At 42.5% G+C, this 72,089-nt stretch overlaps 2 protein-coding genes across 2 annotated transcripts; one reads left to right on the forward strand and one right to left on the reverse strand.

The window, feature by feature from the left end:
• Positions 1 to 12,261: 12,261 nt before the first annotated feature.
• LOC139751391 (uncharacterized) lies at positions 12,262 to 48,500 on the reverse strand. The gene is made up of 4 exons (XM_071666769.1): positions 46,168 to 48,500; positions 40,731 to 40,897; positions 15,715 to 15,811; positions 12,262 to 13,328 (listed from the first exon to the last, which is right to left on the reverse strand). Exons 1-4 carry the CDS (start codon positions 48,157 to 48,159, stop codon positions 13,239 to 13,241), a joined length of 2,346 nt encoding a protein of 781 aa, XP_071522870.1. The 5' UTR covers positions 48,160 to 48,500; the 3' UTR covers positions 12,262 to 13,238.
• Positions 48,383 to 53,289, forward strand: LOC139751140 (uncharacterized). The gene is made up of 3 exons (XM_071666238.1): positions 48,383 to 48,561; positions 48,719 to 48,856; positions 49,993 to 53,289. The coding sequence occupies exons 1-3, from the start codon at positions 48,383 to 48,385 to the stop codon at positions 53,027 to 53,029; spliced, it is 3,354 nt and encodes a 1,117-aa protein (XP_071522339.1). The 3' UTR covers positions 53,030 to 53,289.
• The last annotated feature ends 18,800 nt before the right edge of the window (positions 53,290 to 72,089 follow it).

A 72,089-nucleotide genomic window follows, 5' to 3' on the forward strand; every position in this document is an offset into this window, starting at 1 on the left:
ATTATTTATTTATTCATTTTGCTTTGTCGCTGTCTCCCATGTTTGCGAGGTAGCGCAAGGAAACAGACGAAAGAATGGCCCAACCCAGCCACATACACATGTATATACATACACGTCCACACACGCAAATATACATACCAATACATCTCAACATATATGTATGTATACACACACAGACATATACATATATACACAAGTACATAATTCATACTGTCTACCTTTATTCATTCCCATTGCCACCCCACCTCACATGAAATAACAACCCCCTCCCCCGCGTGTGTGCGAGGTAGCGCTAGGAAAAGACAACAAAGGCCACATTCGTTCACACTCAGTCTCTAGCTGTCATGTAATAATGCACCGAAACCACAGCTCCCTTTCCACATCCAGGCACCACAGAACTTTACATGGTTTACCTCAGACGCTTCACATGCCCTGGTTCAATCCATTGACAGCACGTCGACCCCGGTATACTACATCATTCCAGTTCACTCTATTCCGTGCACACCTTTCACCCTCCTGCATGTTCAGGCCCCAATCACTCAAAATCTTTTTCACTCCGTCTTCCCACCTCCAATTTGGTCTCCCACTTCTCCTCGTTCCCTCCACCTCTGACACATATATCCTCTTGGTCAATCTTCCTCACTCATTCTCTCCATGTGACCAAACCATTTCAAAACACCCTCTTCTGCTCTCTCAACCACACTCTTTTTATTACCACACATCTCTCTTTCCCTATTATTACTTACTCGATCACACCACCTCAAACATCTCATTTCCAGTACATCCACCCTTCTCCACACAACTCTATCTATAGCCCATGCCTCGCAACCATATAACATTGTTGGAACTGCTATTCTTTTCAACATACCCATTTTTGCTTTCTGAGATAATGTTCTCGACTTCCACACTTTCTTCAACGCTCCCAGAACTTTCACCCCCTCCCCCACCCTATGATTCACTTTCACTTCCATGGTTCCATCCGCTGCCAAATCCACTCCCAGATATCTAAAACACTTCAACACTTCACTTCCTCCAGTTTGTCTCCATTCAAACTTACCTCCCAGTTGACGTGTCCCTAAACCCTACTGTACCTAATAACCTTGCTCTTATTCACATTTACTCTCAGCTTTCTTCTTTCACACACTTTACCAAACTCAGTCACCAGCTTCTGCAGTTTCTCACACGAATCAGCCACCAGCGCTGTATCATCAGCGAACAACAACTGACTCATTTCCCAAGCTCTCTCATCCACAACAGACTGCATACTTGCCCCTCTTTCCAAAACTCTTGCATTCACCTCCCTAACAACCCATCCATAAACAAATTAAACAACCATGGAGACATCACACACCCCTGCCGAAAACCTACATTCACTGAGAACCAATCACTTTTCTCTCTTCCTACACGTACACATGCCTTACATCCTCGATAAAAACTTTTCACTGCTTCTAACAACTTGCCTCCCACACCATATATTCTTAATGCCTTCCACAGAGCATCTCTATCAACTCTATCATATGCCTTCTCCAGATCCATAAATGCTACGTACAAATCCATTTGCTTTTCTAAGTATTTCTCACATACATTCTTCAAAGCAAACACCTGATCCACACATCCTCTACCACTTCTGAAACTACACTGCTCTTCCCCAGTCTGATGCTTTGTACATGCCTTCACCCTCTCAATCAATACCCTCCCATATAATTTCCCAGGATTACTCAACCAACGTATACCTCTGTAATTTGTGCACTCACTTTTATCCCCTTTGCCTTTGTACAATGGCACTATGCAAGCATCCCCTCAATCCTCAGGCACCTCACCATAAGTCATACATACATTAAATAACCTTACCAACCAGTCAACAATAGAGTCACCCCCTTTTTTGATAAATTCCACTGCAATACCATCCAAACCCGCTGCCTCACCAGCTTTCATTTTCCGCAAAGCTTTTACTACCTCTTCTCTGTTTACCAAATCATTCTCCCTACCCCTCTCACTTTGCACATCACCTCGACCAAAACACCCTATATCTGCCACTCTATCATCAACGTATTCAACAACCCTTCAAAATACTCACTCCATCTCCTTCTCACATCACCACTACTTGTTATCACCTTCCCATTAGCCCCCTTCACTGAAGTTCCCATTGATTCCCTTGTCTTACGCACTTTATTTACCTCTTTCCAAAACATCTTTTTATTCTCCCTAAAATTTAATGATACTCTCTCATCCCAACTCTCATTTACCCTCTTTTTCACCTCTTGCACCTTTCTCTTGACCTCCTGCCTCTTTCTTTTATACATCTCCCACTCATTTGCATTATTTCCCTGCAAAAATTGTCCAAATGCCTCTCTCTTATCTTTCACTAATAATCTTACTTCTTCATCCCACCACTCACTACCCTTTCTAATCCGCCCACTTCCCACGCTTCTCATGCCACAAGCATCTTTTGCGCAAGCCATCACTGCTTCCCTAAATACATCCCATTCCTCCCCCACTCCCCTTACGTCCTTTGTTCTTACCTTTTTCCATTCTGTACTCAGTCTCTCCTGGTACTTCCTCACACAAGTCTCCTTCCTAAGCTCACTTACTCTCGCCACTCTCTTCACCCCAACATTCTGTCTTCTTTTCTGAAAACCTCTACAAATCTTCACCTTCACCTGCACAGGATAATGATCAGACATTCCTCCAGTTGCACCTCTCAGCACATTAACATCCAAAAGTCTCTCTTTCGCGCGCCTATCAATTAACACATAATCCAATAACGCTCTCTGGCCATCTGTCCTACTTACATACGTATACTTATGTATATCTTTCTTTTTAAACCAGGTATTCCCAATCACCAGTCCTTTTTCAGCACATAAATCTACAAGCTCTTCACCATTTCCATTTACAACACTGAACACCCCATGTACACCAATTATTCCCTCAACTGCCACATTATTCACCTTTGCATTCAAATCACCCATCACTATAACCTGGTCTCGTGCATCAAAACTACTAACACACTCACTCAACTGCTCCCAAAACACTTGCCTCTCATGATCTTTCTTCTGACACCCAGGTGCATATGCACCAATAATCACCCATCTCTCTCCATCCAATTTCAGTTTTACCCATATCAATCTAGAGTTTACTTTCTTACACTTTACCACATACTCCCACCACTCCTGTTTCAGGAGTAGTGCTACTCCTTCCCTTGCTCTTGTCCTCTCACTAACCCCTGACTTTACTCCCATGACATTCCCAAACCACTCTTCTCCTTTACCCTTGAGCTTCGTTTCACTCAGAGCCAAAACATCCAGGTTCCTTTCCTCAAACATACTACCTACCTCTCCTTTTTTCTCTTCTTGGTTACATCCACACACACTTAGACACCCCAATCTGAGCCTATGAGGAGGATGAGCACTCCCCTGCGTGATTCCTTCTTCCGTTTTCCCTTTTAGAAAGTTAAAAACAAGAAGGGGAGGGTTTCCAGCCCCCCACTGGAAACATATTAGGTACAGTAGGGTTGAGGGTCAAGTCAATTGGGAGGTAAGTTTGAATAGAGAAAAACTGGAGGAAGTAAAGTGTTTTAGATATCTGGGAGTGGATCTGGCAGTGGATGGAACCATGGAAGCGGAAGTGGATCATAGGGTGGGGGAGGGGGCGAAAATCCTGGGAGCCTTGAAGAATGTGTGGAAGTCGAGAACATTATCTCGGAAAGCAAAAATGGGTATGTTTGAAGGAATAGTGGTTCCAACAATGTTGTATGGTTGTGAGGCGTGGGCTATGGATAGAGTTGTGCGCAGGAGGATGGATGTGCTGGAAATGAGATGTTTGAGGACAATGTGTGGTGTGAGGTGGTTTGATCGAGTAAGTAACGTAAGGGTAAGAGAGATGTGTGGAAATAAAAAGAGCGTGGTTGAGAGAGGAGAAGAGGGTGTTTTGAAATGGTTTGGGCACATGGAGAGAATGAGTGAGGAAAGATTGACCAAGAGGATATATGTGTCGGAGGTGGAGGGAACGAGGAGAAGTGGGAGACCAAATTGGAGGTGGAAAGATGGAGTGAAAAAGATTTTGTGTGATCGGGGCCTGAACATGCAGGAGGGTGAAAGGCGGGCAAGGAATAGAGTGAATTGGATCGATGTGGTATACCGGGGTTGACGTGCTGTCAGTGGATTGAATCAGGGCATGTGAAGCGTCTGGGGTAAACCATGGAAAGCTGTGTAGGTATGTATATTTGCGTGTGTGGACGTATGTATATACATGTGTATGGGGGGTGGGTTGGGCCATTTCTTTCGTCTGTTTCCTTGCGCTACCTTTCCCCGTCAGTTGCACTTCTTCCCTGCAAAAATTGTCCAAACGCCTCTGTCTTCTCTTTCACTAACAATTGTACTTCTTCATTTCACCACTCAGAACCCTTTCTAATCTGCCCACCTCCTACCTTTCTCATGCCACATGGATCTTTTGTTCAAGCCATCACTGCTTCCCTAAATACATCCCATTCCTCCCCCACTCACCTTACGTCACTTGCTCTCACCTTCTTCCACTCTGCACTCAATCTCTCCTGGTACTTCCTCACACAAGTCTGCTTTCCAAGCTTACTTGCTCTCACCACTCTCTTCACCCCAGCATTCTCTTTTCTTTTCTGAAAACCTCTTCAAATCTTCACCTTCGCCTCCACAAGATAATGATCAGACATCCCTCCAGTTGCCCCTCTCAGCACATTAATGTCCAAAAGTCTTTCTTTTACACACTTGTCAATTAACACGTAATCCAATAATGCTCTCTGGCCACCTCTCCTACTGACATACGTACACTTATGTATATCTCTCTTTTTATACCAGGTATTCCCAATCTCCAGTCTTTTTTCAGCCCACAAATCCTCAAGCTCTTCACCATTTCTATTTACAACACTGAACACCCCATTTACATCAATTATACCCTCAACTGCCGCATTACTCACCTTTGCATTCAAATCACCCATCACCATAGCCCAGTTTTGTGCATCAAAGCTGTTAACACACTCACTTAGCTGGTCCCAAAACACTTGCCTCTCATGATCTTTCTTCTCATGACAAGGTGCATAGGCACCATTGCTCACCCATCTCTCTCATCACATATTCCCACAATTCCTGATTCAGGAGCAGTGCTACCCCTTCCTTTGCTCTTGGTCTCACACCAACCTCTGACTTTACTCCTAAGACATTCCCAAACCACTCTTTCTCTTTACCTTTGAGCTTCGTTTCACTCAGAGCCAAAACATTCAGGTTCCTTTCCTCAAACATACTACCTATCATTTCTTGTTTCTCATCTTGGTTACATCCACACACATTTAGACACCCCAATTTGAGCCTTCAAGGAGGATGAGCACTCCCCACATGACTCCTCCTTCTGTTTCCCCTTTTAGAAATTCAAATACAGGGTGGGGGGAGGGGGGGTTTCCAGCCCCCCCAGCCCCAGCCCCCACTCCTTCCCCCTTTAGTTGCCTTCTGTGACACACAGGGAATACGTGGGAAGTATTCATTATACTTGATCACTGTTTTCTGCGTCAATGAGGTAGCGCCAGGAAACAGATGAAGAATGGCACATCCACTCATATCTACATAAATGCCCGTATACATGCATATACCTAAACATATCAGCATATACACATATACATACATATACAGATATACATATATACACATGTACATATTCATACTTGCTTGCCTTCATCCTTTCCTTGCTCCACCCTGCCCAACAAGAAACAGCATTGCTACCCACTGCTTCAGCGAGGCAGCACCAAGTAAACAGAGAAAAAAAAGGCCACATTAGTTCCATAGCTGTCATGTGAAATGCACCAAAACCATAGCTCCCTATCGATATCCAGCCCCCACAGACCTTTCCATGGTTTCCCCTGACATTTCACATGCCTTGGGTCAGTCCATTGACAGCACGTTGACCCCAGTATACCACATCATTCCAATTCACTGTATTCTTTGCATGCCTTTCACCCTCCTGTATGTTCGCAAGTCCCAATCGCTCATAGTCATTTTTAATCCATCCTTCCACCTCCAAATTGGTTTCCTGCTTCTCCTTGTTCCCTCCCACTCTGACACATATATCCACTTTGTCAACCTTTCCTCACTCATTCTCTCCTTATATCCAGACCATTTCAACACACCCTCTTCTGCTCTCTCAACCACCCTTTTTATTTCCACACCTCTCTCTTACCCTTTCATTACTTACTTGATCAAACTACCTCACACCAGATAATGTCCTCAAACATTGTATTTCCAACACATCCACCCTCCTCCGTACAACCCTATCTATACTCCATGTCTTGCAACCATATAATGTTGTTGGAACTACTATTCCTTCAAACATACTCATTTTTGCTCTCCAAGATAATGTTCTCTCCTTCCACACATTCTTCATTGCTAACAGAACTTTCGTCCCCCAACCCCACCCTGTGACTCTCTTCTGCTTCCATGGTTCTATTCGCTGCTAAGTCCACTCCCAGACATCTAAAACACTTCACTTCCTCCAATTTTTCTCCATTCAAACTCACATCTCAACCAACATGTCCCTTAATCCTGCTTAACCTAATAACCGTGCTCAAATTCACATTTACTCTCAACTTTCTCCTTTCACACACTTCCAGACTTGGCCACAAACTTCTCCAGTTTCTCACTCAAATCAGCCACCAGAGCTGTATCATTGTCAAACAATAACTGACTCACTTCCCAAGCCCTCTCATCCCCAACAGACCGCATACTCACCCTTCTCTCCAACACTCTTGCATTTACCTCCCTAGCCACCCCATCCATAAACAAATTAAACACACCCCTGCCACAGACCAACCTTCAGTGGAAACCAATCACTTTCCTCTCCTCCTACTCGTACACATGCCTTACATCTTTGATAAAAACTTTTCACTGCTTCTAGCAACTTACCTTCCACTTCATATACTCTTAAGACCATCTGCAAAGCATCTCTATCAACCTTGTCATATGTCTTCTCCAGATCCACAAATGCAACATACAAATCCATCTGTTTTTCTAAATATTTCTCACACACATTCTTCAAAGCAAACACCTAATCCACACATCCTTTACCACTTCTGAAACCACACTGCTCCTCCCCAGTCTGATGCTCTGTACATGCCTTCACCTTCTCAATCAATACCCTCTCATACAGTTTCTCAGGATTACTCAACAAATTTATGCCTCTGTCGTTTGCACACTCACCTTTATCCCTGTTGTCTTTGTACAATGGCACAATGCATGCATTCCACCAATACTCAGGCACTTCACCATGATCCATACATGCAGTGAATATCCTTACAAAGCAAACAAAAATGCAGTCACCCACTTTCTTAATGAATTTAACTACATTGCCATCCAACCCTGCTGCCTTGCCAGATTTCATCTTCTGCAAAGCTTTCACTACTACTTCTCTGTTTACTAAGTCATTTTCTTTTACCCTCTCACTTCACACAGCACCCCTACCAAAACACCCTATGTCTACCACTCTTTCATCAAACACATTTATCATACCTTCAAAATACTCATTCCATCTCCTTCTCACAACATCGCTACCTGTTATCACTTCCTTCCTTCACCGATGTTCCTATTCGTTCTCTTGTCTTACACACGTTATTTACTTCCTTCCAAAACATCTTTTTTTACTATCATAATTATTATCATAGTAGCGCAAAGAAACAGACACCCACATATACATAATGTATATACATACACATATATACACATGAACATATCCATACTTGCTGCCTTCATCCATTCCCATCAGCACCCTGCCACACATGAAATGGCACCCCCCTACCTCTATGTGCGCACGAGGTAGCGCTAGGAAAAGACAGTAAAGGCCACATTCGTTCACACTCAGTCTCTAGCTGTCATGTGTAATGCACTGAAACCACAGCTCCCTTTCCACATCCAGGCCCCACAAAACTTTCCATGGTTTACCCCAGACGCTTCACATGCCCTGGTTCAATTCATTTACAGCACATTAACCCCGGTATACCACATTGTTCCAATTTACTCTATTCCTTGCATGCCTTTCACCCTCCTGTATGTTCAGGCCCCAATCGCAAGGAATGGTGTATGTGAGGAAGGCATGTAAAGACAGGGATAAGTGAAGACTCTTTTGCCATGGCCACCTCTTGATGGGAGTTTAAGGAGAGAACAGGCATCATAGATATAGATAGAGATCAAAATTGATTAATAATGTTTTATATGGTCAACAGCAAATCAAGTTGAAAGGAACAAAATGGATAGAATTCAGCATTACTTTACCAGCAAAACTTTGTGCAGTGGCAGTGGCAGTAGGAGGTACTGCTACTGTGGAAAGTAAAAGAAGCTTAAAATTGGAAAAATTTATTAAGTTTCAGCACCTCAAGGGGATACTCTAGTTTTAGTAGAGTATCCAAGTTTCACTCTGCCTTCTCATGGTGACCTTGTTATTACACCCTAAGGGGTGGAACTAAAGGGGAGAGGCATTGCACAATTACATTAGGGCAGTACTTTCAGATTTGGACAAAAACCTGAGGTGTGCTGCCACTTTTAGTTTTTTGACAATTTTTGAGCCTCACTGCCTCTGGAAACACTGTGCTAGAATTGCCCTGTGCCATTGACCTGCCAAGGGTGAGGCACAAAAGGCTAAGAAGCGGCACTGGAGTTTACCAGTTATTCCGAGGGTTAAAAGAGATGAGCAGTTGAGGATGATGGTGCTGAATGTTAATGGAATGACTGTTAGAGTAAAATGAGGGAGATTGGAGAGAGGTTCAAAATTTTTAGCATGGATGTTCTAGGGATTGGGGAGACTCATAACCTTGGGCAGGGTGAGTGGAGCGAAAGTGGAAATGATGAATGCAGTTTATGGGAGGGCATGGAAGGAGGTGTGGTATGGATGGGAATAAGTGAAAATTATTGGGGAAGAGGAAAAGAATGATATGCAATTATGCTATCACCAAGAGTATAGAAGGCTGTTACAGAGCATGGATGGAATGGATCAAGAATAGTATGGGTGAAAGGAAAGATTGGGATTGTGAAGTATGCATGGGTATATGTGCCTCTGAATGTGAAGACTATAAGGTAAGGATGAAATGAAGCTTTTCTGGAGAAATTTGAATGACTGTTTAAATGGTATTGAAAATGAGAGAAACATGGTCATATTGGGTGATATGAATGTGAAAGTGGGATGTAACGAAATTGGTGAGATAATTGGGAAATGAGGAGTGCCTGGAGAATGAAAATGGAAGCTATCTTGTGGATATTTCTGCTGAGAGGGGTTTATTCCTAGCAAACACCTTTTTTCAGCACAAGGTGATCCACAGATGTGCATGGATGAGGAAAGATGGAACAGAAGAGCAAAAGGCTTTGATTGACTATGTGGCAGTGGATGAAAGATTTAGAAACACCATGCTGGATTCTAGAGTCAAGGAAGGATTCATTGGAGACTCAGGCCATTTCGTAATTCTTGTGGTGATGAGGATCAGGAAGAAGAAGAGGTATAGTGTAAGAAAGAATGGAGAAGTAAAAGCATTGGCAAATGAGAAGATGAAACAAAGGTAACTGAAAGCTTAGATGGAAGTGCAGCAAAAGTAGTAATGCAGTCACATGAATAAGGTGTTTAGAATATTCAGAGAAATTCTAGTAAAGGTTGTAGAATCAGTATATAGATACAAGGTAGAGAGATACAGGAATAAAAGGCAATGCATGGTGGACAGAAGAGATTAGAAATGCAGTGGGAGAGAAGAAAAAGGCATATGGTAAATTAATAGGAATGGACCAATGGAGGTTCAGCAAAGGAGGAGGGAAGAATACAAAATAAGTAAGCAGAATGTTAAGAAGCTGATAGAGGAAAGCACAGAAAGAGTAGATGAAGATTTTGGAAGGAAGTCAAGTGGAAAGTTTGGGGATGGTAAGAAACTATATTGGAAGGAGGTGAAAAACGAAAGAGGTGGATGTAAGAGTAGACATGATGTGAGAAGTAAGGACAGGGAGTAGCTGAATCAAAAGGAGGAAGTGAAAGGAAGATGGAAAGAGTATTTTGAAGAACTAATGAATGCGGGGGGAGAGACAGCAGTTATTACATGCATGGGTATGGAGGATGGAAGAAGGAGGATACAAATGCAAGGGCCTTTAGCAAAAAAGGGAGGTAAGAAGGACAATAAAGAGGCTGAAGGTAGGAAAAGCACTTGGAGAAGTATGAAGGAGAAAGTGTCATAGAGTGGATGCATCTTATATGTAATTTAGCATGGAAACAGAAGGTTGTGCCTGAGGATTGGGTGAAAGCTATTATAGTTCCTATATTCCTTTATTCAAAGGAAAAGGTACAAAGGATGTGTGTAGCAATTATATGGGAATAAGTCTATTAAGTATACCAGGAAAAGTGTATACAAGAATCTTAATTGACAGAGTGATGGAAGTGACTGAAGAGTAAGGGGATTTTAGGGAAGGTAGGGGATGTGTGGATCAGATTTTTGTAATAAAGATGACCATGGAAAAGTATTTAGCGAAAGGTAAGAAGTTGTATGCAGCTTTTATGGATCTAGAGAAAGCGTATTTCAGTGTCGAGTGGAATGCTTTATGGGATGTGTTAAGGATATATGGTATATGGGGACAACTGTAGGATGGTGTGACAGTCTTCTATAGAGGAGCAGATGCATGTATAAGAGTGGATGGAGAGCCGAGCGAAAGTTTTGGGATATATGTAGATGAGAGGCAGGGCTGTTTGATTTCACCATGGCTTTTTGATATACATGTGGATGGAGTGATAAGAGAGATGAAAGCAAAACAAGGGAAAAGGGATGCAGAGATGGAGTGTAATGGCGAGATATGGTGGCTAGTGGCAGCCTGTTTGCAGATGATACTGTGTTGTTTGCCGAGAGTGAAGAGGAGTCACAGAAGGTTGTAAGTGTGTTTTATGATGTGTGTAAGCATAGGAAATTGAAGGTAAATGCAAGTAAAAGTAAAGTAATGGTGTTTGAAAGGAACTGGAGTGAAAGTATAGATTTTGCAAAACATATAGAGTGAAAGAAGAAAGTGTACTAAATTGTGCTGTGTATATTGGGGAGAGAAAGACTGGAAGCAAGAGAATTTAAGTATCTAGGAGTTGTCTTGGGTTGGTGTGATGATATGGAAGAGATAAGGGAGAGAGCAGTAATGGATAGAAGAGTCATTGGGTCCCGTAATAGAATAATGAAGGGTAGAGGTGTAAGTATGGAAGTGAAGAGAGGATTAAGGGACAGCATAGTCCTCCAAACCCTGACCAATGCAGCTGAAACATGGACATGTAATGATTCATAGAGGCCAAAAATCCTTGCTGTGGAAATGAGCTATTTGAGAAGTGCTTGTGGTGTGACGAGATGGAATGAGGGAACAAAAAAATAAAAGGATATATGAGAGATGTGGTATGGTAGGGAATGCAAGGGTAGTGAATTGTGGAGTGGTAGAATGGTTGAAACAATACTTTGAGGTGGTTTGGGCATGTGGAAAGAATGCAAGACTGGGAGCTTACAAGGAAAGTGAATGATTATACAATTAAAGGGGTTGGTGTGAGTTGAAGACCACCTGTGACATGGGCAAATAGGGTGGAAGGATACTGGAAGGAGACAAACAGAGGAAGAATGCGTGGAATGGTGTATGCGATGGAGGCATGTAAGGCCAGGGATAAGTGGAGACTTGCCATGGCCACCCCTTGATGGGGGTTCCTGGAAGGAATCGGCATCAAAGAAATAGATAGAACTAAGGGAATAGAACACAATAAGAAAAATTAAAAGACTAAAGAAAACTTGCTTAGACTAAAAGTTTTTCAGAAGGCATGAAGCAGATTAAATCTATGAGAATTTTGTGAAATATACCGAAATAGCATCAAGAACCCATTAGGTAAAAATTGAGAAAAGATTTAATGCTTAACCCAGAGACAGTAAGTCTACACAGAATAAGTGTTGAAACCGTTAAGTCTAAGCAAATAGTTGAAAACAGTGCTGAAGGAACCCATAACTCACTTTCATTCAATTAGCATGGCAGCAAACAAAATCAACATTGTAAAACAAAAATAGTAGAGCTATGTGCCAGCCCTGTATCAAGGCAAAATTCTATTGTAGGTGCTTGTAGGTAGGTAAATTCTCTTTCTTTAAGTAACATGGAGCACACCTTTCTCTATAAGAAGCATGTAATTAAAGTATGTGCAAACTCTTCATTTCAATTTATCCCCATTCGCATAGGTAAATGAAATGAAGTTTTGCTAAGCCTCGAGTGATACTCCAGATATGATTTTTTTTTATTTCATATTTTGGTATACAAATTATTTTTTCATTGGATTTTTAAGCACAGCATTATAATATTCAACATGCATAAGTTTAAGTTACAATTATTTTCATATTACTATAAAACTGGAAATTTAATAAATTTAAAGAAATCATTACAATCCATACTTCATTTTAAAAGATATCTAGAATAATAAACTTTAGTGTAAATAACAGTAAACTGTACTTGGCAAACTTGGTAAATTACAGATGCCTACCTTACAACATAACACCAAGAAAAAAAGAAAAACTAAGGAAAACAGAAATGCTAGATTTCAAAATTTGTAAGCAATTCCTTGGAGTGATTTTATTTACAATTCATTTGTAACAACTACACTAATATAAAACTAACAAATAATGCCTCAAAACATGTCAGTTTCAGTTGCTATCTTTATTCTCCAGCAAGATGAAATTCACATATTGTTACTTAGCCAAAGCTGGAAATATGTTAGATTTTTAAAAAGCAATACAGTTGCAGTATTAGCAGTCTAATTATTGTGTATTTTCTTCAGTCCCAGAAATATAGTTCATGTCAGCACAAGCTCATTAATTACTGTGTAGGGTTAAGAAAGATGTCTTACCTCCTGTTTACTATTACTAAGTAAAACCAAAAGAGGAGGAGTCTTTTTATTACTGTACACAAGTTTTACAAAAAACAAACATAAGAACTAGTATGAATAAATTTACATGATGTGAAATTCACTATCCACATGATACTGATATTGAAATAAAGTCAGTGTATTGAGACATTCTAGACATCAAATATCTACACTCTATTGAGATAATTACTTGTTTGATATTTTGATGGCTTGTTGGTTTACATGAGGTTTACGGGTAGTGGTTTTTCAGCATCACAGAATATATATGATATTAACACTGAAAGGGATTTTTCCTGTTTGAGAATAAATATGAACATAACACTCAAACAGAGGACACATTTCTATAATTCTTGGTGTTCATAATCAAGGTTCATCATGTCACTGTTGTCATCTTGTGTAGTTACTAAAGCACAGTCTCCTGGGAATACGTCCTGTAGGATACAAAATAATTTTTAGCTTGAACCCTTATTAGGATTATAATGTTAAATCTGATTAGAATATGAACCTGGAGAGAGATCTTATGCCCATATATTTTCAAAATAAAAGATTGAGAGAAAGGCTTAGGTTTGTTCCAGTGGTAGGATAAAGGAAGACATGTTTATGTGGTATAGACAAAAAGGGAATAAAGAGACTACTAGAGTTCACTAGCATCAATCTAATGAAATTACCAAGAAGCACATAATTAGTATTTATCTTTTTATATAATACTACATTTTTCTTTCATCTTTCCAAGGATAGATTTCTGCCAAACATTTTTTCTTTACATAAAATTTTCATGAGAGCCCAATTCCATGTGTTATTCATATAAGTTACAGTATTTCTTAATTCAGTTGCTAAGCAATCATTTGCCTTTGATATCTACTTTTTTAATAATGCTGTTGTTTATACTCTGAAAGAGACCAGTCATCTTTGATAAATACATTTCAATGATGAAACCCAAAAGTCATGACCTGAAAGATATTTTCCTTTCTTCTTTATCCATGAATTTGAGCCAAGCCCTCATCTTACATAGAGTTTCAGAATGCCTAGTTTTTCAGAATAGCTGCAGTGTTTATACGGTAAGCAGTATTTTGAACTCAACCCTTAAAAAGAAGAAACAATTTCATAGAGTTCTGAACTTTTAATGAATATATCAAAAGATTAGTTTTCATATATGTCACTTAGCAAGAAGACATTTTTGTTAAGGAAGTTGAGGTTACTGAACAAGGAAAGCTACTGAAGATTTGTATTACTGTATTACAAATGAGAAAACTACTACTACTTACTGTGTATGCATCAAAGGAAAAGAGCATTTTCTCATATTCTAATGTATACAACAATATATATATATAATAAATATAAATATAATTAATTTTCCAAAAGAAGGGACAGAGAAGGGGGCCATTTGAGTATATTCCCTCAAAGGTCCAGTCCTTCGTTCTTAACGCAACCTCGCTAATGCGGGAAATGGCGAATAGTTTGAAAGAAAGAAATAAATACTATACTAAGGTATATCTCGGAAAGCAAAAATGGGTATGTTTGAAGGAATAGTGGTTCCAACAATGTTGTATGGTTGCGAGGCATGGGCTATGGATAGAGTTGTGCGCAGGAGGATGGATGTGCTGGAAATGAGATGTTTGAGGACAATGTGTGGTGTGAGGTGGTTTGAGCGAGTAAGTAACGTAAGGGTAAGAGAGATGCGTGGAAATAAAAAGAGCGTGGTTGAGAGAGCAGAAGAGGGTGTTTTGAAATGGTTTGGGCACATGGAGAGAATGAGTGAGGTAAGATTGACCAAGAGGATATATGTGTTGGAGGTGGAGGGAACGAGGAGAAGTGGGTGACCAAATTGGAGGTGGAAAGATGGAGTGAAAAAGATTTTGTGTGATCGGGGCCTGAACATGCAGGAGGGTGAAAGGAGGGCAAGGAATAGAGTGAATTGGATCAATGTGGTATACCGGGGTTGACGTGCTGTCAGTGGATTGAATCAGGACATGTGAAGCGTCTGGGATAAACCATGGAAAGCTGTGTAGGTATGTATATTTGCGTGTGTGGACGTATGTATATACATGTGTATGGGGGTGGATTGGGCCATTTCTTTCGTCTGTTTCCTTGCGCTACCTCACAAACGCGGGAGACAGCGACAAAGAAAAAAAAAAAAACTAAGATTATGATTAATAACAAGGTATCTATTGTACTATCTAGAAAAGATTTACTAGCTAATGAAAATGTAATGATGGTGGAATGTATTGAGTGTTTATGATGTGAGATGAAATCTAGAATTAAAAGTAATACGTGAAAATCAACACTGGGCTGAAAACTGACTCAAAAGTAGATTAGAAAAGGATCCCACATGTCATCAATCTATACAACCTATACAATCTATAAAATATGATATGTTGATGCAGTAGATTCAGCTAAGAGATATAAAAAGTATGAAAGATTTGTGAGAAAGATAAAAATGAATGGAAACATGAATAACATAAAAGTAACTGCATTAAATAAAAGAAATTATGAATGAAATATGGTTTGATAGGCAGATGAGAATATGGATATTTTGGCAATACTCTCAGAAAGGAATGCATGCACTCTCTTACTTATGTATAGTCAAAAATGTCACAAATAGATGATTAATCAACAGTGTGACATACAGTGTAAGACTTATGACATACAAAATAGAGTTTTGTTTCAATAAAACAGTTACACTTTAATATATACCATTTTGATGATTTGGCAACAATAAAATACATACATCACCATAGTTCAATTTTTATTTCATCTGCTTATAGTGTATTTTATCATGTAGCAATGTTATCCCAAAACACAATGTGTAAGCCTTACCTCACATTGGTTAATGTTGCCAGATATAGCTTGCATGATTTTAACTAATAATCTTGAGTCAGATGCCTCTAAGGCCGGACCTGAAGCAAGTATTAAGCTGAAACATAAAAAGAAATGAATAGCAAACAATGACTTATCTTGCTCGAAAGAAAAGGAGCTTCATGCAACACCAGGAGTCAAAGTGCAATACCGTTTGTGCTTGTAAGCTCATAAGAAAGACCAGTTTTCTTATCAAAAGACATATCAAAAGATGGATATATATACTGGGGATAGGGAAGAAAGAATACTCCCCACATACTCCCTGCATGTTGTAGAAGGCAACTAAAAGGGGAGGGTGCAGGGGGTTGCAAATCCTCCATTCCCATTTTTTAATTTTCCAAAAGAAGGAACAGAGACGGGGCCAAGTGAGGATGTTCCCTCTAAGGCTCAGTCTTCTGTTCGTAATGCTACCTCGCTAAGGCAGGAAATGGCAAATATGTTTGAAAAAAAAAATTATATATATATATATATATATATATATATATATATATATATATATATATATACAAACATAGTGCATAGAAATGCACACTTTCATAGAACATACAAACCTCCAACAGTCAGGATCGAACCGGGGACCCCTGTGCAAGAGGCAGGAATGCTAACCGCTAGGTTATGGCCTATATATATATATATATATATATATATATATATATATATATATATATATATATATATATATATTTTATTTATATTTATTTATTCATATATTTGTATTTTAACTTTCTAAAAATGGGAAACAGAAGGAGTCACGCAGGGAGTGCTCATCCTCCTCGTAGACTCAGATTGGGGTGTCTAAATGTTTGTGGATGTAACCAAGATGTGAAAAAAGGAGAGATAGGTAGTATGTTTGAGGAAAGGAACCTGGATGTTTTGGCTCTGAGTGAAACGAAGCTCAAGGGTAAAGGGGAAGAGTGGTTTGGGAATGTCTTGGGAGTAAAGTCAGGGGTTAGTGAGAGGACAAGAGCAAGGGAAGGAGTAGCAACACTCCTGAAACAGGAGTTGTGGGAGTATGTGATAGAATGTAAGGAAGTAAATTCTTGATTAATATGGGTAAAACTGAAAGTTGATGGAGAGAGATGGGTGATTATTGGTGCATATGCACCTGGGCATGAGAAGAAAGATCATGAGAGGCAAGTATACGTATGTAAGTAGGAGAGATGACCAGAGAGCGTTATTGGATTATGTGTTAATTGACAGGCGCGCGAAAGAGAGACTTTTGGATGTTAATGTGCTGAGAGGTGCAACTGGAGGGATGTCTGATCATTATCTTGTGGAGGCTAAGGTGAAGATTTGTATGGGTTTTCAGAAAAGAAGAGTGAATGTTGGGGTGAAGAGGGTGGTGAGAGTAAGTGAGCTTGGGAAGGAGACTTGTGTGAGGAAGTACCAGGAGAGACTGAGTACAGAATGGAAAAAGGTGAGAACAATGGAAGTAAGGGGAGTGGGGGAGGAATGGGATGTATTTAGGGAATCAGTGATGGATTACGCAAAAGATGCTTGTGGCATGAGAAGTGTGGGAGGTGGGTTGATTAGAAAGGGTAGTGAGTGGTGGGTTGAAGAAGTAAGATTACTAGTGAAAGAGAAGAGAGAGGCATTTGGATGATTTTTGCAGGGAAAAATGCAATTGAGTGGGAGATGTATAAAAGAGACAGGAGGTCAAGAGAAAGGTGCAAGAGGTGAAAAAGAGGGCAAATGAGAGTTGGGGTGAGAGAGTATCATTAAATTTTAGGGAGAATAAAAAGATGTTCTGGAAGGAGGTAAATAAAGTGCGTAAGACAAGGGAGCAAATGGGAACTTCAGTGAAGGGCGCAAATGGGGAGGTGATAACAAAGTAGTGGTGATATGAGAAGGAGATGGAGTGAGTATTTTGAAGGTTTGTTGAATGTGTTTGATGATAGAGTGGCAGATATAGGGTGTTTTGGTCGAGGTGGTGTGCAAAGTGGGAGGGTTAGGGAAAATGATTTGGTAAACAGAGAAGAGGTAGTAAAAGCTTTGCGGAAGACGAAAGCCGGCAAGGCAGCATGTTTGGATGGTATTGCAGTGGAATTTATTAAAAAAGGGGATGACTGTATTGTTGACTGGTTGGTAAGGTTATTTAATGTATGTATGACTCATGGTGAGGTGCCTGAGGATTGGCGGAATGCGTGCATAGTGCCATTGTACAAAGGCAAAGAGGATAAGAGTGAGTGCTCAAATTACAGAGGTATAAGTTTGTTGAATATTCCTGGTAAATTATATGGGAGGGTATTGATTGAGAGGGTGAAGGCATGTACAGAGCATCAGATTGGGGAAGAGCAGTGTGGTTTCAGAAGTGGTAGAGGATGTGTGGATCAGGTGTTTGCTTTGAAGAATGTTTGTGAGAAATACTTAGAAAAGCAAATGGATTTGTATGTAGCATTTATGGATCTGGAGAAGGCATATGATAGAGTTGATAGAGATGCTCTGTGGAAGGTATTAAGAATATATGGTGTGGGAGGCAAGTTGTTAGAAGCAGTGAAAAGTTTTTATCGAGGATGTAAGGCATGTGTACGTGTAGGAAGAGAGGAAAGTGATTGGTTCTCAGTGAATGTAGGTTTGCGGCAGGGGTGTGTGATGTCTCCATGGTTGTTTAATTTGTTTATGGATGGGGTTGTTAGGGAGGTGAATGCAAGAGTTTTGGAAAGAGGGGCAAGTATGAAGTCTGTTGTGGATGAGAGAGCTTGGGAAGTGAGTCAGTTGTTGTTCGCTGATGATACAGCGTTGGTGGCTGATTCATGTAAAAAACTGCAGAAGCTGGTGAGTGAGTTTGGTAAAATGTGTGAAAGAAGAAAGTTGAGAGTAAATGTGAATAAGAGCAAGGTTATTAGGTACAGTAGGGTTGAGGGTCAAGTCAACTGGGAGGTAAGTTTGAATGGAGAAAAACTGGAGGAAGTGAAGTGTTTTAGATATCTGGGAGTAGAGTTGGCAGGGGATGGAACCATGGAAGCGGAAGTGAATCATAGGGTGGGGGAGGGGGCGAAAATCCTGGGAGCCTTGAAGAATGTGTGGAAGTCGAGAACATTATCTCGGAAAGCAAAAATGGGTATGTTTGAAGGAATAGTGGTTCCATCAATGTTGTATGGTTGTGAGGCGTGGGCTATGAATAGAGTTGTGCGCGGGAGGGTGGATGTGCTGGAAATGAGATGTTTGAGGACAATGTGTGGTGTGAGGTGGTTTGATCGAGTAAGTAATGTAAGGGTATGAGAGATGTGTGGAAATAAAAAGAGCGTGGTTGAGAGAGCAGAAGAGGGTGTTTTGAAATGGTTTGGGCACATGGAGAGGATGAGTGAGGAAAGATTGACCAAGAGGATATATGTGTCGGAGGCGGAGGGAATGAGAAGTGGGAGACCAAATTGGAGGTGGAAAGATGGAGTGAAAAAGATTTTGAGTGATCGGGGCCTGAACATGCAGGAGGGTGAAAGGCGGGAAAGGAATAGAGTGAATTGGATCGATGTGGTATATATATATATATATATATATATATATATATATATATATATATATGTATATATATATATATTATCCCTGGGGATAGGGGAGAAAGAATACTTCCCATGTATTCCCTGCGTGTCGCAGAAGGAGACTAAAAGGGAAGGGAGCGGGGGCTGGAAATCTTCCCCTCATTTTTTTTTTTTTTTTTTTTTAATTTCCAAAGGAAGGAACAGAGAAGGGGGCCGGGTGAGGATATTCGCTCAGAGGCCCAGTCCTCTGTTCTTAACGCTACCTTGCTAATGCAGGAAATGGCGAATAGTTTGAAAAAAAGAAAAGAATATATATGTGCATAAATAGCACATATAGACGGGCACTACCATATAACGTACTACCCTCAAACAGCCTCCCAGAGGTAGGAGAAGAAGAATTCTACCTACGTATTCCCTGCTTGTCATAGGCGAATAAAGTGGGTGGGAGCAGTGGGCTGGAAACCATCCCCTTCTTGTGTATAAATGTGAGGATGTAACCAAGATGAGAAGAGAGGAGAGATAGGAAGTATGTTTGAGAAATGAAACCTGGATGTCCTTTCTCTGTGTGAAGCAAATCTCAAGGGTACGAGGGAAGAATGGTTTGGAAAGTTCTTGGGAGTAAAGTCAGGGGCTGGTGAGAGGACTACTGCAGCAGGAGTTGTGTGAATATGTGATAGAGTATAAAAAAGTAAATTCTAGATTGATGTGGGTTAAACTGAAAGAGGATAGCGAGAGATGAGTTATTATCATTATTGGTGCTTATGCACCTGGTCATGAGAAGAAAGTTCATGAGAGACAAGTGTTTTGGGAGCAGTTGAGTGAGTGTGTCAGCATTTTTGGTGTATGAGACCAGGTATTAGTGATGAGTGATTTAAATGTGCAGGTAAGTAATGTGGTAGTTGAGGGTATAATTGGTGCGCATGGGGTATTCAGTGATATGAATGGAAATGGTGAAGAGTTTGTGGAGTTGTGTCCTGAAAATATAATTTCATACATAAGTGAGTAGGAAAGACAGTCAATGGGCATTATTAGATTGATTACACGTTAACTGACAGGAATGTAATAGAGAGACTAGGATGTAAATGTGCCAAGAGGGGCAACCAGTGGGATGTCTGATCACTATGTAACAGAAGTGAGGGGTGAAGGTTTGTATGAGTTTTCGAAAAAGAAGAGACAGTATCGGGGAGAAGAGAGTGGTGAGAGTAAGTGAGCTTAGAAAGAAGACTTGTGTGAAGAAATACCAGTAGAGATTGAGTGTAGAATGGCAAAAGGTGAGAGCAAATGAAGTGAGTAGAGTGAGTGAGGAATGGGAGGTATTTAGCTAAGTAGTGATAGCATGCAAAAGAAATGCACGTGGCATGCGAAAAGTGGGAGGTGGGCAGATTAAAAAGGGTAATGAGTGGTGGGATGAAGAAGTGAAGTTGCTACTGAAAGAGAAAAGAGAGGTGTTTGGGCGGTACTTACAAGGAAGGAATGCCAGTGATTGGGAGATGTATAAGAGAAAATGGCTGGAGGTCAAGGGGAAAGTGCAGGAGTTGAAAAAGAAGGCATATGAGAGTTGGGGTAAGAGAGTACCATTAAACTTTAGTGAGGATATAAAGATGTTTTGGAAGGATGCAAATGATGTGCAAAAGGCAAAAGAACAAATGGGGACATCAGTGAAAGGAGCAAAAGGGGAAGGGAGTATTTTGAAGGATTGTTAAATTTGTTTGATGATAGAGTGGCAGAAGTAGGGTGTTTAGGTTAGGATGGTATACATAGTAAGAGAGTCAGGGAGAGTGGTTTGGTGGAAAGAGAAGACGTGGCAAGGTAGCAGCATGGATGGTATTGCAGTTGAATTATTTAGAAAGTTGGTGACTGTGTTGTTGATTGGTTGGTAAGGATATTTAATGTGTGTATGGATTATGGTGAAGTGCCTGTATAAAATCAAAGGGGATAAAGGTGAGTGTTCAAACTACAAATGCAGAATTTTGTTGAGTGCACATGGAAATTTATATGGGAAATTGTTGATTGAGAGGATGAAGGCATGTACAGAGCATTAGAGTGGGGAGGCACAGTGTGTTTTCAGAAGTGGTAGAGGATGTGTGGATCAAAATGCTTGCTTTGAAGACTTTGTGTGAGAAATACTTAGAAAAACAGATGGATTTGCATGTGGCATTTATGAACCTGAAGATTGCATATGATAGGGGTTGATAGCGATGCTTTGTGGAAGATCTTAAGAATGTATGGTGTGGGAGGTAAGCTGTTAGAACAGTGAGAAGTTTTTAACAAGTAAGTAAGGCATGTGCACGAGTAGGAAGAGAGGAAAGTGATTGGTATCCAATAAAGGTAGGTTTGCGGCAATGGAGTATGATGTCACCATGGTTATTTAATTTGTCTATGGATGGGATGGGGAGGGAGGTAAATGGAAGAGTTTTGGAAAGAGGGCAAGTATGAAGTCTGTTGTGAATGAGAGAGCTTGGGAAGTGAGTCAGTTGTTGTTCGCTGATGATACAGCGCTGGTGGCTGATTCATGTAAAAAACTGCAGAAGCTGGTGAGTGAGTTTGGTAAAATGTGTGAAAGAAGAAAGTTGAGAGTAAATGTGAATAAGAGCAAGGTTATTAGGTACAGTAGGGTTGAGGGTCAAGTCAACTGGGAGGTAAGTTTGAATGGAGAAAAACTGGAGGAAGTGAAGTGTTTTAGATATCTGGGAGTAGAGTTGGCAGCGGATGGAACCATGGAAGCGGAAGTGAATCATAGGGTGGGGGAGGGGGCGAAAATCCTGGGAGCCTTGAAGAATGTGTGGAAGTCAAGAACATTATCTCGGAAAGCAAAAATGGGTATGTTTGAAGGAATAGTGGTTCCATCAATGTTGTATGGTTGTGAGGCGTGGGCTATGAATAGAGTTGTGCGCAGGAGGGTGGATGTGCTGGAAATGAGATGTTTGAGGACAATGTGTGGTGTGAGGTGGTTTGATCGAGTAAGTAATGTAAGGGTATGAGAGATGTGTGGAAATAAAAAGAGCGTGGTTGAGAGAGCAGAAGAGGGTGTTTTGAAATGGTTTGGGCACATGGAGAGGATGAGTGAGGAAAGATTGACCAAGAGGATATATGTGTCGGAGGCGGAGGGAACGAGAAGTGGGAGACCAAATTGGAGGTGGAAAGATGGAGTGAAAAAGATTTTGTGTGATCGGGGCCTGAACATGCAGGAGGGTGAAAGGCGGGAAAGGAATAGAGTGAATTGGATCGATGTGGTATATATATATATATATATATATATATATATATATATATATATATATATATATATTATCCCTGGGGATAGGGGAGAAAGAATACTTCCCATGTATTCCCTGCGTGTCGCAGAAGGAGACTAAAAGGGAAGGGAGCGGGGGCTGGAAATCTTCCCCTCATTTTTTTTTTTTTTTTTTTAATTTTCCAAAGGAAGGAACAGAGAAGGGGGCCGGGTGAGGATATTCGCTCAGAGGCCCAGTCCTCTGTTCTTAACGCTACCTTGCTAATGCAGGAAATGGCGAATAGTTTGAAAAAAAGAAAAGAATATATATGTGCGTAAATAGCACATATAGACGGGCACTACCATATAACGTACTACCCTCAAACAGCCTCCCAGAGGTAGGAGAAGAAGAATTCTACCTACGTATTCCCTGCTTGTCATAGGCGAATAAAGTGGGTGGGAGCAGTGGGCTGGAAACCATCCCCTTCTTGTGTATAAATGTGAGGATGTAACCAAGATGAGAAGAGAGGAGAGATAGGAAGTATGTTTGAGAAATGAAATCTGGATGTCCTTTCTCTGTGTGAAGCAAATCTCAAGGGTAAGAGGGAAGAATGGTTTGGAAAGTTCTTGGGAGTAAAGTCAGGGGCTGGTGAGAGGACTACTGCAGCAGGAGTTGTGTGAATATGTGATAGAGTATAAAAAAGTAAATTCTAGATTGATGTGGGTAAAACTGAAAGAGGATAGCGAGAGATGAGTTATTATCATTATTGGTGCTTATGCACCTGGTCATGAGAAGAAAGATCATGAGAGACAAGTGTTTTGGGAGCAGTTGAGTGAGTGTGTCAGCATTTTTGGTGTATGAGACCAGGTATTAGTGATGAGTGATTTAAATGTGCAGGTAAGTAATGTGGTAGTTGAGGGTATAATTGGTGCGCATGGGGTATTCAGTGATATGAATGGAAATGGTGAAGAGTTTGTGGAGTTGTGTGCTGAAAATATAATTTCATACATAAGTGAGTAGGAAAGACAGTCAATGGGCATTATTAGATTGATTACACGTTAACTGACAGGAATGTAATAGAGAGACTAGGATGTAAATGTGCCAAGAGGGGCAACCAGTGGGATGTCTGATCACTATGTAACAGAAGTGAGGGGTGAAGGTTTGTATGAGTTTTCGAAAAAGAAGAGACAGTATCGGGGAGAAGAGAGTGGTGAGAGTAAATGAGCTTAGAAAGAAGACTTGTGTGAAGAAATACCAGTAGAGATTGAGTGTAGAATGGCAAAAGGTGAGAGCAAATGAAGTGAGTAGTGAGTGAGGAATGGGAGGTATTTAGCTAAGTAGTGATAGCATGCACAAGAAATGCACGTGGCATGCGAAAAGTGGGAGGTGGGCAGATTAAAAAGGGTAATGAGTGGTGGGATGAAGAAGTGAAGTTGCTACTGAAAGAGAAAAGAGAGGTGTTTGGGCGGTACTTACAAGGAAGGAATGCCAGTGATTGGGAGATGTATAAGAGAAAATGGCTGGAGGTCAAGGGGAAAGTGCAGGAGTTGAAAAAGAAGGCAAATGAGAGTTGGGGTAAGAGAGTACCATTAAACTTTAGTGAGGATATAAAGATGTTTTGGAAGGATGCAAATGATGTGCAAAAGGCAAAAGAACAAATGGGGACATCAGTGAAAGGAGCAAAAGGGGAAGGGAGTATTTTGAAGGATTGTTAAATTTGTTTGATGATAGAGTGGCAGAAGTAGGGTGTTTAGGTTAGGATGGTATACATAGTAAGAGAGTCAGGGAGAGTGGTTTGGTGGAAAGAGAAGACGTGGCAAGGTAGCAGCATGGATGGTATTGCAGTTGAATTATTTAGAAAGTTGGTGACTGTGTTGTTGATTGGTTGGTAAGGATATTTAATGTGTGTATGGATTATGGTGAAGTGCCTGTATAAAATCAAAGGGGATAAAGGTGAGTGTTCAAACTACAAATGCAGAATTTTGTTGAGTGCACATGAAATTTATATGGGAAATTGTTGATTGAGAGGATGAAGGCATGTACAGAGCATTAGAGTGGGGAGGCACAGTGTGTTTTCAGAAGTGGTAGAGGATGTGTGGATCAAAATGCTTGCTTTGAAGACTTTGTGTGAGAAATACTTAGAAAAACAGATGGATTTGCATGTGGCATTTATGAACCTGAAGATTGCATATGATAGGGGTTGATAGCTATGCTTTGTGGAAGATCTTAAGAATGTATGGTGTGGGAGGTAAGCTGTTAGAACAGTGAGAAGTTTTTAACAAGTAAGTAAGGCATGTGCACGAGTAGGAAGAGAGGAAAGTGATTGGTTTCCAATAAAGGTAGGTTTGCGGCAATGGAGTATGATGTCACCATGGTTATTTAATTTGTCTATGGATGGGATGGGGAGGGAGGTAAATGGAAGAGTTTTGGAGATAGAGGCAAGTATGCAGTCTGTTGGGATAAGAGGGCCTGGGAAGTGAGTCAGTTGCTCTTTGCCGAAGATACAGCAGTGGTGGTTGATTCGAGTGAGAAATTGCAGAGGTTGGTGACTGATTTTGGAAGTGTGTGAAAGGAGAAAGTTGAAAGTAAATGTGATTGTAAGCAAGGTTATTTGGTTCAACAGGGTTGAGTGATAAGCTAGTTGGGATTGTGAATTTGAACGGAGAAAAATTGGTGGAAGTGAGGTGTTTTAGATATCTGGGAGTGGACTTGGCAGTGAATTGAACCATGGAAATGGAAGTGAGTCATAGGAGAAGGCGAAGGTTCTAGGGGCAATGAAGAATGTGTGGAGAGAACATTATCCCAGGAAGCAAAATCGGATATGTTTGAAGGAATAGTAGTTCCAACAATGTTATATGGTTGCAAGGCATGGGCTAAAGGGGTTGTGCGGAGGAGGGTGGATGTATTGGAAATGGAATCTTTAAGGACAGTATATGGTGTGAGGTGTTTTGATCAAAGCAATGAATAGGTAAGAAAGATGTGTGCTGATAAAAAGAGTGCGGTTGAGAGACCAGAAGAGGATGTGTTGAAATAGTTTGGACATATGGAGAGAATAAGTTAGGAAAGATTGACAAAGAGGATATATGTGTCAGAAGTGCAAGAAACAAGGAGAAGCAGGAAAGCAGAGAGGAGGTGGAAGGATGGAGTATAAAAGATTTTGAGGAATCCGGACCTGAACGTGCAGGAGCATGAAAGGCGTGGAACGACATGGTATGTTGAGGTCAACGTGCCGTGAATGGATGAATCAGGGCATGTGAAGTGTGTGGGGTAAAACATAGAAAGGTCTGTGGGGTTTGGAAGTGGATAGGAAACTCTGGATGCCAGCAGATGTGGTCTTTCTTCACTATGTTTCCAGGTGTTACCTCGTTGACACAGGGGGAGACGATGCTGTTTTCTGTGGGGCAGGGTGCACTAGGAATGGATAAAGGCAAGCAAATATGAACATATATGTGTAAGTTGATTGGTCTTTCTCCATGTTTACTGGCACTACCTCTCTAACACGGGAAACAGCAATTAACACATGCACATATTCATACCTATGCATTTCAACGCATACATACAGACACAGACATATACATGTATACACATGTACAAATTCATACTTGCTGCCTTCATCCATTCCCATCGTCACCCCGCAACACATGGAATAGCATCCTATCCCCCCCTTCTTCCGGTGAGGTAGTGAAAGAAAAAGACAAAAAAGGCCACATTTATTCACACTCAGTCTATAGCTGTCATGTGCAATGCACCGAAACCACTGCTCCCTTTCCATATCCAGGCTCCACAGACCTTTCCATGGTTTACCATAGACACTTCACATGCCCTGGTTCAATCCACTGAGAGCACGTCGACCCCGGTATACCACATCGTTCCAATTCACTCTATTCCTTTCACGCCTTTTCACTCCATCCCTCCACCTCCAATTTGGTCTTCTGCTTCTCCTCATTCCCTCCACCTCTGACACATATATCCTCTTGGTCAATCTTTCCTCACTCATTCTCTCCATGTGACCAAACCATTTCAACGCACCCTTTTCTGCTCTATCAACCAATTTCATTTATTACCAAACATCTCTCTTACCCTTTCATTATTCACTCGATCAAACCACCTTACACCACATATTGTCCTCAAACATCTCATTTCCAACACATCCACCCTGCTTTGTACAACCCTATCTATAACCCATGCCTCACAACCACATAACATTGTTGGAATCACTATTCCTTCAAACATACCCATTTTTGCTCTCCGAGATAACGTTCTCACCTTCCACACATTCACCAATGCCACCAGAACCTTCACCCCCTTCCCCACCCTGTGACTCACATCCACTTCCATGCTTCCATCCGCCGCTAAGTCCACTCCCAGATATCTAAAACGCTTCACTTCCTCCAGTTTTTCTCCATTCAAACTTACCTCCCAATTAACTTGTCCCTCAACCCTAATGAACCTATAATGACCTTGCTCTTATTCACATTTACTCTCAGATTTCTTCCTTCACACACTTTACCATACTCAGTCACCAACTTCTGCAGTTTCTCACCCAAATCAGCCAACAGCGCTGTATCATCAGCAAATAACAATTGACCACTTCCCAAGCCCTCTCATCCACAACAGCCTGCATTCTTGCCCCTCTCCAAAACTCTTGCATTCACCTTCCTAACCACCTCATCCATAAGCATATCAAACAACCATGGAGACATTACGTACCCCTGCCACAAACCTGACATTCACTGGGAACCAATTACTTTCCTCTCTTCCTACTCGTACACATACCTTACATCCTTGGTAAAAACTTTTCACTGCTTCTAGCAACTTACCTCCCACACCATATACTCTTAAAACCTTCCATAAAGCATTGATATCAACCCTATCATATGCCTTCTCCAGATTCATATATATATATGCTGGTGACTGAGTTTGGTAAAGTGTGTGGAAGAAGAAAGTTAAGAGTAAATGTGAATAAGAGCAAGGTTATTAGGCACAGTAGGGTTGAGGGTCAAGTCAATTGGGAGGTGAGTTTGAATGGAGAAAAACTGGAGGAAGTGAAGTGTTTTAGATATCTGGGAGTGGATCTGGCAGCGGATGGAACCATGGAAGCGGAAGTGGATCATAGGGTGGGGGAGGGGGCGAAAATTCTGGGGGCCTTGAAGAATGTGTGGAAGTCAAGAACATTATCTCGGAAAGCAAAAATGGGTATGTTTGAAGGAATAGTGGTTCCAACAATGTTGTATGGTTGCGAGGCGTGGGCTATGGATAGAGTTGTGCGCAGGAGGATGGATGTGCTGGAAATGAGATGTTTGAGGACAATGTGTGGTGTGAGGTGGTTTGATCGAGTGAGTAACGTAAGGGTAAGAGAGATGTGTGGAAATAAAAAGAGCGTGGTTGAGAGAGCAGAAGAGGGTGTTTTGAAGTGGTTTGGGCACATGGAGAGGATGAGTGAGGAAAGATTGACCAAGAGGATATATGTGTCGGAGGTGGAGGGAACGAGGAGAAGAGGGAGACCAAATTGGAGGTGGAAAGATGGAGTGAAAAAGATTTTGTGTGATCGGGGCCTGAACATGCAGGAGGGTGAAAGGAGGGCAAGGAATAGAGTGAATTGGAGCGATGTGGTATACCGGGGCTGACGTGCTGTCAGTGGATTGAATCAAGGCATGTGAAGCGTCTGGGGTAAACCATGGAAAGCTGTGTAGGTATGTATATTTGCATGTGTGGACGTATGTATATACATGTGTATGGGGGGGGGGGGGTTGGGCCATTTCTTTCGTCTGTTTCCTTGTGCTACCTCGCAAACGCGGGAGACAGCGACAAAGTATAAAAAAAAAAAAAAAAAATATATATATATATATATATATATATATATATATATATATATATATATTTTATATATATATATATATATATATATATATATATATATATATATATATATATATATATATATATCTTTCGTCTGTTTCCTTGTGCTACCTCGCAAACGCGGGTGACAGCAACAAAGCAAAATAATAATAAATAAATATATATTATTTATTTATTGTGCTTTGTCGCTGTCTCCCGCGTTAGCGAGGTAGCGCAAGGAAACAGACGAAAGAATGGCGCAACCCGCCACATACACATGTATATACATACACGTCCACACACGCAAATATACATACCTGTACATCTCAACGTATACATATATATACACATATAGACATATACATATATACACATGTACATAATTCGTACTGTCTGCCTTTACTCATTCCCATCGCCACCCCGCCACACATGAAATAACAAACCCCTCCCCCCCTCATGTGCGCAAGGTAGCGCTACGAAGACAACAAAGGCTCCATTCGTTCACACTCAGTCTCTATCTGTCATGTAATAATGCACCGAAACCACAGCTCCCTTTCCACATCCAGGCCCCACAGAACTTTCCATGGTTTACCCCAGACGCTTCACATGCCCTGGTTCAATCCATTGACAGATGTCGACCCCGGTATACCACATCGATCCAATGCACTCTATTCCTTGCACGCCTTTCACCCTCCTGCATGTTCAGGCCCTGATCACTCAAAATCTTTTTCACTCCATCTTTCCACCTCTAATTTGGTCTCCCACTTCTCCTCGTTCCCTCCACCTCTGACACATATATCCTCTTGGTCATCTTTCCTCACTCATTCTCTCCATGTGACCAAACCATTTCAAAACACCCTCTTCTGCTCTCTCAACCACACTCTTTTTATTGCCACACATCTCTCTTACCCTTTCATTACTTACTCGATCAAACCACCTCACACCACATATTGTCCTCAAATATCTCATTTCCAGCAAATCAACCCTCCTCCGCACAACTCTATCCATAGCCCACGCCTTGCAACCATACAACATTGTTGGAACCACTATTCCTTCAAACATACCCATTTTTGCTTTCCGAGATAATGTTCTCAACTTCCACACATTCTTCAAGGCTCCCAGGATTTTCGCCCCCTCCCCCAACCTATGACTCACTTCCGCTTCCATGGTTCCATCCGCTGCCAACTCTACTCCCAGATATCTAAAACACTTCACTTCCTCCAGTTTTTCTCCATTCAAACTTACCTCCCAGTTGACTTGACCCTCAACCCTACTGTACCTAATAACCTTGCTCTTATTCACATTTACTCTCAACTTTCTTCTTTCACACATTTTACCAAACTCACTCACCAGCTTCTGCAGTTTTTTTTACATGAATCAGCCACCAGCGCTGTATCATCAGCGAACAACAACTGACTCGCTTCCCAAGCTCTCTCATCCACAACAGACTGCATACTTGCCCCTCTTTCCAAAGCCCTTGCATTCACCTCCCGAACAACCCCATCCATAAACAGATTAAACAACCATGGAGACATCACACACCCCTGCCGCAAACCTACATTCACTGAGAACCAATCACTTCCCTCTCTTCTTACACGTACACATGCCTTACATCCTCGATAAAAACTTTTCACAGCTTCTAACAACTTGCCTCCCACACCATATATTCTTAATACCTTCCACAGAGCATCTCTATCAACTCTATCATAAATGCTACAGACAAATCCATTTGCTTTTCTAAGTATTTCTCACAAACATTCTTCAAAGCAAACACCTGATCCACACATCCTCTACCACTTCTGAAACCACACTGCTCTTCCCCAGTCTGATGCTCTGTACATGCCTTCACCCTCTCAATCAATACCCTCCCATATAATTTCCCAGGAATACTCAACAAACTTGTACCTCTGTAATTTGAGCACTCACCTTTGTCCCCTTTGCCTTTGTACAATGGCACTATGCAAGCATTCCGCCAATTCTCAGGCACCTCACCATATATATATATATATATATATATATATATATATATATATATATATATATATATATATATATATATATATATATGCGTGTGTGGACATGTATGTATATACATGTGTATGTGGGCGGGTTGGGCCATTCTTTCGTCTGTTTCCTTGCGCTACCTCGCTAACGAGGGAGACAGCAACAAAGCAAAATAGACAAAAAAAAAAAAAAAAAAAAAAAATATATATATATATATATATATATATATATATATATATATATATATATATATGTGTGTATAGGTATATATATATATATATATATATATATATATATATATATATTATCCCTGGGGATAGGGGATTAAGAATACTTCCCACGTATTCCCTGCGTGTCGTAGAAGGCGACTAAAAGGGGAGGGAGCGGGGGGCTGGAAATCCTTCCCTCTCGTTTTTTTTTTTTTAATTTTCCAAAAGAAGGAACAGAGGGGGCCAGGTGAGGATATTCCAAAAAAGGCCCAGTCCTCTGTTCTTAACGCTACCTCACCAACGCGGGAAATGGCAAATAGTTTAAAAGAAAAAAAAAAAAAAAATATATATATATATATATATATATATATATATATATATATATATATATATATATATATATATATATATTATCATTACTTCTTTTATGATTATACTTTGTCGCTGTTTCCCGCGTTAGCCAGGTAGCGTAAGGAAACAGACTAGAGAATGGCCCAACCCACCAAAATACACATGTATATACATAAACACCCAAACACGCACATATGCATACCTATACATTTCAACGAATACATACATATACATACACAGACAGATACATGTATACACATGTACATGTTCATACTTGCTGCCTTCATCCATTCTCGTCACCACCCCGCCACACATGAAATGGCACCCCCCCCCCTCCTCACCCCGCGCACGGGCGAGGTAGCACAAGGAAAAGACAACAAAGGCCACATTCGTTCACACTCAGTCTCTAGCTGTCATGTGTAATGCACCGAAACCACAGCTCCCTTTCCACATCCAGGCCCCACAAAACTTTCCATGGTTTACCCCAGACGCTTCACATGCCCTGGTTCAATCCACTGACAGCACGTCGACTTTGGTATACCACATCGTTTCAATTCACTCTATAATTTGCACACCTTTCACCCTCATGTATGTTCAGGACCCGATCGCTCAAAATCTTTTTCACTCCATCCTTCTACCTCCAATTTGGTCTCCCACTTCCTGTTCCTTCCACCTCTGACACATATATCCAATTTGTCAATCTTTCCTCACTCATTTTCTCCATGTGACCAAACCATTTCAACACCCACTTCTGCTCTCTCAACCACACTCTTTTAATTACCACACATCTGTCTTACCCTTTCTCTACTTAATCAGACCATCCAACAACACATATTGTCCCCAAACATCTCATTTCCAGCACGTCCACCCTCTTCCGAACAACCCTATCTATAGCCCGTACCTCGCAACCATATAACATTGTTGGACCCAATATTCCTTCAAACATACCCATTTTTGCTCTCCGAGATAACGTTCTTTCCTTCCACACATTCTTTAACGCTCCCAGAACCTTCGTCCTATCCTCCACCCTGTGACTCACTTCCGCTTCAATGGTTCCGTCCGCTGCTAAATCCACCAGATATCTAAAACACTTCACTTCCTCCAGTTTTTCTCCATACAAAATTACCTCCCTATTGACTTGTCCCTCAACCCTACAGAACCTAATAAGCTTGCTCTTATTCACATTTACTCTCAGCTTTCTTCTTTCCCACACTTTACCAAACTCAAGTCACCAGCTTCTGCAGTTTCTCACCCGAATCAGCCACCAGCGCTGCATCATCAGCGAACAACTAACTCACTTCCCATGCCCTCTCATCCACAAAAGACTGCATACTTGCCCCTCTCTCCAAAACACTTGCATTCACCTCCCTAACAACCTCATCCATAAACAAAATTAGCAACCATGGAGACATCACGCACCCCTGCCGCATATATATATATATATATATATATATATATATATATATATATATATATATATATTTTTTTTTTTTTATACTTTGTCGCTGTCTCCCGCGTTTGCGAGGTAGCGCAAGGAAACAGACGAAAGAAATGGCCCAACCCCCCCCCCCCCATACACATGTACATACACACGTCCACACACGCAAATATACATACCTACACAGCTTTCCATGGTTTACCCCAGACGCTTCACATGCCTTGCTTCAATCCACTGACAGCACGTCAACCCCTGTATACCACATGACTCCAATTCACTCTATTTCTTGCCCTCCTTTCACCCTCCTGCATGTTCAGGCCCCGATCACACAAAATCTTTTTCACTCCATCTTTCCACCTCCAATTTGGTCTCCCTCTTCTCCTCGTTCCCTCCACCTCCGACACATATATCCTCTTGGTCAATCTCTCCTCACTCATTCTCTCCATGTGCCCAAACCATTTCAAAACACCCTCTTCTGCTCTCTCAACCACGCTCTTTTTATTTCCACACCTCTCTCTTACCCTTACGTTACTTACTCGATCAAACCACCTCACACCACACATTGTCCTCAAACATCTCATTTCCAGCACATCCATCCTCCTGCGCACATCTCTATCCATAGCCCACGCCTCGCAACCATACAACATTGTTGGAACCACTATTCCCTCAAACATACCCATTTTTGCTTTCCGAGATAATGTTCTCGACTTCCACACATTTTTCAAGGCTCCCAAAATTTTCGCCCCCTCCCCCACCCTATGATCCACTTCCGCTTCCATGGTTCCATCCGCTGACAGATCCACTCCCAGATATCTAAAACACTTCACTTCCTCCAGTTTTTCTCCATTCAAACTCACCTCCCAATTGACTTGACCCTCACCCCTACTGTACCTAATAACCTTGCTCTTATTCACATTTACTCTCAACTTTCTTCTTCCACACACTTTACCAAACTCAGTCACCAGCTTCTGCAGTTTCTCACATGAATCAGCCACCAGCGCTGTATCATCAGCGAACAACAACTGACTCACTTCCCAAGCTCTCTCATCCACAACAGACTTCATACTTGCCCCTCTTTCCAGGACTCTTGCATTTACCTCCCTTACAACCCCATCCATAAACAAATTAAACAACCATGGAGACATCACACACCCCTGCCGCAAACCTACATTCACTGAGAACCAATCACTTTCCTCTCTTCCTACACGTACACATGCCTTACATCCTCGATAAAAACTTTTCACTGCTTCTAACAACTTGCCTCCCACACCATATATTCTTAATACCTTCCACAGAGCATCTCTATCAACTCTATCATATGCCTTCTCCAGATCCATAAATGCTACATACAAATCCATTTGCTTTTCTAAGTATTTCTCACATACATTCTTCAAAGCAAACACCTGATCCACACATCCTCTACCACTTCTGAAACCGCACTGCTCTTCCCCTGCTCTATCCCTGGGGATAGGGGATTAAGAATACTTCCCACGTATTCCTTGCGTGTCGTAGAAGGCGACTAAAAGGGGAGGGAGCGGGGGGCTGGAAATCCTCCCCTCTCGTTTTTTTTTTTAAATTTTCCAAAAGAAGGAACAGAGGGGGCCAGGTGAGGATATTCCAAAAAAGGCCCAGTCCTCTGTTCTTAACGCTACCTCGCTAACGCGGAAAATGGCAAATAGTTTAAAAGAAAAGAAAAAGATATATATATATATATATATATATATATATATATATATATATATATATTTTTTTTTTTTTTTTTTCATACTATATATATATATATATATATATATATATATATATATATATATATATATATATATGTGTGTGTGTGTGTGTGTGGGATCAGGTGTTTGCTTTGAAGAATGTATTAGAGAAATACTTAGATAAAACAGATGGATTTGCATGTAGCATTTATGGATCTGGAGAAGGCATATCATAAGTGTTGATAGAGATGCTTTGTATAAGGTATTAAGAGTATATGGTGAGAGAGGTAAGTTGTTGGAAGCAGTGAAAAATTTTATCAAGGGATGTAAGGCATGTGTAAGAGTAGGAAGAGAGGAAAGTGATTGGTTCCCAGTGAATGTCGGTTTGCGGCAGGGGTGCATGATGTCTCCATGTTTTTTTAATTTGTTTATGGATGGGGTGGTTAGGGAGGTGAATGCAAGAGTTTTGGAGAGAGGGCAAGTATGCAGGCTGTTATGGATGAGAGGGCTTGGAAAGTGAGTCAGTTGTTGTTCGCTGATGATACAGCGCTGGTGGCTTATTCGGATGAGAAACTGCAGAAACTGGTGACTGAGTTTGGTTAAAGTGTGTGAGAGAACAAAGCTGAGGGTAAATGTGAATAAGAGCAAGGTTATTAGGCTCAGTAGGGTTGAGGGACAAGTTAATTGGGATGTAAGTTTGAATGGAGAAAAACTGGAAGAAGTGAAGTGTTTTTGGTGTCTGGAAGTGGATTTAGTAGCGGATGGAAACATGGAAGTGGAAGTGAGTCACAGGATGATGGAGGAGGCGAATGTTCTGAGAGCGTTAAAGGATGTGTGGAAGACGAGAACGTTATCTCGGAGAGCAAAAATGGGTATGTTTGAAGGAATAGTGATTCCAACAATGTTATATGATTGCGAGGCATGAGTTATAGATAGGGTTGTGCAAAGTAGGATGGATGTGTTGGAAATGAAATGTTTGAGGACAGTATGTGGTGTGAGGTGATTTGATCAAGTAAGTAATGAAAGGGTAAGAGAGATGTGTGGTAATAAAAAGAGTGTGGTTGAGAGAGCAGAAGAGGGTGTATTGAAATGGTCTGGTCAAATGGAGAAAATGAGTGAGGAAAGATTGACCAAGAGGATGTATGTGTCTGAGGTAGAGGGAACGAGAAGCGAAAGACCAAATTGGAGGTGGAGGGATGGAGTGAAAAAAAATTTTGAGCGATCGGGGCCTGAACATACAGGAGGGTGAAAGGCGTGCAAGGAATAGAGTGAACTGGAACGATGTGGTGTACCTGGGTCGACGTGCTGTCAGTGGATTGAACCAGGGCATGAGAAGCGTCTGGGGTAAACCATGGAAAGTTTTGTTTGGCCTGGATGTGGAAAGGGAGCTGTGGTTTCGATGTATTATACATGACAGCTAGAGACCGAGTGTGAAAGAATGTGGCCTTGTCTTTTCCTAGAGCTACCTCTCACGCACGCGTGGGGAGATGGGTGCCATTTCACGTGTGGCGGGGTGGCGACGAGAATGGATGAGGGCAGAAAGTATGGCTTTGTACATGTGTATGCATACGTTGAAATTTATAGGTCCATGTATGTGTGTGTGTGGGCGTTTATGTATATGCATGTGTATGTGGGTGGGTTGGGCCATTCCATTGTCTGTTTGTCGCTGTCTCCCGCGTTACCTCGCTAACGCGGTAGACAGCAACTAAATATGATAGAATAAATGATATATATATATATATATATATATATATATATATATATATATATATATATATACACACACTTGCTTACTACCTGTCCCAGGAGTCCCTTTTACCTTTTTGAGCTCCTATACTCACCAAACTGACTACATCCACCACTCAGAATCAAAGGTTATAAATTGTTGTGATGTGTGTGTGTGTGTGTGTGTGTGTGTGTGTGTGTGTGTCTGTGTGTGTGTGTGCAAAGAATGCAGGACAATTGAGTAGTAAGTACTTGGTGTCTTTATTATGGTAGTTCCATCATAGGTATGAAGGGTCTTAGGGTATGATGATGTCCAAAGTGTAAGTGGGAGAGTGTGGCTCAAGTCTGGGAAGTGTGGTTGGATGGGTGTATATCTGAAGGGTTGAAGTTGAAGACTAAGTTCTCAGTTTATTTTTTCCAAAGTGTATGTGTTTTGTCTGTTTTATATTTGTTGGGAGGGATGGAATCTGTGGGTAGCGTTTACTGTGTGTGTGATGCAAAAGTATGCTTTTTATTTCTTCATGGGAGTTGGTAATTAGAATTGGGTGTTGTAAATGTTGGGGTAAGTCTATATTGGGAGGATCTTTGTTTCATTGTGAAGATCTTAAGTGTTTGTCCTTGTTAGGCAACCTGTGATTATTTCATATGGTGCGAAGAAACCAAAGTCTTTTTTTAATGTTGTAGGCTCCATTTACGGACAAACATCCATATCAAGGCCGGGCCTTAACTGAGATATAGAGATATTAATGAATGGGGAAAAAAGGCAAGGGAAAGTGCCTAAGAATTTTGGAGGCAGTGAAAAACCTGTCTTTTAAGATGTGCCAGGTCACATTTGTTGGGAAAAACATGAGAGAATACAGAGTTCCAAAGATACAAGCTGGAGGGAAAGAAACAGAGAGCTCCAAAGCTTTGAGGTGTAGGAAAAGAAAAAGTTATCAAAATGGCCCATCCTTGAGTTGCCTACGGCCACACAATAATCATTTGACGCAGCAGCCAAAAATTACGTGGTCTACCTAGTGGTGGTTACACAAGCAGCCAGCTTTCGGGAACAAAAAGCAAAGTAATACCTATAAAGAGGGGAAAGTGAACCAGCATTATGGTGTAGGGCATGTGGGACATGTTTTGCTATTAACCTGGGAAAGTTTATAAGACTGACCGCTTTCAACTCAACACTATCAAGTGAGGACACAGAGTTAGAACCCCCCTAGATGTGAGAGCAGTACTCCATACAAGGACGGATCAATCCTGTGTACAATCGGGGCAGCTGTTTGGAAGAAAAAGTATTTTGACATCAAAGTCGGACTCCCATTTTCTTAAAGTAGACTTACCCGTTTCTGTGATGTAGGGTTTCCAAGACAGAGTGGATGTTACAGTAATACCAAGTATGTTCACTGAGTCAGGAGGTGGAATTACAGAGACATCATGGGATAAAGAAAAGTAGTAAGGAATTCTTGATTGAGAGATGGGTAGAAACTGGGTCTTGGAGACATTAAAGTCAACCAGATTTTGTCTGTCTCACTGAGACATCCTGTCCAAGTCTGAGTTTACTTAGAGTTGTGTTGAGACAAGATGCAGATTGAGTGAGAGAAGGAGCTGAATTGAAGGTTGCGGGGAATGTAGTGTTGAGTCATCAGCATATGAGTGCATTTGGTTATTTATGAAAGGAAATTGTTGATAAAGATTAAAAATGTAGGAGACAGGACAGAACCTTGAGGGACACCACTGTTTATGGGGGCAGGGTGAGGGATCCATTAACAACCCCAGAGATGGATTGGCCAAAGAGGGACCTTAATATGAGGGAGGATAGTGAGGGATGGAAACCAAAAGAGGGGAGCTTAGAGATAAGACCTCGATGTCAAACACTGTCAGAAACTTTGGACATGTCAAGAGCAACTACATAGGATTCCCAAAAATCTTTCAGGGATGATGACCAGACAGTAGTAAAACAGGAAAGCATATCATCAGTGAATCTCACCATACAGAAATCATACTGGTGATCAGAGAGAAGACTGAGATTTAAAACGTCTGAGGACATGGGACTTGAGGTGGAATTCAAAGACTTTGGAAATGTCTAAGCAACTGGTCGATAGTTAGAGGGGTTAGATTAGTCACCCTTCTTAAGGATGGAATGTACCAACATAAGCTTCCAAGAGGTGCCCTGTTTTATGCTTTGTTATATTCGCTTTTGAGAGGGTGGAAGACCATGTAGGTGAGGCATGCTTTAAAGTGCAGCAAATAAATCGTTCATATAAGATGATAAGGAAAACCTTTACTTGTCCAAATCTGGTGCCAGCTAGAGTTATGAGAAAATTTATTTTCTACGTTGCTTTTGTGTTTGTTTTATTGGCATGGGGAGCAAATGTCATGTGTGTGTTGTATGTGATTTCTAGAATGGTTGGTGTTTTGTTCAGTGAAAGTGATTATCCATTCAAGGGGACTAGATAGTCTTAGCTGGATTCATACCTGTCTGAGGTTAAAAGAGTGATTAGACTTCTGTGGAGAGTGAGACATTCTGTCTTGGGTATGCCATCGTTCTAATTTTTCAATACAATGCTGCATTTTTGATGTTGCATCTGTGGTGTTAGGGGTGTTGTGATGTTATTGTTAGGTCATCTGCAAATGAAAGGACCTACATGTTGAAGATTGTCTGAGGTCATGGGAGGTCCTGTAGAAAGAGACTGAAGATAGCTGGAGAAAGAACTGCTCTTTGGGAACTACAAATTATAGTTACAGTGTTTTGGAGGTGAAGCTATTGTGAGTGGCCCTGGCAAGGCATTCGCCCATGAAACTGGCCAACCACTTTTTGTAATTGTTAACCGAGGGTGATGTCAAGTAATTTTTGTGTGAGGATGTATCTGGGGACAGTGTCAAAAGCTTTGTCAGTACCTGTTGCCACTAGTACTGTGCGGTAAGGGGTTGTGGTTGGTAGAAACAACCTAGTATGTTATGTGAGCTGTGTGTGCAGTGTGGTAGTAGAGTGCTTGAGTACGAAGCCATGCTGTGCGAAAGTGGGATGTTTTGTTTGATTCTGTTGTCGATCAAATTTAAGCAATTTGAAGTTTAGGTTTTGAGGACAGAAGTGATACAGGATGGTAGAGGGTGGGGTGTTTGGTGATCATTCTTTTCTCCCCATATATCGAATGGAAACCATTATTCAACATCAGAAAGAAAGGGAACAAATATTTTCACAGTGTTTTCATTTGCTTGGAGAATCATGGTCAGGTTATGACAAGTCTTGAAATCTAAGCGACTCTCATAGCCACACTTACCATTTTATTTCTCGCGGGAACTTTATATCTATGCATTTATGGTCTTATTATACTAAACACAAGATTCAGTTACAAGGTTTGGGTGTCTTAAAGAAACTCTGCTTTAACAAGTGATTTTTTTTGTTCACTTCTTGTTCGTCTTAATGTTCTGCTGTAGATTGATTCCATGTTTTTGCTCTAATATGATTTAGTCCTGTGCCTGAAGACACACATCAATGGTCCTCTTGTCTCGGAATCCCATCCCACCAATAGGAATCATTATCCCCACCTGGCTGGGCAGCGACTTTCCTAGTTAATACCCTACAGGTCACCTCCCTTCACCCCGTTTTTAGGATGACACTAACTACCAATCCCTGGGAACATTCTGCTACTTGCTTGCTACATCCTGTGGCTTCACTCGTCTTCCTTGAAGTGTTTGCATCACCTGTGGACTTACTGTATTTTGTCAGTCAGCTTTCTAGTATTTTTGGACTGAGTTCCCCACCGAGGAGTCGACTGACGTGAATCTGTCAGGTAAATCAGTGGGTCTATGATGATGCCACAATACTCCTTCCGTCATTCCAACTGTATTGACAAAACCAAGAAACAGGTTTTATGTTGACTTCATTTTTTGTGACAGTCATTGTCCCAGCTTATCCTAGATTAGGTATGTTTGTGGAATTCTTCGGTGCTAGTTTTTCATCTCTGCTAATGATACACGAAATCATTATCTCCCCAGTTTCTCTTCTGTTTCTTCAGTAACATTTAATTCCCTCTTCACGACTGTGCCTGATAGAAATATTTTCTCAGCATAATATTAGTTATGACTGTTAGTTCTTGACATTTTTGCCGGTTCGGATAAATACATTCCCTTGTTAAGTCGGAGAAAAAAAAAATCGTCTTATCTTCACTTCCTCCCCCCCATGAAGCGCTGCACTACACAAGACGCGCAAGTACCCCATAACCAGTTAACCTGCCGATCCTGCGAACGAGTTAGAGCACTGGTATTCACGAGAAAACTAGTGAGGGTCAACTGAGGCAATAGAAAAATTCGATCAGGCCGCAATGACTTTGTAAAGATATATGCATTTAGAATGCATAAAAACGTACCAAAGTACGTGAAATATTTACATTAAATCTTGCCGTAGCTCGATAATCAGAGCAATTTTCCCCCCATTAGAGTTTGCCTTATCTAATCAGTATTTTCCTCTCTCAGTTTCCTAGGCTGCAATAGAGACAAACGAGGGCCACATATGATGCAGCCCTCAGTCCGCGTAGTCATTACTACTGCTTAAAGGAATACCTGACGGTCTTGTTCCATTGCAATACGTGCGTATCTTAACAGCTCTCGCAGAGACGTACATCCTTCACTCCGATACAGATATTCTTATCCTATATCATTCCTACAATAAAATTATAGCCTCTTAGCCGTTCATGGGTATATGTTTCTTGTTTCGTGTTGAAAATAGAGACCTCCCATATGCACAAGTGACACACAGTGACTCCAATATCTTAAGAGAAGTGTAAGGATATTTACAACGTAACATGTAGTCTTCCGTCATAATGAGACATTTTGAGAGCCTGCCATCCAAATTATATGACGTCAATAGAAGTGTGAAAAGTTGCAGATCCCACATGCAAGCACAAAAACTTACTTCGCGTTTTTATGTAATTTCATTACTACTATAGCACAAACTTTCACAATCAAAAAAACTTTAGTAAAGGGCGGTGTCTTAAATACCAACTGCGTACTCTAGTACTAACCTGAAAGTGCGCGTGACTGCTGCCCGCAGGGAGTTGGGTCGGAGTCCTTGGTTGACATGACACAGCACTTGAGGTAAACACTCAACTGTGGACCCTCGCGTTGCCTCCAACACCTCCACTACACTGTTCAACACTTCCTTTAGTGACGTCATTACCAAGCCCTCCACCTTTATGGCGGCAGAAGCCAGGGGAAGAGGATGGATTTACAATTCACGGAATGTAACGACCTGCCCATCATTCATATGACGTAAAGAATCAAGCTCTACATTTTCAACATACATACTTCAGTGTTGGTATGTAATTTAGTTTTCTAAAGAGCCCTCTTTTCTTAGTAACTCAACATTTTTCCTAATCACATATATTAGATCATAGAAAGCCAGACACAATAATTAGATGTAATTTTTTTTTTCAACATAAGATTATCCTAAAGTTCTATCTGCCTTTTGAACACTTGTGAATATCTAATTATACGTAAAAAAAACAAAAAAACATGAGCGTGCTGTAAATTGTGAACATTATTACATAGATTTTATGTACTACAATGTAAGTATTGTCGTTGGCGTATGTTACCGCCTTGTTTTGGAAATCTTTTAGATATTAACTATTGCAACAAAGGTCATGGGTTAGCTTAAGATTCTGTAATCCTACGTATTGACGTCACAGCAACAGGTACTGTGTAAAGCTGACCTAGCAACGGGAGACCTGTGACAGCGTCCGTCACCTTGAACTAAACCACAGATGCTGCTGTTTGATCTGCACAAATACAAAGCGCAACAAAAACATGTCAGCAATAACACCATAGCTCTGTTGTCACACTCAGGAAAGCTTGAAATGTTGCTCATATATGAAAGAAAAAAAGATTGTATTCAAGCATTCTTCGTCGTAACACTTGTATCAACAGACATGCAAGAGCGCAGCACGTATCAACAGCCAAACCAAACATTAAACATGCAAGGTGTAAGCCATAGTTGTCAGACTGTCAAAATGACTGAACACCGATAGTTATATATAGAGAGACGCGTTGTACATTTGTCTGGGGTTGGTCATTCGGTACCTCTCAGGTTTCCCGTGGAGCACCTCTGAATACTTTACAATTACCCATCTATTGATTAAAGAAAGTGGCAGAAACAGAAGGGTAACAGAGAGCCATATATTTCTTTTCAAAAACTAATGGTACGACCGAATATTATGGTTTAGTATGATCTACCGGTACATGGAAAAACGAAATTTTGATAATCCACACAAAACTTTAAGAAATCGGTAAACGAAATCAAATTGATTTGTGGCATCTTTTGAGTTGCCGAAACTTCCTCTCAAACAAGCATGTACCCAGGGTTTGGCCTGGAGAGGGGAAGGGTGCAATTATGAAAGCCAGGATACTCACGAAAAGCTCAAAACAAGTGTTCGAAAGTACGTTGTATCTTAGGACCTAAGAGCTTTTAAAGTTATTTGGAAGTTGAATTATATAATTAGTATGAGTAAAATTTGCACTGAATCGAATACAGCTGTAGCACAGAATTGTGTATTACGAGACCGGCGACCAGTTTCGTGTAAAATAAGATTTATGATCTTCGATAACATACAACAGCTGGGCAGTATCAAGGGAATTTAGTTTCATCATAGAAATTAGTATGCTTAGACAAAGAAAGACTAGTCATTCCAAACCAATGTCAATGTTTAGCGGAAGTGTTCAAACGGACACGATTGTATCATGGTCACTAATATGATAATCAAAACACAGATATTCATACAGATACATTTATTTATCCTTTTAAGGGACAAAGAGGGTGAGAATAATTGTGAAAATATATAGATTATCATTAAGTTTATTGTATACCGTACAGCTCAAGAGGGGGAGGATTGATGCACCCCTACCCCTTTGTATTCGCGCCTGCTCCCACATCCAAGATAACAGTCGTTATTCCAGTAAGCATTGTTCTACCATTCCAGATATACAAGTAACTAATGACGAGGTAAGGTTGGTGAGGTTTGATTAAAAGAATCTCTAATTTCACCTTATTGCTCTAGATTTTCACAGTTTCGTCGTAATGTTACGCTTCCAGGTCAACGTCTCCGCTGCCCGGATAACGGGTGATGTCTACATGATTCTCATGCGTTCATCTCTCGCCATGATGATTTTTGTGACGTGGCCCATTTTAAAAGACAAGTTTTCCACTTCCTCCAAAATCTTTTAATACTTTCCCTCGTCTTTTCTTTTTCCGTTTCGTAATTTTCTCTATATTTCATTTAAGGCCCTGCCTTGCTGTAGAGCCTCTAACGTAAAAAGAAAAAAAAAAAAGATTCCGACTAAGGATTTTAAAACCTTTATGTTTATGGATAAAAACAACTTAGGAAGTTGGTACTGGGATTCCCAGTCTGGGAATGGGCTTAAGCCTAGCTCTGAAAACTGATAGTCACGATCCTCAGGTCTTGTTTGCGTTTGCCCAGGACTTGTCAAAGTAGCTAGAGTTAACATTTTTCCGGGTTTGTTTGGGAGCAGTTGAGCGTTTCACGTTGTCTGTGTGGAATTTAACAACACACTTTCAATGATGTCGATTGGACTTTTTTTTATGTTTACTGGCAAAACCCTGTGGGCACACTGTTCAAAGAATGACATGGATATGTCTGGTGGACCGGCTATTTCGCCCGTAACGGTGACCTTTTGACTTTTTTTTCCCCCCTAAAGGAGAGTGACCAACATAACATAGGCAAAACATGTCCAAATCGAAGGCAATTTTTGGTGAAAAAATAGATACAGAAAGAATGTAGAAATTCATCAGATCTCCACATGTGTTTAGGACTTTTGAAGGCCTAGAGAAATGATGTTCTACGAAGGGGTTTCATTTGAGACGGCAAATGTTGCACTAATGAATAGAGGAGCCAGTTCTTGAGACTGTGACTGGAAGAGTGATTTGTGTCCCTATTGCATGATGCAAGTCAGGGAGGCCCTATGGATTTTCAAACTTTCCTCTACCTGTGCTGTCATTCAGTTACAGCGTGGACGAACTTCATAGGAAGGTTCCCATGTGCGAAGGGTACTTCACAGATTTCGGTTAATACCTTAAAATGACTTATAGTATTTTCATCTTTGTTAATGAATCTGAAATCAATTGCGGTGAAAGTAACATATTTTCAAATATGATTTTTAAGGTTTCATTAATTCCAATGGGTTTTATGCGAATGAGACATTATCATGGCTTACCCAAGACAAGCTGTAGCTCTGCAAGGAAAAGTATTTCAATATCATTAGAATACAATAGAATGAGAAAAAAAAAATCACAAATTTAAGTCTCGATTTCGACAATGAATATATTCTTGCGGTGATCGTCACCCGTGAACGCCTTCCTTCTTTTGTTAGAATTATGGACTAAACAAACGCCTTATATTAGGTCGTTGCTAAATTTGTACTTCAGCTTTACAACAATTCCAGAATGTCGAGACTTACAAAACCCAGGGATGTGTATGTTCTGTCGAGGACTGTTTACATTAGAGGTGCGGAATGTCAACCACAAAGAGGGTCGGACGAGTTAGTGGCTATTCCTCTAACGCTTGCTGGGAACGATTTTATACTTTATTGCAAAGATTTCGATGAACGATGTCATCAGTCAGACAGAGGATTTGATGACCTGCAACTTGATATCAGGTACAGTATTGTAAACACTGCTCCACATGTCCATGATGTCCTCTGTGTGGCTATCGATTTGGTCAAGCAGTACATCAGTTTGGGTACTAAACAATATGAGTAAGAGGCCATGCATGAGTTATGAGTTTTGATGAAAACATCGTCAATAGTTGTATGCTAGTTTAAAAATATGTAGGAATAGCCTCAATAAAAAGATTGTTCAATGATGTTTATGTTACGAACAAAAGTGTACATCTTGGAAGAATGAAGGCTGCGTTTTCCAGAAAGCTTCATTTAGTTTTTAATGACCGCAGAAAGCTGAGGTTCAAGACAGAAGGCAAGTCGGATGTGTAGTGCTTGTCATGTCATTTTGGTGTATATATGTTGGGTTTATTGTGGATGGGGGATCTTTGAGTATGGGCTGCTGAAATATGAAGCGCGGTTAAGCTTTTTATTTTCAATGGGTTGGTGGTTAATTGTAGAGTATTGTGAGTCTGAGCTGTTGAGTGCCAAGCATATTGAGGTGGGATTGTATTGTGTAGTCTGTGTCGTTTACATGATTGTGATGCGCTGAAATGTCTCTAATCCGGCGAATTATAGTTCGGGCAAAACAGCAGTGACCGAGCTCGGCAAAATTTGTACACTGCCGTCAGCTGTTATGGTCGCTTGCTTACTCACAGTCGGCCGCTGTGCTTAGTGACCTGTTTGTATACAGATCAATTACGTACACTTTCGTGTTGTTTTTCATGTAATTTACGGCAAAATAATACTAAATGATCATAGCATAGACTGGTTGGTCTACTTTTTTTTTTTCCCCTTCGATTATGGTTCCTTATACGCCTGATTTTTATTCTTTTTTTTTTTTTTTACAGTGATAAAGGAATTGTGTAGTTTTCCCAGTCTTCTAAAAATGGTAGTTGGTTGTGTCATTGGTCTGGATTTTTTATTTTTAAAGTAAACTAATCATGGTAACATTCCTCACACTGGAATCTAAACTCTTTGATCTTTACATCTTTACTGTGATTACTTGGTGCTATTTGTAGTTATTATATGTGTGTTATGGGGATAGAGTTTTACAGTCTCGTTACCACGTCTCTTAACTCTCTACAAATGTACCTTGTCTGCACACACACACACACACACACACACACACCAGCCTAAGTCAGGTACCCATCTATCGACCAGCCTCCCCGGGTTCAATGTGGGCCGACTGCCACACCCAGTATTCGGACGACCAATGCGCGTCCGACCCCGAGCTGGCTCATCAATGACGCTGACTGCTACACCACGGAGCCCCGTGGTGTGTGTGTGTGTGTGTGTGTGTGTGAATATCATCGTCCTGAGACAGCACTCTGATGTAATTATCTACGACTACTTAGAATGAGTCATATTATCAAGATGACATATAAGGCCTAGGATATGCACTTCTTTTAAGAGTGTGGCCAAAATATCGTGTGTACCCAGATCCTGTGTGAAACACCATCAACTATGTTTCGCTCAAGTGTAATGTAAATGAGAGGCTTAATTACTGTTAGTATAACGATCGATACATACGCAGGCTTATACTGATAGTCGTATCATCACGAGTACTGCATTATCTACATCCTATAATAAAGTATGGTCTTTGTAACTTTATCTCTGCTTGTATTATCTGCAAATGAGATATAGATTGTGACATCATGGCATCATTACTAGCTTAGTGTGCCACTACCCTAGTAGTGGCACACTACTACTACTACCCTAGTAGTGGCACACTAACCCTACGTGATATTCAACACGAATATCTTATGACACCTCAGATTAGATAAGACTGACCTGCGGAACGGACAGGTCACGGGCATGTGTGAGGCCTTCTGTGGCCCACGTCCTCAGGCTCATCAGGTAGTCCCGCAGCGGTACGAGGACGGTGGTGGGCTTGAATGGTAGGTCCCAGCCCATAGCCAGCAGACCCACCATGGGGGCCATACGCTCCGGAAAGTTTTGAAGGGTGACATCGGACAGGCCGTAAGAGCTGAGGAAGGTCTGGATCCTGGGCACTGCCGCGTTGTAGAGACTCTCTTGCACTTCCCGGGACGCGAGTAGAGTCACCAGCTCCGACGTGTGTGGGGTGACAGTCCTCACAAGGGTTTCGCGATAGTCCTCGTTTTGTAAGCTTTCCAAGAAGTCGGTCCAGCTGCCGTGGGCCAAGGCTTGCTTCATTGAGGCTAATATGGCATCCATATCCAGCCCTTGGGTAACCATAGTTTCCCCACTGAAAAGCGACATGAGTAGCGGCAACAGCTGCTCCAGATCTCCCAGACTTGATATTTTTTTGTTTAACATCGCCTTGCCAAACAAGATGGCATCCTTGATCTTGCGGTTACATGCCTTGTCTGTCTGCATCGACAGTATGACTGGTTCTATCACGTCAATGAGATTCTTCGATCGTTTACTCGTGTTAGGAACGGTATCTGGCTTTGGGATCCTTGTGCTTTCTGCAGGACTAGGCTGGGATTTAGTTTTTGTTTGTTTAACAGGTTGTTGTTTTTCCGTTTTTGGCATCTGTACCTTAGGTTGGTTTACTTTCTTTTTTGGCCCTGGATTAAGTAAATTGTTTGTGGCGCCCAAAACAGAACCAATATCAATATTATTTTTCTCTGCCAGAGTACTCGCCAGAGTAAGCAATGAGCCCATGTCAATACCTTTCTTCTTGGCCTTTTCCTTTTTATTTTTCTTGGCGTCCTTCTTGGAGGGTTTGCTGTTATCCATGAACATAGAAGCCAGATTAACCATAGTCCCAAGGTCTACCTTCTCTCCTCCTCCGCCAGCCAACAGCGCACCCAGCCCTCCAAGGAGACCCCCCATTTGTTGTTGTTTCTGTTGTCCCTCTCTGCCGCCCAGGAAGTTAGCAATGATGGGCGCCAACCCCCCTCCGGCCTGGGTGCCAAGGGTAGCCAGCAGTGGGGCGGCCTGGGTCAACACATCTCCACTCAGGAGCGGCGACAGTACTTCTAGCACCGCGTCCGCATCCAGATCCACCTCGTTCTCCCGTAAAAGCGATGCCACCAGTGGCCGGAACAGTCGCAGAGTTTTATCTTTCCCTCTTTTGGATTTGTCTCCATTCTTGGGGTGGGTGTCGGCGGGTACCTTGTGTTGGGTGTTTTTCATCTGCACTGCGTTATCTGACGTCGAATTGAAGAATTTCTTCAACAGCGACGATACGTCTAGGTTGTTGAGGGTGGCGATGATGAGGTCCCTAATATTATCATCTCCCTTGCCAATGATAGAGTTTATGAAGGCGCGGATGTCGATGCCATACCTGGCCGCTGTGGGTTGCACCATGTCCACCAGCTGACCCAGCGGAAGGCCCGCCAGACTATTTCCCAGTTCGTCTTTCTTAAATATCTGTTCCCATATGAGCGGCAGCGTGGTCACGTCCATCCCTGCGAAGAAGTCCCGATAGTCATCCAGAAGCCCCATCATCTCTGGGGAAAGTCGCTGTTGTAGCTCCGTCCAGAACCGCCCCAGGAGTGCCCCGGAGTCCTTCTGTTTGACCCCCAGCATGAAGCCTTCTACGAGGAGTCTCCCCATTTCTTGGCCGGCGTCGCTGTGTAACATACTCATCAGCTCCTTCATACTGCGCATCGACGACGTCGAGTTACTCACCACATCGAGGAACTTCCTCTGGATCTCCTGTAGACGAGCGGTGTCACTGCTCTTGGGCGTGTCCCCCAGCGTGGGGCTTTGGGTTCCCTCACAACCTACCGTCCATGCCACAACAGCCACCACCACCACGACCCACACCTTCGAGCTTCTTCTCCACAGCATTTTGGGTCCGGCTGCGAACTAGTCTTACTTACGGAACGCTGTCACACTTGCACGCCTCTCTGATGGCCTAATGTAGCCAGTGAACCACACTCACGGTAGTTAGCTCCCTCGCACGGTTTACTAACTGGAAATGACACAATAATATCCTCCTTCCCAGGTGAGCTCGTGTGTAATGTACGCCGTCAAGATGCGCCACACGTTTACATGTCACTAAGCAAACGCAATGTTTCTCTTCCTCACTTCTCACATAGTGTCAGCTAACCCAGCACAAGGTGCTCCTGGTCACTCAACTGCTACACTGACGGTGTCTGGAGCCGTACTGATGTGGTGCATATCCAACCAGATGATCTCCACCCCACCCTATCCCTACCCGACCCTCCTACCGCCTCCAGGCCTCGTCCCGTTAGACTCTTCCTCTCCAAGCATGGTTGTACAGGCGCACAGCAGTGAACACGTAGTCTAATTTTGTACGACTTTGTCAAAAGTATACGTGGAGTACAGGACGACCCAGTACGCTAGTATGTGTAGTTAATATAGTTTCTATCTCGAACATTGGCAGGAGAATCTTAAGTGAACATTTGTGGAAAAAAGAAAGAGAACAGATTGTATTGGAAAACGAAAGAACCCGTGTGGTGAAGTCGTTGACCCGCCGACAGGTCCCGCCACAGACGCTGGAGTACCACTCATCAAGCTTTGTGTAAACTCTTCACAGAAAGTATGACAAATACACATACAATCAGTACTAAACATATAAATGCCATAACTAATATTATGATGAGTGCTTGGTTTCTATCTGCACTATTTTTTTCGATGTGGTGATTATATATGCAGCCGAGTCTTTAAATATGCTTACTGAGTGGCCGTAGGCTCATGCAACCTTGGCATTGAAATCCCCCGTTACGACAGGCAGGAGAGGAGGAGGAAATGAACTAACGAGTGTGGAACTCCAGTTGCTTCGCTCATTACCTTCCAGATGTTCATTACCTTACCACAAGCACATGCTCACTCCACTGAGCCCCCACCACTGCACCCTCAGTGGGAAGTCCCAGTGGGACTCACAGTCAACTGAGATAAAGACTCATGAATAAATATGTAGCTGGAATAATATATATCAAAAACTTTATGATAGTTTTATTCCCATTCAAGATTAAGACTTACTGAAATCTTATATAAGAAGAGTCATTACCATACCCGGGTGAGCTGAGTGGCGACATTTCTATCATCACCCACCAGTCCTGCCCTACCGTCACCAACCAGTCCTGCTCTGCCGTCATCTACCCGTCCTGCTCTACCGTAACCCACCACTTCTGCTCTACCGTCACCCACCAGTCCTGCTCTACCATCACCAACCAGTCCTGCTCTGCCGTCATCTACCCGTCCTGCTCTACCGTAACCCACCACTTCTGCTCTACCGTCACCCACCAGTCCTGCTCTACCGTCACCAACCAGTCCTGCTCTGCCGTCATCTACCCATCCTGCTCTACCGTAACCCACCACTTCTGCTCTACCGTCACCCACCAGTCCTGCTCTACCGTCACCAACCAGGCCTGCTCTACCGTCACCCACCAGTCCTGCCCTACCGTCACCCACCAGTCCTGCCCTACCGTCACCCACCAGTCCTACTCTACCGTCACCCACCAGTCCTGCTCTACCGTAACCCACCACTTCTGCTCTACCGTCACCAACCAGGCCTGCTCTACCGTCACCCACCAGTCCTGCTCTACCGTTACCCACCAGTCCTGCTCTGCCGTCATCAACCAGTCCTACCCTACCGTCACCCACCAGTCCTGCTCTTCCGTCACCCACCAGTCCTGCTCTACCGTCACCCACCAGCCCTGCTCTACCGTCACCCACCAGTCTTGCTCTACCGTCACCCACCAGTCCTGCTCTACCGTCACCCACCAGTCTTGCTCTACCGTCACCCACCAGTCTTGCTCTACCGTCACCCACCAGTCCTGCTCTACCGTCACCCACCAGCCCTGCTCTACCATCACCCACCAGTCTTGCTCTAACGTCACCCACCAGTTCTGTCCCACCGTCGCCCATCAGCCCTGCTCTACCGTCACCCACCAGTCCTGCTCTACCGTTATCCACCACTCCTACTCTACCGTCACCCACCAGTCTTGCTCTACCGTCACCCACCAGTTCTGCCCCACCGTCGCCCATCAGCCCTGCTCTACCGTCACCCACCAGTCCTGCTCTACCGTCATCCACCAGTCCTACTCTACCGTCACCCACCAGTCCTGCTCTACCGTTACCCACCAGTCCTGCTCTGCCGTCACCAACCAGTCCTACCTTACCGTCACCCACCAGTCCTATTCTACCGTCACCCACCAGTCCCGCTCTACCGTCACCAACCAGTCCTGCCCTACCGTCACCAACCAGTCCTGCTCTACCGTCACCCACCAGTCCTGCTCTACCGTCACCCGCCAGTCCTGCTCTACCGTCACCCACCAGCCCTGCTCTACCGTCACCCACCAGTCTTGCTCTACCGTCACCCACCAGTCCTGCTCTACCGTCACCCACCAGCCCTGCTCTATCATCACCCACCAGTCTTGCTCTACCGTCACCCACCAGTTCTGCCCCACCGTCGCCCATCAGCCCTGCTCTACCGTCACCCACCAGTCCTGCTCTACCGTCATCCACCAGTCCTACTCTACCGTCATCCACCAGTCCTACTCTACCGTCATCCACCAATCCTACTCTAATGTCACCCACCAGTCCTGCTCTACCGTCACCTACCAGTTCTGCTCTACCGTTAACCACCAGTTCTGCTCTACCGTCACCCACCAGTCCTACTCTACCGTCACTCACCAGTCCTTCTCTAATGTTACACACCAGTCTTGCTCTACCGTCACCCACCAGTTCTGCTCTACCGTTAACCACTAGTTCTGCTCTACCGTCACCCGCCAGTCCTGCTCTACCGGCACCCACCAGTCCTACTCTACCGTCACTCACCAATCCTTCTCTAATGTTACACACCAGTCTTGCTCTACCGTCACCCACCAGTTCTGCTCTACCGTTAACCACTAGTTCTGCTCTACCGTCACCCGCCAGTCCTGCTCTACCGTCACCCACCAGTCCTGCCCTACCGTCACCCACCAGTCCTACCCTACCGTCACCCGCCAGTCCTGACCTACCGTCACCCGCCAGTCCTGCTCTACCGTCACCCGCCAGTCCTGCTCTACCGTCACCCGCCAGTCCTGCTCTACCGTCACTCACCAATGCTGCTCTACCGTCACCCACCAGTCCTGCTCTACCGTCACTCACCAGTGCTGCTCTACCGTCATTCGCCAGTCGTGCCCTACCGTCACCCACCAGTCCTGCCCTACCGTCACCAACCAGTCCTGCTCTACCGTCACCCACCAGTCCTGCTCTACCGTCACCCACCAGTCCTGCTCTACCGTCACCCACCAGTCCTGCTCTCCCGTCACCCACCAGTCCTGCTCTACCGTCACCCACCAGTCTTGCTCTACCGTCACCCACCAGTCCTGCTCTACCGTCACCCACCAGCCCTGCTCTATCATCACCCACCAGTCTTGCTCTACCGTCACCCACCAGTTCTGCCCCACCGTCGCCTATCAGCCCTGCTCTACCGTCACCCACCAGTCCTGCTCTACCGTCATCCACCAGTCCTACTCTACCGTCATCCACCAGTCCTACTCTACTGTCATCCACCAATCCTACTCTAATGTCACCCACCAGTCCTGCTCTACCGTCACCTACCAGTTCTGCTCTACCGTTAACCACCAGTTCTGCTCTACCGTCACCCACCAGTCCTACTCTACCGTCACTCACCAGTCCTTCTCTAATGTTACACACCAGTCTTGCTCTACCGTCACCCACCAGTTCTGCTCTACCGTTAACCACTAGTTCTGCTCTACCGTCACCCGCCAGTCCTGCTCTACCGTCACCCACCAGTCCTACTCTACCGTCACTCACCAATCCTTCTCTAATGTTACACACCAGTCTTGCTCTACCGTCACCCACCAGTTCTTCTCTACCGTTAACCACTAGTTCTGCTCTACCGTCACCCGCCAGTCCTGCTCTACCGTCACCCACCAGTCCTGCCCTACCGTCACCCACCAGTCCTACCCTACCGTCACCCGCCAATCCTGACCTACCGTCACCCGCCAGTCCTGCTCTACCGTCACCCGCCAGTCCTGCTCTACCGTCACTCACCAGTGCTGCTCTACCGTCACCCACCAGTCCTGCTCTACCGTCACTCACCAGTGCTGCTCTACCGTCACCCGCCAGTCGTGCCCTACCGTCACCCACCAGTTCTGCTCTACCGTCACCCACCACTTCTGCTCTACCGTCACCCACCAGTCCTGCTCTACCGTCACCGACCAGTCGTGCCCTACCGTCACCCACCAGTCCTGCTCTACCGTCACCCGCCAGCCCTGCTCTACCGTCACCCTCCAGTTCTGCTCTACCGTCACCCGCCAGTCCTGCTCTACCGTCACCCACCAGTCCTGCCCTACCGTCACCCACCAGTCCTACCCTACCGTCACCCACCAGTCCTGCCCTACCGTCACCCGCCAGTCCTGCTCTACCGTCACCCGCCAGTCCTGCTCTACCGTCACTCACCAGTGCTGCTCTACCGTCACCCACCAGTCCTGCTCTACCGTCACTCACCAGTCCTGCTCTACCGTCACCTACCAGTTCTGCTCTACCGTCACCCACCAGTCCTACCCTACCTTCACCCATCAGTCCTGCTCTACTGTCACCCGCCAGTCCTGCTCTACCGTCACCCGCCAGTCGTGCCCTACCGTCACTCACCAGTCCTGCTCTACCCGTACCCACCAGTCCTGCTCGTTTATCTCCCTCATTTGCCACCTTTTTCCCCAAGCCTTGTCCCCAGCGGTAGGAAGTCATGACCACCACAGTCAGGTGGTGTGAGTGAGGACCGCCCGGGGGAAGCCACGTGATACATGCAGGACTCTAACACCTTCATACCCGTACCTCCTACGTGACCTCATTCACCTCCCCCCTCCTTCCTCCTGCATCCCCTCCCCTCGCGGTCCTCCTTCACTCCTCTCACTTTCCCTCGCGTTCCTCCCTCACTTTCCCCGCACCCTTTCGCTGTCCTCCTTCACTTTAGCCGCACTCTTTCCCTACTCTCCCTCACTCTACCTGCATCCGCGCCCTACCCTCCCTCACTTCCAACCCCGCTCCCTCCCTCACCTCATACACTCCCTCCCTGCTCCTTTCTCCTTGCCCTCCATTACCTCCTTCCTAATCCCACTCCCTGCCCACCATTACCTCCTTCCCAATTCCACCTCCTGCCCACCATTACCTCCTTCCCAATCCCACCCCCTGCCCTCCATTACCTCCTTCCCAATCCCACTCCCTGCCCACCATTACCTCCTTCCCAATCCTACTCCCTGCCCACCATTACCTCCTTCCCAATCCCACTTCCTGCCCACCATTACCTCCTTCCCAATCCCACCCCCTGCCCTCCATTACCTCCTTCCCAATCCCACTCCCTGCCCACCATTACCTCCTTCCCAATCCCACTCCCTGCCCACCTTTACCTCCTTCCCAATCCCACTCCCTGCCCACCATTACCTCCTTCCCAATCCCACCCCCTGCCCTCCATTACCTCCTTCCCAATCCCACTCCCTGCCCACCATTACCTCCTTCCCAATCCCACTCCCTGCCCACCTTTACCTCCTTCCCAATCCCACTCCCTGCCCACCATTACCTCCTTCCCAATCCCACCCCCTGCCCTCCATTACCTCCTTCCCAATCCCACTCCCTGCCCACCATTACCTCCTTCCCAATCCCACTCCCTGCCCAGCATTGCCTCCTTCCCAATCCCACTCCCTGCCCACCATTACCTCCCTCTCACTCCCACTCCCTGCCCACCATTACCTCCTTCTCACTCCCACTCCCTGCCCACCATTACCTCCTTCCCAATCCCACTCCCTGCCCACCATTACCTCCTTCTCACTCCCACTCCCTGCCCTCCCTCACTCCCTCCCCGCAACCCCTCCCTGCCTTGGTTCTGATGACGTCACCTCTCGCACAGTAGAAGCATTGATCCGGTGAACAGCTCAGTGTATTTCCGGTCACAAAAATACTTAACAAAATCTCGACAATAAGTGATACAAAATGACTGGCAGCTGGCGAATAGAAAATAGAAAATCCTCCTCAAATTGTCAACTGGTCGGTCGTGCTTCGACTGTAAATAGAACATTAAAAACAATAATCGGACAGAATCGCTAATAACTGAATGTCAACATGGACTCCGGAATACTAGATCGTGTTCCACGGATGTAACGTATTAAAGTCATTTATTCATTTATCGATGTAAAGATACCTTCGAATTTTGTATACTTAGACTTACAAAAAGCTTCAGGTTAAGTACCTCGGACGAGATCGTTAGATGATACTGAAGCTGACGGTGCAGGTGGTCGAATTTACGTGTGGGTGACTGACTAGTGGAACATATGGGTAATAAACGGGCAAGCGTGCCACTGGCTCTGACGGGCAGGGCGCCACAATCTTACCAACCATATTATTATCGTTATTATCATTATTATTATTATTATCATTATTATTATTATTATTATTATTATTATTATTATTGTTGTTGTTGTTATTATTATTATTATTATCATTATTATTATTATTATTATCATTATTATTATTATTATCATTATTATTATTATTATTATTATTATTATTATTATTATCATTATTATCATTATTATCATTCTACCTGGTTTAGAAACAGTAATATATATAAGTATACGTATGTGAGTAGGAGAGATAGTCAGAGGGCGTTATTGGATTACGTGTTAATTGATAGGCGCGTAAAAGAGAGACTTTTGGATGTTAATGTGCTGAGGGGGCAACTGGAGGGATGTCTGATGACTATCTTGTGGAGGCCAAGGTGAAGATTTGTAGAGGTGTTCAGAAAAGAGGAGATGATGTTGGGAAGAAGAGGGTGCTGAGAGTAAGTGAGCTTGGAAAGGAGACTTGTGTGAGGAAGTACCGGGAGAGATTGAGTGTAGAATGGCAAAAGGTGAGAGCACATGACGTTAGGGGAGTGGGGGAGGAATGGGATGTATTTAGGGAAGCAGTGATGGCTTGCGCAAAAGATGCAAGTGGCATGAAAAAGGTGGGAGGTGGGCAAATTAGAAATTGTAGTGAGTGGTGGGATAAAGAAGTAATATTGTAAACGAAAGAGAAGAGGGAGGCGTTTGGACGATCTTTGCAAGGTAGTGGTGCAAATGACGGGGAGATGCATAAATGAAAGCGGCAGGACGTCAAGAGAAAGATGGAAGAGGTGAAAAAGAGGGTAAAGGAAAGTTGGGGTGAGAGAGTATCATTAAATTTTAGGGAGAATGAAAAGATGTTTTCCAGCAAGGTAAATAACGTGCATAAGACAAGAGAACAAATTGGAACATAGGTGAAGGGAGCAAATGGGAGGTGATAACAAGTAGTGATGAAGCGAGAAGGAGATGGAGTGATCATTTTGTAGGCTTGTTGAATGTGTTTGATGATAGAGTGGCAGTTATAGGGTGTTTTGGTCGAGGTGCTGTGCGAAATGAGAAGGCCAGGGAGAATGGTTTGGTAAACAGAGAAGAGGTAGTGAAAGCTTTGCGGAAGATGAAAGACGGCAAGGCGGTGTGTTTGGATGGTATTGCAGTGGATTTTATAAACAAAATGGGGTGATTGTGTTGCTGATTGGTTGGTAAGGATATTCACTGTATGTATGGATCATGGTGAAGTGCCTGAGGATTGGCGAAATGCATGCATAGTGACATTGAACAAAGACAAAGGGGTTAAAGGTGAGTGTTCAGATTACAGAGGCATAAGTTTGTTGAGTATTCCTGAGAAATCATATGGGAGGGTATTGATTAAGAGGGTAAAGGCATGTATAGAGCATTAGAATGGAGACGAGCATTGTGGTTTCAGAAGTGGTAGAGGATGTGTGGATCAGGTGTTTGCTTTGAAGAATGTATGTGTGAGATACTTAGAAAAACTGATGGATCTGTATGTATCACTTATGGATCTGGAGAAGGAATATGATAGAGTTGATAGAGATGCGATGTGAAAGATTTTAAGAGTATATGGTATGGGAGGTAAGTTGCTGGAAGCAGTGAAAAGTTTTTACCAAGGATGTAAGGCATGTGTACGAGTAGGAAGAGAGGAGAGTGATTGGTTCCAGCGAATGTCGGTTTGCGGCAGGGGTGCGTGATGTCTCCATGGCTGTTTAATTTGTTTATGGATTGGGCGGTTAGGGAGGTGAATGCAAGAGTTTTGGAGAGAGGGGCAAGTAAGCAGTTTGTTGTGCATGAGAGGGTTTGGGAAGTGAGTTAGTTGTTGTTCGCTGGTGATTCAGCGCTGGTTGCTGATTCGGGTGAGAAACTGCAGAAGTTGGTGACTGAGTTTGGTAAAGTGTGTGAAAGGAGAAAGTTGAGAGTCAGTGTGAATAAGAGCATGGTTATTAGGGTCAGTAGGGTTGAGGGACAAGTTAATTGGGAGGTGAGTTTGAACGGAGAGAAACTTGAGGAAGTGAAGTGTCTTGGATATCTGGGAGTGGACTTAGCAGCGGATGGAACCATGGAAACGGAAGTGAGTCACATGGTGGGGGAGGGGGCGAAGGTTCTGGGAACGATGAAGAATGTGTGGAAGGCGAGAACATTATCTCGGAGAGCAAAAATGGGTATGTTTGAAGGAATAGTGGTTCCAACAATGTTATACGGTTGTGAGGCATGGCCTGTAGATAGGGTTGTGCGGAGGAGGGTGGATGTGTTGGAAATGAGATGTTTGAGGACAATATGTGGTGTGAGGTGGTTTGATCTAGTAAGTAAAGAAAGTGTAAGAGAGATGTGTGGTAATAAAAAGAGTGTGGTTGAAAGAGCAGAAGAGGGTGTTGAAATGGTTTAAACACATGGAGAGAATGAGTGAGGAAAAATTGACAAATAGGATATATGTGTCAGAGATGGAGGGAAGAAGGAGAAGCGGGAGACTAAAGTGGAGGTGGAAGGATGGAGTGAAAAAGATTTTGAGTGATCGGGGCCTGAACATACTGGAGGGTGAAAGGAGTGCAAGGAATAGAGTGAATTGGAACGATATGGTATACCAGGATCGACGTTCTGTCAATAGACTGAACCAGGGCATGTGAAACGTCTGGGGTAAACCATGGAAAGGTCTGTAGGGCCTGAACGTGGAAAGGGAGCTGTGGTTTCGGTGCATTACACATGACAGCTGGAGACTGAGCGTGAACGAATGTGGCCCTTTTGTCTTTTCCTGGAGCTACCTCACTGGGGGGGGGGGGGGGTGCTATTTCCTGTGCGGCGGGTTGGCGACGAGAATGGATGAAGGCAGCAGGTATGAATATATGTGTGTGTGTGTGTGTGTGTGTGTGTGTGTGTGTGTTTGTGTGTGTGTGTGTGTGTGTGTGTGTGTGTGTGTGTGTGTTTGGAGTGCTGTCTGACTGCAACTCGTTATCAGAGAAGATAGACCATCCCAGCACAGACCATATAGCTTTTTACTATCTTTATATCTGAAGCTGGTCTCCCAGCTGGATAACCAAGCAGTAGATTGGTAAACTTCACAAAACATCTTTCTTTTGTTCTCTAATTATAGAAAGTGAAATCATTATGAAGAATTGATTGTACTTTTTGTCACCCATCGACCCAGACAAATTAATTTCGACAAATCAAAACAGTGCCCAGAGTCAAGGAAGATGAACTTATAAGTAGAGAGATGTAGTGATGCACTTACGTAACGAGAAAATAAAACTCAAATGTAAAACGTCTGGTAAAGCAGGTCAGACATTATCACAAGTAAGGAAGAAAAAGGAAAAGCTGAGAGGAATAATTATTAACAACCCGAAATAAACTTTAAAACGGAAGGCAATTTGGCGCTTGAACTGAACTCAATATGGCGCTCGAACTGAACTCAATATGGCGCTCGAACTGAACTCAATTTGTAATGTGCTGTTGAATTTTGGTCGCCAAATTTAATACAAAACGACGAAAAAAAACCTAAAGGCATTAAAAAAACAGCAAAACTGTTTTAATTCCGCGGCTGAGAGACATATTTCATCATGAAAGACTTAAGATAAAAGATAATTTTCTTGAAGAAAAATTCATCCCCGGAGATCTAATAAAAGTGTTTAGAATACTGAATAATTTTGACACAACGTAGCAGTTCTTTTCACATTCAGTACAATGTCCAGAGTTAACGATATTAAGTTACAGGGAGGAAGATGTAATATATTCTAAGGACAAACATTTTGTTTACACTCTAAATTATACAACACTGGAGTGATCTACTTCCAGATGATGTATATCAAAGGCTATAAATCAGGACTCTATAAATTCCTTAATGTCAGATGTCAGTCAACAAGACTGTTCAAGAAGGAATGTGTGATAAGTACGTGATTCAGCTTTCTTTTTCACAGATTTGGGCCTCCCTCCCAGATTATTAGACTTGTTACGATAGAACAATGCTTTCATTCACACATTTTCATAGAATTTCTTCGGCAGTATATCCTTAACATACTACAAAGGTGCTCTATCTTAAATATTTTACGGCAAGTTTTAGTGGTGGCTCTAGCTTGACCATCGTCTCTATCTATATGGATTAGGAACTTCGGGTACTGTCATTGACCTCCATCAGATAACTTTGCCATAGACCATAAAAGCCAGTTATTGTCTGTCCTTCCCACGTACTCTCCCTCCTAGAACACATCCTGGCCCGCCGTCACCACCTTGCTCCACTCGACCGACCCCCAAGCCCCAGAGGCTGCCAAGCTCCAGTGTACGTACCAGTGAAAGACTGTCAGTACAGAGACTTCCATCTGGAGCTCCCCAACGCCACAGCTTCCCCAGACGCTGCCTCACCAGACAGCTCCCACAGACTCATCCCGTCAGTTACCCCTCCGTCGGAGGACCCTCCCTCAAACTCATCCAGTCAGTTAACTGTCCACCCGTATAAGACATCACCAAACAGTATCTCATCACACAACTGGCAAACATCTCTCCACTACACTTTTCTCTGTCCCATATCCTCCACCCAGGCAGGTCTGTACCAAATTTCTCTCAGCTGGAGCTTTCTTTGCTGAACTGATTCTAACTAGGTATTTCCTTATTAGACAACTTCTTGTCACACTAACAAAAGAACGGGCAGCTCCGTCTTAAAGATAGGTGGGCAGAACATTGGTTCCGATAATTGTGCTGCATGGCATTATCACGTCCGTACATATGGTAATCAAAGATATAGTAACCAAAAAGAACGAAACACTCCATACATTACACAGAAATTCATACAAGGTCAGCTTGAGTCCTGGAAAATTCATACAAGGTCAGCTTGAGTCCTGGAAAATTATTTCCGCTGTGCAGATTTTCAGTGCGCTATGCTGCAGCTGCAAAAACTCCCAGAAAGATTTTCTTTCACGTTCATTATGAATAGGTGCGATGCATCATTATTTCTGTAGCTGTTGATGGTTTAAGTATTTCCCTTCAGCAGCGGTGTTAGTCATGGTTCTGTTCCGTTTCCTGTTATTTCCCCTCTTGTTCAATGATTTCCTTAATTCAACAACAACCAAATGCACTCACACGCTGGCGACTCAGTCCTACATTCTTCCAGTTATTTGACATCGACTCCGTCTTCACCTCTTCGATACACTCTTCCTTCTTGTGTCGTCACTCAGCATTTATAGAATCAGATCAAGACAAGATTCTCAATTTGGGCAGACATATCCTGGCTAAGTTTAGCGCCTTTAAAACTTAATTTCTTTTTATTTCTCTTTATTAAATCCCTCACGCTTCCACCATCTCCTTTGATGGCTCTGTAGTTCAACCATTCAATAACGATACATATCCTTAGTATCACAGTAACGTCTGTCTTAGGAATGAGCTAAGTCTGGTTCTGGGGAAGTGGTAGTCCTTTTCAGATATCGTAGATTATCTTTCTTCCGAACAGTTGCTCCGAGTGTGCTGTACAAAAGACTAAGTCGTCCTTGTATGGAATGCTACTCACTTCCATACGGTTGTAGCTCAACATTCTCACTGAACAGAGTCGAGTCAAAAGCAATCCGATTTATCAACTCTCCACCCCGGTTTTTCTGCTCCCGATAACGGTCTGTTTGTGTGTGTGTGTGTGTCTGCCATTACCAAGACCACATAATACCCAGCAAGCCACTGCGTCACATGATTACCGTGTGACCAGAGGTGCCTGACCGGTGGACTATTGTGATATTCAAATCTTTCCCATCGTTGTCATGACTTGAAACTCTTTAACCCTCTCATATTTTTGCAAAGAGCTCTGACCTGGTCATTATTCGTAAAGCAGGTTTTTTCCAAATCCTCAATAACAGATTTTTTTTCTCTCGTCTGTTCATACTTCAGCTAATCTTTAGCTCTTTTATACATTCCAGTTATGGCCGACGAGGACGTCCATCCCTGATTAAAGTCTTTCATATAAAAGTTAAATAAAAACCTGAAATCGAAATGCTGTACTCGTATTAATTAGCCACGTTATTGACGCTTGATGACATTTGTTATTGCAGTTCTTCAATATCATTCCAGGATTACGTTAACACATGTTATTATTGCCCTTTCAAACCTTGTTGTCTGATCTGGAAACTGAATTTTTTGGGGGTGCCCGATTTTTTTTGGGGGGGGGAGCGATTTTTTTCTTCTGAATTTTGATTTTCTTAAGATTTCATCACATGTGCTTGTTCACCAAACTGGGATCTGCTGGGTGAGTATTGGATGATGTTTAGTTCTGCCTGGAAGTGATTGCGTATTGGTATATTCCCTAATCATTGTAGACCGTCTTTTGCAGGTATCGTTCCGATAAGACTCAAAATGAAAAAAAAAAAAAGGAAAAAAACATTCATTACGTCTTCTTTCAACCCTAGTATTAAGAAAAAAAGATATTTTGGCCAAAATGAACTTCTTTTTTTGACCTTATATTAACTAATATAGGGGTTTTTGAAGTTTCGTTGTAGGTGCTTTCCATCATGGTGGATAAGAATCTGGAGTTTAACTTGTATTTCGGGTAATTATGTATGTGTATCATTAAAGCCTTGGATTCAACACATGTTAATGCATTTTTTTTATTATTGTTGTGTGTCGTTTCCACAAACCGGTTTGAGAATATCAGCGTTAAATCTGATAGTTAAGCCCTTCGTTATTGATATTTTCCAAATTTGAGAGAAAAGATTTTCTTTAGAATAACTTTTGTTTTTGCCTTGCTTTTCAATTTTTTTCTTTCAGAATTTAGATTTTGTTCGTAATTTCATCATAGATGTTATATATCATGCTAACTAAAGACATGCAATTAAGACGTTGCATTCCGGCTTGTTTGTCTTGTAAGTATCACCTGGAGTAATTACTATTATCATCATCATATGCAACACCAGGACTCCTTTCAAGTGGACCCTGCAGCTTCGATGCTGGGCCTCACGCGGGAGTACGGAGGGTTAGGTGAGGTGAGATGGTCCTGGACGATGGTTTACAGTGTCTGTCAGCTGGCGGTGATACTGACTCGTTGAAAGTTATTGTTACGATATCTCATCGCTGGTGGTAATCATCGTCCTGAATCAATCGTCTGTATTTTGTATTTCAGTAAATAAGTCGTTATTGAACTCTGATTATGTTGTTATATTTCCTGTTTAGACCTTTCGTTCTTCTGTTCAGTCTTACAGGGTGCTGAGTTGATGATTAAGGCAATGAATCCCTTTCTTACCTTATCTTTCTACTCTAAAAAGAAAAAATTAGGAAATCATTTTGAAGAAGCTACAGCCCCTCACCCTTTTCTATTATCATTTACGTAGATTATCCTTAAAATCACATCATGGGTGATTTTCATCATGCTTGAAGGATCCGGGTTCTAGATGGTGTTTCGACTAATTTGTCGTATCATCAACCCATTGGTATATAGTTACTGTCGATATATTTCCTAAGTATTTGCAGTCTGGCGATCCTGTGTACTATCTAAAGGCCATAAAAAAAGGTCATGAAGGTCTTCATTATCATATTTTCAGTTTTTGAAACAATAGAATTTCCCCCGAAAAAAAAAAATCAATTGAACTATCGTATATTGTAAGGTGAAGAGTCTGGGTGCTCTGGAGTGTAGCCTGTCTCATGTTTTTTGCCTCTTTAATGAATGAAGGTTGGCTGTTCCCCAGTCGTGTTGTGGTAGCTGAAGCTGAGGTCATCAGGCTTTTTATTTGTTTGCTGGGCGGCACGGGCAGCCCAGGCCCTTATCAAGACCATCCGATTAACGCTATATATATATATATATATATATATATATATATATATATATATATATATATATATATATATTATCCCTGGGAAAAGGGGAGAAAGAATACTTCCACGTATTCCCTGCGCGTCGTAAAAGGCAACTAAAAGGGGTGGGAGGGGGGTGACTGGAAATCCTCTCCTCCAGTTTTTAATTTTCCAAAAGAAGGAACAGAGAAGGGGGCCAGGCGAGGATATTCTCTCTAAGGCTTAGTTTTTTTGTTCTTATCGCTAACGCGGGAAATGGCGAGTGTATATATATATATATATATATATATATATATATATATATATATATATATATATATATATATATATATATATAATATATATATATATATATATATATATATATATATATATATATATATATATATATATATATATATATATATATATATATATATATATATATTCAGTTACCCATTTTTCGATCAATCTTTAGTGGTGGATGAACAGCTAGGTTGACTGTGGACCGACTGCCGTAACCAGGTTTCGAACCTATGCGCTCGAGCCTGGGCGGCCCGTGAATGCGTCACGATTAGGAACACTAACCGCTACACCACGTAAAGATTGATCTTCCGGGATAGAGATTTTTCCATGCAGTCGGTACTATGGACTAGTATTTACTTCTCATCTTCCTCGACATGTGCTTGAAAGTATGATCTTGCGAGCAGCACTGTATGTCATTTCCAATGGTTCACTGGTGGTCTTGACTGGTGTTTGATTGTAGTCTTCCAGTGTCTTCTGCTGATGAAACTTTGACACTCATTCTGGTATTTTCAGCAAATGCACGGGACAACTTCCAATCCCAGGGCTACTTTGCTTACTACAACCGTTGAGACGACTACCTACCTGACAATTTTAACTGACCACGGCTCAGCGAATGATTACGCCACCAGCCATTTCTCACGAGACGTCTTTTTGCTAAAAAAGAAGAAAAACATATCCAGATAGCTTGAATCCTCTGAGTTTGGAGGATATCTGGTGCATATCTATAAGACGCCAGAACAAATATCAAAACCCCATATACCGAAAACGTTGAGATGCTCTCCTCAGAAATCAAGTCCCCAGGAAAGAATATGTTCTTTTGACGGAGAAATGTTGTGCTGTCCTACCGCCAGCCAGCTGACCTCCACACAACTCGACCACACATTCCAACTACGACAGTAGCTAACAACGGGTAATAGTCCCCTTGAGAGTTGTCCACAGATAATTTTTCTTTTCAAAGCGTACTGTGTACCGAGGCCACTTTACTACGGTTATGAAAATTGCACACAAATTCAGAGGGCATGATAGAATCCGTCATCCACAATGGCTGGCTGTCAACTCCTACGCTTGCCATATAGGCACATTTACATGTAGGCGTGATCAACAAGTGAATTTCATTACCTTTTTAAGGTGGTACCCAGGAATGAAAGGTTACGAATAATTAGGAAATGTATTCGCACATTTGATTATCGCAAGGATACCTACAACTTTTTATTATATGCGGCAGTTTCTCACCGTTCCGTTAAGCAGAATTTATTCATCGGTATTCTATCCGCCTGTAGTCATGTTCCGCAAGTGATGGACGATACGAGCAGGAGGCATTATTATCCAATTCGTAATTACAGTTAACGTCAGGTCACCCGCTTCCCATCTTCAGAATTTATCCTCCGTCGGGTAATGTCAGCCTGTTCGCTAGCGTTGCCTGCGATCCGTTCAACAGATTACTGTACACACAAGATGGAATGCTGACGAAACACTTTGATTTCCCCCTTGCCATAACCACGGAACACAGTGGGCTACGAAACATCATTTTCCAGTAAAGTAATGAGTGTGTTTATTTTTCTCACGTACCTTATCTTAACGTTATCCACTTAAAGGTTATCTGAATGCATTTTTGTACACGTCTCCCGTGAGATGCTGCCCTGCAGTTTCACTTACCATAGTGCCAAGAGCACTTGCCCTGTCAGTCTCATTATGACACTATATCCAGGATTACCCACACTATTCTTCACCATTAAACCATCATCCGTCCAGCGGTTCTTTATCACTTTCCCCAATTCTTTTTATTTTTGTTTTTTCCTCGTCTGCATCTAAGACACCTGCTAATCATCGTCAGTGTATCAGACTATTGTATATTGTCATCGTCCTCAATGTTCTAAGATTGGTATAGTATTCGTTAGTAAGTCAGCTGAGCTTCAGCTTGATACAGCTTGCTGGAGGTACCGCCAGCCGTATCACCGCTTATCTGGCCGGGGAAGGTAGATCCGGCCACACGTCTGCGCACAGCGGCGTGCGGTCGTATGTGTGTTTGTGTGGTTATTTAATATAATAGCCATGACCTTTGGAAGGTCAGTAGGCCAAATACTTTTTTTTTATTGTTTGATCGTATGCAAGGAAGAATAGATAACTACGGGTAAGGGAGGTAGTAAAACGCTGTAACAAATAAGGGACAACAGCAAAAGAGTTAGTTCTGTCTACATTTAAGTATAGATATATGCTGCCACAACAATAAGTCTTACCTCCTTGCAAACACAGGAAGCTGGTTTTGGCGCAAGGATGTGGAGTGTACTATTCAGGGGCTTGGCGCCGTGGCTTGTCCACATATAACTAGTGGAGGCTAAGCTGAATTGTTGATGTTCCATGAGTCACTTGCTACTGACGAAGTCGAAAGAGAAACACATTCGTCTCCATTTTCATACGTGCTCGCCATTTCCCGCGTAAGCGAGGTAGCGTCTAAAACAGATGACAGAACCTTAGAGGGAAAATTCTTCATTTAGCTTCTTTCTCTATTCCTTTGTTGAAAAATAATACAGGAAGGGAGGATTTCCAGCCAGCCGCTCACGCCCCTCTTACTCGCCTTCTACGACATACTAGGATTACGTGGGCAGCATTATTTCTCCCCTTTCCCAACGGTGCCCCTGAGGTGTCCTTCTCAACTTCACCAGATCTGTAGTGCAACTGCACTGCAGGCTAAGAGATGTCAAGCGCGGGAATTTCGTCAAGCATAACATACATCTGCTTAAGACTTACTGTTGAGACCTTTACCCTATGACGTACATTCTAACTTATGAAAAGCATCCACTTCTCCACAGTTCACCTTCAGTAATTATAAGCTAATTCTGTTGGATGCAACAGTGCTACACTTCAACCTGTAGACTTTGTAATGACGCATGACATGTGACTGTTACGTCGTTGTCAGGAAGGTGTTGTTCACGTCGCTGGCAGGAGATTGTTCACGTCGATGCCAGGAGGGCGTATGTTCACGTCGCTGGCAGAAGATTGTTCACGTTGATGCCCAGAGGGCGTATGTTCACGTCGTTGTCAGGAGGGTGTTTGTTTACGTCGTTGTCAGGAGGGTGTTTATTCGTCACAATTCCTTCCTGGACCCATGTGTGGTCTGTAGCTCAGCACATCCTCCCGGTCTCCTTTCTAAGGATAAAATGAAGTTTGCTAGTTATCATTTTCTTGCCACCATCCCTTTCCCCAGCAACAACATAGGACTTCAAGAGTTTCGTACACTTTATCTAAAAACATATGAACAAAATGTCATGAGGACCGTGGGCCTTGTATGAGTCTCTTCTTGATGTTTCAATAATTTCTAAGACCTCCTCCCTGTTTCATCTCACTGGTGTTGGGGCTATAGTACCTTTCATATAAAAAGACCTTCTGAACTTGTCATTCAGTTCCTCACATATTCTTCCATCGTCCTTTAAAACTTTTCTCTGCAGCACCCCGAAGCCTGATCAGCTGCTCATTAACTGACAGTTTATTCCTGATGAATTTATAAAAACGTTTTGGACTTTCTGCTGTCTTGTCCACAGTAATCTTTTCCAAGTTTCTCTGTTCTTCCTTGCTGGTCCTGTTATACTCGTTCTTTGCTCTCTTATACCTTGTCAAATGCTTGTTAGTTGGGGGTGATGCCTATATCCATACAGCACATTGCTGTGTTCCTTCGCTTTTTAACTCTTTTATTGAGTGACAAATCTCTTTTTTAACCTTCTATCTGTATCTGAAGCTAAAGGTGCCCATCTTCCTGCTTCATTGTAAATTTCACAGAACCTTCCAGTACAATGCCTTGATTTCTGGCTCTTTGAACTCAATTTCCCAATATGGTTCCCATGAAGATTCTTAAACTGCGTAATTCCACAATGCTATCTCCTCTTTGAAATCTAGTTTCTTATTTCATCTTATATATGTCGTCATTTACCACATAATCACACTCAAGTATTACATGATCATTTTTTGCAATTGGTGTATTGTATGTGATTGCCAATATCTATGTGTAATTTCTTTTTGCACCCGAGAGCTGGCTGCTTGCGTGCCCCCCTTCACTAAATAGACCACGCAATACTCGGCAAGCTGCTGCGCCACATGATTACTGTGTAGCCATCGGTAACTCAAGGGTGGTCCGTTTTTATACCTACTTCTTTCCCAACTTGTCGAAGCTTTGGAACTCTGTCTTATGTGTTTCCCAAAAACTGTGACCTAGAACATTTCAAAAGACAGTTTTATCACTTCTACCAAAATTCATAAATACTTTCCTTTCTCTCTTCTTTTTCCATTTCATAATTCTTTGTATTTCAGTTCAGGCTCGGCCTTGATGTGAGCTTTTGTCCGTGATGAGAGGGCGGCAGATATTGAGTGTCTGGTCTAGGTTAGTTGGCGAAGTAAGAAATTCATGGACAGTGGTTTGGTGATGAGAGAAGAGTGGGTGAAGGTTTTGCGTAAGAGAATATACGGCAAGCGGCTGAAGTGGATGATATTGCAGTAGAATTTTTAAGAAAGAGGGTGACTGTGTTGTTGGTTTGTTAAATTAGGATTTTCAGTGTATGTATGGATCATGGTGAGGTACCTAAGGTTTGGCAGAATACATGCATAATGCCACTGTACAAAGGCGTGAGCGACAAGAGTGAGTGTTCAAATTACATAGGTATAAGTTCGCTAAGTGTACCGAGTTAGTTGTATGGGAGGTTATTGATTGAGAGGGTGAAGGCATGTGCAGAACATCGGGCTGGGGATGAGTATTATGGCTTCAGGGGCGGTAGAGGATGTGTGGACCAGGTGTTTGCTTTAAAGAAAATATGTGAGAAACACTCAGAGAAGCAGAAGGATTTGTATATGGCATTTATGTATCTCGAGAAAGCATATGTTAGGGTTGACAGAGATGCCCTATGGGAGGTTTTAAGAATATATGGTTTGGGAGGATAGCTACTAGAAGCAGTGAGAAGTTTTTATGAAGCATGTAAGGCGTGCATACGATTAGGAAGAGAAGAGTGATTTGTTCCAAGTGAAAGTTGATCTACGGCAGGGATATGTGATGTTACCATGGCTGTTTGATTTGTTTATGGATGTGGTGGTGAGGGAAGTATATGCAAGAGTCTTGGAGAAAGGGGCGAGCATACAGTCTGTTGGGATTAAGAGGGCCAAGGAAGGGAGTCAGTTGTTGTTTTCAGACGATGCAGCACTGGTGGGAGATTCGAGCAGTAGCTGGTGAATAAGTTTGGGAGTGTGTGAAACGAGAAAGTTGAGAATAAATGTGAATAAAAGCAAGGTTATCAGGTTTAATGGGTCTGAGGGACAGGTTTGTTGGTGTGTGCGTTTGAGAGGAGAAAATCCAGAGGAAGCGAAGTATTTTAGATATCTGGGAGTGGACATGGCAGAAAATGGAACCATGGAAGCGGAAGTGAGTCATAGTGTGGGTGAAGAGGGAGAGGTTCTGGTAGCACTAAACAATGTTTGGAAAGAGAAGTCAGCAACTGGCACGGTGAAAATTAGAGATGTAGTAGTGTGATGAAGGTGGAAGTGTTGAAAATGAAATGTTTGAGGATATTATGTGGTGTGAGTTGGTTTGCTCCAGTAAGTAATAATAGGGTAAGAGAGAGGTGAGCAGCTTTATGGATATTCCGTAGACACATTTGCGAGCAGATAGTTTGTTTCTTTTGTCCCTAACCTGTCTGTCGACTTGCTAGTCCCTTTCAGTCACATTTTTCCCGAAAGGCAAGATTCATATCGATGCTCTCTCTCTCTCTCTCTCTCTCTCTCTCTCTCTCTCTCTCTCTCTCTCTCTCTCTCTCTCTCTCTCTCTCTCTCTCTCTCTCTCTCTGTACTAGTAATATCAGGTGAGTCCTGCTGCAACTTATCCCCTTTGTTGAAATATGTGGTCTGCGTTGATGAGCCCGCAGAGCAGCCTAGATAATGAGCATGATCTACGTACGGGAAGAGAAGAAAAAGCAGAGAAACAGACAGGCATGTACGTGTGGAAAAAATGAAAGACGAAGAAAAGACAGACCCAAATAAATATAAGGACAAGATAGTGAAAGAGCCAGACTAAACAAAAAGGATACTGTGTTTTCATTGACGGTGAAGTTCAGCGAACACTGGTGAGAAACGACGTCTTTAGTGACACCTGGCGACACAAACAGCTGTAGGTTCACTCCATCGCCAGCTGATCCTGCACCCGCGCCTACATGACAACAGAGAGATTCACTGATAACAAGGCTTAATCTATATCATACAGGGTGGATGGGGGAGTATACATGTTTTGTGGTGACAGCAGATGCGGGGCGTTTATTGAACTGACCGTCACAGACGCTGCCTAGCTTACGTTATACTGTCCAGGGTCAACCATGCCAAAGACGACGGGGGACAGGGTTGACCTGCCATGGAATATTCGGATCCTCCCTGATAATGAAGCATGCTCATGACAGCAAATTATATGGCCCTCCTGATTATGATTCTAATAAACCGGACAAGTACGGATAGGTTAGTGAAAAGGAAACTTTCTCTTCATATACACTAAACCTATTATGAGTAAGGTCCTTTCGTTCATAAAGATATCCACGTAACAAGATTCGACTGATTCGTTCCTTGTCGGTAAATTGTAACCAGCCAGGATGCGTTTTTCTGCCACGGTTCAACAGGATGCATTTTCTGCCACGGACCCGTAAAACGAGTTATCCTGCCAAGATCCAACAGGATGCGTTAAATTTGTCGGAGTGCAACACGTTGAGCTAAGCTATCATAGCACAATAGAATGTGTTATCCAACCACGGGTTAACTATTCTGGTTGTGGGAGATACCAAAGACTACAAAGGAACTCAGACAGCAATAGACAACTGGGTCCCTTTGGGGCAGTTTGTAATAATGGAGGATATTAGAAACTCATAGATTGATGTGGTAAAAGTAGAAGGGCATACAGATAATCCAAAGAAAAGAGCTACAGTCAATATGACTAAGGAAGTGCAAATAATGTTAGTCGTGCACTTAAGTGAAATGTATCAGTATTACTGCTTGCAACCACTCTAATTGCTTAATTATTGATATGTCGATCATCTTGAAGAAAAAGTACTTCACCACACTAGAGGCAAAACGTTTGCCCACAAGTTTGTATCCATTAATGGAAGTGAAATCAGACGAATAATGTCTTAAGAGCTTGGTTGACCAAGATAATCAAAGTTTTTGATACTCTAATAATTCTGAGGCTTGAGTTTAATATTAATCATAACTGTTTACGGCTAGTCAACCAGTTTCCTATCCACCGACGAACAACCCCATCGATGCCGTGTGACAATTTTGCCGATAGCTTTTAATGCAGAATTTTATCGAGTGCTATTTGAAAGTCGAAGTAGGTGACAACAACTGCTTTTCTTTCATCATTCATGGTGATTGTATCTTAAATGGTATCAAGCAGAACAGAGGTTACTCTTTCGGGAATGAAAGCATTCATTCTCTCTACCTCCAAGACATATAAAAGCAATACCAGACTCCACCTACTTTTGGTTACTCCACGAATAAAGTCACTCTCGGCGAGGTTATATCATCAGATTACAATTTTGTTGAAGAACTCACCATAGAAGCGTCCATCGTTTCCCGATTCATGACTGCAGCGCAGCCCTGAAGGAGGAGGAGCCACTACGAAAGGGGTCCTCAGGGTTATAAGATGATATATATCAGCAGGAAGATTATGTGTACAATAACATTCAACTATCTCAACAAAATAGGTAAAAATCTTAACGTATACCAGAAGATATCCCAGAAGGGTAATCCTAGAGTGAATGATACTGCTTGTGGCCTTATAGCATACACTAGTGAAATGGTCGCTAATTACGCTATGGTCATATAGTACTGGCAAACAGATTAAGGTCAAAACAAAGCTCGGCATTTTCTAATAATGTCCGTAACGAAGGCCAGAGTATGGATTATAGTGAATGTTCCTGTTTTGTATGTCAAATTATAGCTTCAAAATTAAATTGCAGAATCCACCTTCATTGCTTGCACGTACAAAATCAACCCCCCGAGGGCAGTATAACCACCACTAAAAGGATTATCTCAGACACACGCCTTACCCCAAAGCGTACTACGGGTCATGTAACCTGCTTGATGTTACCAGCCTTCCTCTACTGTTGCCAAACTTCATTTGTATTGGATCTCGTGCCAATATCCTGAAGAGGGTCCTTGATATTGGATCAAATACATATTTCCAAGATCTCATTATTTATCCAGGATGGTTTTTATGTTCATCTGCGTGTCGTAGAAAGCGATTAAGAGGGGCAGGAGAGGTGTGGGATGTGGGGGATGGGACTGGAAATCTTCCCCTCCTGTACTTCTTTCCCATAGGATGAACATATGAAAGAGCCAAATGAGAACCTTTTTCTTTTAAGGCTCTGTCATCTGTTCTGGAAGCTACCTCGATCACGTGGGAAATAGCGAACGAGAAAGATATATATATATATATATATATATATATATATATATATATATATATATATATATATATATATATATATATATATATATATTGAGAGAGAGAGAGAGAGAGAGAGAGAGAGAGAGAGAGAGAGAGAGAGAGAGAGAGAGAGAGAGAGAGTTTAATCTAGGAAAAACTTCCTGTCGTACTCCCTTGTCATGGTTGATAAGTGGACATCCCCTCCCAGAGTGGGTCTGGGCAGGGCGCAAGAGGGGAATCTCAAACCGATACCGTCATGTACTTGATACTCATTTCACCACGAGTGTTCCACTTTGTTTATTGGCTGTGGTAATAAGTCTTCACTTCCACATACTGATCGCGGTGCTCTGCCGTAGACGAGTGTAACTAGAAATCCACATAACTCAAATGGATCTGGAATCACTCCATAGAGGGCCAGACACAGTACTGGCAGCCTTATCGTCTGCAGCAAACCTTGTTAGAAGTTACGATGATAGTAAGTCGTCCCTAAGACTGATTCGCTAAACTCTTACAACGATCTGTAAGGGCGACGGAACGGCTTTCGTTTGAAGATGATTCACCCTTAGCTGATTTTTCTGACCGGGTAACAGAATTCATGATGGAATGAGAAAATTAATCAGTAATAAGGATGATTAATATCGGCTAGGCTGACGGAGAGATCTAAGTAAAACGATATGTTTTTACAGTACTGTGATATAGTGTATTACATCTGTAGCTTCGTTATATTAATTCCTATTACTGTATATTTGATACAATACTTTTCTGTTCCTTCAAAACAGCAACCTTAGGAAATTTTTTATCATACAGTTAGTATTATGACTCATCTTGAACGAAGAAAAACATCATAAAAATTCTTCCAGGGGATATTTCTTGATAATCATTTTAGTCAAGTTTTTCACATTTAAAACGGCCAAAGGACATATTTACATTACGAT

This window comes from Panulirus ornatus, chromosome 11 (assembly GCF_036320965.1).
Source record: "Panulirus ornatus isolate Po-2019 chromosome 11, ASM3632096v1, whole genome shotgun sequence".
NCBI classification, from domain to species: Eukaryota; Metazoa; Arthropoda; class Malacostraca; order Decapoda; family Palinuridae; genus Panulirus; species Panulirus ornatus.

Excerpts from the sequence above, each read along its gene's own strand:
- LOC139751391 (XM_071666769.1), bottom strand. The coding sequence starts at position 48,159 with ATGCTGTGGAGAAGAAGCTCGAAGGTGTGGGTCGTGGTGGTGGTGGCT. Across the intron at positions 15,812-40,730 it reads GCAGTCACGCGCACTTTCAG|CTTAATACTTGCTTCAGGTC; the intron begins GTTAGTACTAGA and ends TTTATGTTTCAG. Across the intron at positions 13,329-15,714 it reads GCAACATTAACCAATGTGAG|GACGTATTCCCAGGAGACTG; the intron begins GTAAGGCTTACA and ends TGTATCCTACAG.
- LOC139751140 (XM_071666238.1), top strand. The coding sequence starts at position 48,383 with ATGTTTCTCTTCCTCACTTCTCACATAGTGTCAGCTAACCCAGCACAA. Across the intron at positions 48,562-48,718 it reads CCGCCTCCAGGCCTCGTCCC|GAGAATCTTAAGTGAACATT; the intron begins GTTAGACTCTTC and ends GAACATTGGCAG. Across the intron at positions 48,857-49,992 it reads TACCACTCATCAAGCTTTGT|CCCTGCTCTACCGTCACCCA; the intron begins GTAAACTCTTCA and ends GTCACCCACCAG.